The sequence below is a fragment of the Anomaloglossus baeobatrachus genome, chromosome 4 (assembly GCF_048569485.1).
Source record: "Anomaloglossus baeobatrachus isolate aAnoBae1 chromosome 4, aAnoBae1.hap1, whole genome shotgun sequence".
In the NCBI taxonomy this organism is placed as follows: domain Eukaryota; kingdom Metazoa; phylum Chordata; class Amphibia; order Anura; family Aromobatidae; genus Anomaloglossus; species Anomaloglossus baeobatrachus.
In genome coordinates, this window is record NC_134356.1 from 478794476 (window position 1) to 478866564 (window position 72089).

At 41.8% G+C, this 72089-nt stretch overlaps 1 protein-coding gene across 1 annotated transcript; it reads left to right on the forward strand.

Annotated features, from left to right (window-relative positions):
• Positions 1-2060: 2060 nt before the first annotated feature.
• ALDH1A2 (aldehyde dehydrogenase 1 family member A2) lies at positions 2061-58663 on the forward strand. The gene is made up of 13 exons (XM_075345729.1): positions 2061-2289; positions 17757-17861; positions 18881-19021; positions 21583-21712; positions 22082-22143; positions 27907-28035; positions 28161-28274; positions 45516-45618; positions 45798-45982; positions 46916-47080; positions 47869-48026; positions 55319-55393; positions 56315-58663. The coding sequence occupies exons 1-13, from the start codon at positions 2173-2175 to the stop codon at positions 56385-56387; spliced, it is 1557 nt and encodes a 518-aa protein (XP_075201844.1). The 5' UTR covers positions 2061-2172; the 3' UTR covers positions 56388-58663.
• The last annotated feature ends 13426 nt before the right edge of the window (positions 58664-72089 follow it).

Consider the following 72089-nt stretch of genomic DNA (forward strand, 5'->3'; position numbering starts at 1 on the left):
GCCTGTTTGTTTGTTTTTTTAATCTGCAGTATGGAATAAAGTCACCCACATAAGTCTATGGGTCCATGAAAATCATGGAAGGCGTCAGTGTACTGTCCGGAACTAACATTGTAAGGGATAGAAGGTTTGCAATTTACTTTGTATATGATCATAAAAACGGACAAATGGAGCGAACACTTATGAAACTATTTTTTGCACAGGTGAAAAATGACAGACATCTGAATGAGACCTTGGAAATGTTTCCTAATATGCCGGCGAGTTATTAGCGTAGTATTCCTGGTGAGCATTTGCACCTGCCACAGGTGACCTTCACTTTATAACTCCACCAGTGCAACATTAAACAAATAGAAATACATTGATTGAGAATATATATATATATATATATATATATATATATATATATATATATATATATATAATATCTCAATCAATATTAAATATATACGGTATATCTCAAACAAATTATATTGGGAAATTAACGTCATTGATAAATAAGCCGCACACATCACAGTATCCTCAGCTCTTCTACTGTCAACCTGTATCCGGTGATCATTACCAATACACCTTACAGACTTCCATGTTACACTAGATAATGTGAATAATACAATGACATCCCCAGAAATCATAACCTCCCAGATCCCAAAATATTTGTGCCATCCTCCTCTATATGGACCCTGCTGAATTATTTGTAGTAAATTTTAATTAATGTCTGACTTTATTACCATGAATGATGTAGGACCATTATGGGGGTGGATTTCTAACGGTCTCTTGTAGAACTATGGGTATTTAATCCTATGCATTGCTAATTATTTTGAAGAGACACACTATTATTTATTTATTTTATTCACTTAGACGTCAAGTCACACGTCCATTTTTACATGTACCGGAGACACAGACACATGTAGACCCATTATAATCAATGGGCCTGCACACATGTCCATGTGGAACACGTGTCCGTGTGCTCCACATGGCGACAAGCTCGTTTTTCCCATATCACATGGACCGCACACTGATATGATTCGTGTGACATGTACCGGAGAAAACACGTGTCTTTGAAATAAAATTGATTTTCTATATACTCACCTGTCTCCAGCGCTGCTGTCACTTGCTTCCTGGCCCACTCATTATGCTCATGAATATTCACTGCACCGCGGACCCAGTTTTCAGCAGCACCAGCGGAGACAGGTGAGTATAGAAGTTCATGCTGTCCGTGTGCTATGCAGATGTCAGCACACGCTGGACAACAACACGGACACGTGTGTGTTTTGTACGGACGTGAAAAAGAGGCCTTATATAGCCACATTAATTCCATAGTGTTTTACATATGTACTATAGTGCAATATGTGCCTCTTTCTGGATACATCCTTCCAGAAGAGCTGTTTTGTTAGTAGCAGATACATTTATTGAAATTGCATGCTGGGAATTGTAGTTCTCCGCTAGGTAATCTGCATAGAGCAGTAATACAGTGTTCCTAGAAATCATATTGACACCTATTAAGGTCAGTAGAAAATGTTCTTTGCAGGGACTGATCCCAGATGGGCTGCCATGCTCCGCACCCTCCAGTCCCAGCTCAGTCAGCCCTCAGCCTCCATTAAGCCTTGGTCTTGTTTAGCAGTTTGTATCTAATTAGGCTCTGGTTGATAGTCTGGGTAATGAGCTCATGGGCTGCGACACTTTGCTCTGATTGTCTAAACCCTTTTGGGTTTTTTTATGGATGAATTGAACACAACACTGAGATGCTAATTATTTCTTAATTACTGCAAGGTAATCCCCTGCAAGGATTCTCCAAACTTCCCCTGCTTGACAGAGGAAGAAGTGAGTGCCTGGACACTGGTGAATATTGGGGGAGCCCAGATCACACTGTAGCATGCAATGTGTTAACAGAAGGGAAGTCCTATTGACTGCTGATGTGACTCCATAGGCTTGTGTTGAGTGGCTTATGTAAATAGACGTTTGTAATTATATCATCATAGGATGAACTGGCCCCCCTGCTTCTTCCCCTATGTCCAATAAGAAAGGACCCAGCTTGACACCTGCCTATATACAGAGGAAAGGAGCAAAATATCCAGAACACTCATCTGTCCTCCACCACAAACAAATATTAGGTCAGTTGAAAAGATCCAGAGAGGAAAAGGGGGGTTAACCAAAAGCCTCATTTACCAGTATCCAGCTATGACTTCCAGTAAAATAGAGATGCCTGGAGAAGTGAAGACAGACCCTGCAGCTCTGATGGCCTCTTTACATCTTCTGCCTTCACCCACCACAAACCTGGAGGTCAAGCACACCAAGGTAAGGAGCCTGGAGCTGGGTCACTTGTGAGAAGTGTCTGGATCTGCTCCATTACACACAGGCACAGCTGCGCTCAGTAGAGATAGGCTCTGAGCCTTGTATCCCTGCTCACTGACTGCATTCTTCTATGCAGCTGGGTCACCACAACTTTACTGGGCAATCCTAGAAAGTAGCCTGGAACTTGCGCCTTTCTTCAGCTGCATTTATTTCCGTAATGGCATTTCTGTTATTCATAATAATAGTGGGAGCTTCAAGATTTCTAGTAACAACTTTTCCCATATTATGTAATGTATAATGTCCCTGCTCCTCAGCTATGTGTAACTGACTGTGCTTATCTGCAACTTAGTCCACCTAATCATTCTGTATATTATACAGAGCCCTGTGTTTTAGGACAAATGGTGTGTGACACAACACACAGTATAGAGTCTAGGTTTTAGACATGCACTTTGTGTTGTCACATTACTGTATACATTTTGTCTTCTGTTTTAGCATTATGTAGCAACCTGTCCTAATAAGACTTTTCTGCAGTGACTTCTGCTGTAGGGATTTGATCCATAACCTGATCAATTTTTATATAGCTTGTATATACAATTTTGAGTAACAGCTGAACACACATTTTATACAGGACAGTAGCATGTATGTGTGCATGTGTGTGTGTATGTGTGTGTATATATACACATAATGTTCATGGCAAAAAGAAAAAAAAATAATATATAATATACACTAACAATTTGTTCAGGCAATGTGTGTTTATTGGGTTTCATCAGTCTGCAGATCTGTAAACTTCCAATCACATCAAAACAAAAAAACACACGTATGTATGTTTTGTTTGTTTTTTTTTTTTGTTTTGATGTGATTGGAAGTTTACAGATCTGCAGACTGATGAAACCCAATAAACACACATTGCCTGAACAAAAATTGTTATAGTGTGTGTGTGTGTGTGTGTGTGTGTGTGTGTATGTGTATATATATATATATATGTATGTATATATATATATGTATATATATGTATGTATATATATATATATATATATATATATATATATATATATATATATATATATATATATATATATATATATATATAGCTAGCTTTGGATAATGTAGTAGTAATAATAATAATAATGCAGTGATTTGCTTTGGTTGGTTGTTTTGTTTTTTTTGTTTTTTTGGAGGGGAAAACATGGGAGGAAAATACCCTAGTATGTAAAATGACATAGTCCATTGACTGTATTGGATGTTAACGTCACTCATACTGAAGGGGATCTTAATTTATTGTATATTATGTATTTTTCTGTAATGTTCTTTTTCTTATCTGCCATTTGACTGTAGTGACACTATAAATCCCAGCATGCTGTGGCAATACATTTATTCTGAATCATTTATGGCTTGCTGATTCTTATCAGTTTGAAAACTGAGAACTACAAGAACCAGAATGACTTCTTACAGTCTGGACATGCTGGAATTTCTAGTTTCACAGCAGCTGATAGTTGCAGAGGACATTGTTACATCACATGTAACGGTTAAAAAGATTGGGGTTTCAGTACAAAATAACATAAGGGAACCTATATCAAACTTGTAGCAAGGATCCCACAGAAACTCCTCTGCTTATTTGCTCTATTTGTATATTTTTCAATTACTGTCACAACATTAATAGGTTTTGAAGAAAAAAAAAAAAAAAAAGACATACATCAAATTTTAACTGAGGAGGGATGGGAAATCTGAACAACCATAATACATGATCTAGTCCGCCCCAAATAACTGATTGTTCCTTCCTGATCCCAAATGTCAATCGACTGCTGAAAAATTCCAGAGGCCTAATTTAAGCCTGATCATCTGGGCTAGAAAGTATATGTTGGATAATGTTCATGTGAACCATTCAGGCATCAAAAAATATTTTTAACCTATAGCTAGGATTTTATCAAAGTCCTCAACCACATTAATTTCTATGCTCTAGATAGAAGCCATTTAAATAAAAAAATACATATTAAAAAAAAATAACGTATTAAGAAATCGCTAATTATATTAATGCAAAAATTAACTGTGTTAAAAAAAAAAAGCTGACAAATTATCTGACCACCATCCCCTCTCCCCCGACTTGCCCAATTTTAGTAAGATCGTTTTATTTATTTATTTTTTTTGTCCTTGATCAAAATGTCAGTATTTGACACAACTATTTGCCTTATTATAAAGTCCCCTATATTGTAAATAACCCAAGGTAATTGAGTTATACTGTGAATTAAACATTTACCTTGTAAAGTATAACGCTTTGTCTATACCGTATACTGTTTAATGCATTTCTACAATAAAAAGTTAACAAATGTTCAATGGGATATGAATTTTAAGTGTTCTGATTATTACATTGTACTTTATTTTGTTTTCTATTTTTACCAGCATTTTTGTAATGTCCATTTCGTTTTTATATTAATAATAATAATATAATATTATTTTTTTTTTGTATTCTGTACCATGGCACTTAATTATTTTTATTTATTTATTTTTTGTTTTTATTATATAGTAATAAATAAAGATAAGGGTTCTGATTATGGGATATTGCATTAGTTATATTTTTACATGTCAGGGTTTGTTAGCCAAAATAAGGAGTGAGTCCAAATTATACAAGGGATGTAAATGTCTCCAATATATACACTTTAATTTTTCGTTTCTCCCATAGCATTTGGCTTAAAAGTGCTGCCCAAAATCCTAATATATGAAATTACCTCAAATCATAGGGTTATCGAAACAAATTATTTTATACCAAAGGGGAAACTATACTTAACATTGGCTACTTTTACTTTTAATCTTTACAAATGATTAAACATTGAACATTTGTTCCCAATTCTGACTGTTATAGATGACATAATGTAACTTTTAGTGTGAATTTTGGTCACCAAATGTTGGTCGAAAACCAAAATGCGCAGAATATGTTTATACAAAGGATAATATTGCACTATTGTCTAAGAATGTTCAAGATCTAATGTTTAGACCCAATGGATACTCACTCACATTTTATTTAATTTCTTAAGCCCCTCACCCCCTTGTCTTCTATTTTGTCTTCTCTTATTTAAAAAAAATAACAAAAAAACTTGCGACCTTCATGCTGATTCTTTTTATTTGATATAACAAGGAGCTGGTCAAAGTGCCATTTGCTCCAAGCAAAATTAAGAAAATCCATTTTTCCCTTTTTACTGTCCGGCTTTGATATAAGATAGAATAGTCTTTGGGGACAGCACAAGCCATGAATTCTGAATTGCGGCTTCTGACTTTTGGAGGCCTCTTTTGGTGAATTTACACTTTGATTAATGACTGGAATTGGAGACACAAATAGTACATGATAACTGCCCAGGATTGCATTAAATTAACCTTCACAAATGGATATTTATTGGTGCACTTTAAAAAGAATGTTGTGTGACCGCAAGGGGTAGCTGTAATTAATGCTACCATTCAAGCCCCCTACGTGCTGATGGGTATTTCTACCATCTGGGTGAAAAATGTCCCAGATTAATGCTACAATGGTGGTTTTAACACTTCAGTACTCCTGCATTTTTGTGTTTGTAACACTGAACATAATTCTGTCACCCAAAACAGCAGGGGGACCGGCTTGGCTCGAACAGGGGATCTATCTGCGATTCTGCATCCTTCAGTTGTATGAAGAATTCATTAAAGTTTGCTCTGGTTAAATCCTTTTAATTATACATTTTTCGTAGTAATCACACCAGACAATAGCAAAGTTCACACATGGCAGATTTGTTGCAGGGTTTTTACTGCAGCCTGTGAGTAACTTTTTGCAAGCCTTAGTCCAATGAATAGACCCATCGCAGAACATTCTGGAACAAATCTCCCATATGTAGACTTGCCCTATAAGAGAGCCTTTAGGATGATTATATAGAGTACTGTAACTGTCAGTAAAGTGCTGAAAATATTTGTCTACTTTCGACAAAATGATTCTCATCCATTTGTCAGCTTGTGTAAACTTGGTTGGACGCCAGAGCCTAGGCATGTTTTCAATTAAGATGGTTATTTTTGCAGCTTAGTTTAATGTAAATTAATCTGTGCTTAATTTAGATACTTCTACTAAGAACAACAAAGCTATAAAGTAATGTTGTGTATGATTAAGTGTTAGCGATATATTGTTCCCCTCTATTTTTACTGCTATGATTTGACGATGGCTTACATGATAAGCAAGTCGTCGGAGCCTTCTACGTATACTGTAGCTGTCAGAACTCGAGCCAGAAAAAAAAGAAACTTCAGGCCTCAGTAGGCCATAGCCCAAAATAACGTACCGCTACATTCTTAGTAGGGCACTAAAAGGTGATGTGCTTTCAATGAGGTTTACGTCTACATTGGCTGGATCTCTCAAAGTCTATTATTTTTGCCAGAACTAGTTGTGCAGAATGCTACACCTTTTTATTACAAATTACCTCAGTAATTTCTGCAGCAGTGTGTACTCCGAGGGTATGTTCATACAGGTTGTAGATATTCATGATTTGAAAGTCTGCTCCATATTAGAGTACCAAGATTGGAGAAGAAATTTTATAAAATGTTATCCACACAATGACAGTCAATTTATGCTGCAAATTCTCTCCAATGTGGATTTCACATGCATAGTACTTTGTATTTATGCTGTTGATTTCATCCTATTGCAATGCAGAAGAATCTCTTTTGGTATTGGGTTCAGCATAAATGCTGCTGGCTAGTCCTTATCACAGTCTTCAGATGAGTGGATGGAAGGGATTTCAACAATTGATGAGCAAGCACTTGTGCTCAGTACTCCTGGTGAGCTCGGACGGGCTCGACTTATGTACTGAGTATAATGTGGAAGTTTGGCATTTTTCCAGCAGAACGCTCAAGTTCTCCATTGACTTCCATTATTTGTACACAAGTCAAGCCTGTCAGTCTCCAACCTGCTTGTTAAAAGTACCAAGCATGATGGTGCTCCTCACTAATGTCAACATTTTTCTGGAGGCCTAGTGTATTGTATCCACAACGCCATGTACAGGTTTGGTGTTAAGGTAGTCCTGTACCCACTTGCTTTCTAGTAGATATTTCACTGTAACCCCTTGTGGAAAGGAGAGAATGGGGGGGGGGGGAGGGGGGACTGGAAAATCACACAATCACACAAATTTGATTGGGTATTTAGTATTAAAACCATCTCTCTGGACTCCAGAACTCCATTTCTCGTCTTATATTTGGCTTAAAATTTTCAGTAAACCGGTTTCAATTTTAACTAATACTTTAAAAAAAAAAAAAAAAAATCACACCAAGCTGTAGATAGTTGCAAACTCTTTTGGAGGTGCAGTGATTGCAAAAGGACAGATAAGTGGCTATATCTGCACAGATCTTGGTGCAGATTTCTAGATGATTTAAGTGTAATTTACACAATGTGTGATACTTACTTCAGGAGGCCAAGCACACGTGATTGATCTCCACTTTCTCACTTGCTCCTGTTACCTCACTGAAAACTTCAATTTAGGAATGCTGGAATTCTACGTGCCCATTTCTTGTAAACATGAGATTATTCCTGGGATATGTAATTGACAGATTCATCTTTAGATCCAATAAATTGGGTCCGCATTGCTGTGAACACTTCATTTTTAAGAATTGCTTGATCTCATCTACCTACCGTACTTATCTCTGGTATACAGATACTTCTACATGGTGCAATAGTAAAGTATAGTGTATTCTCTAAATTATGATTTGGGGGTTTTATAGAGCGAGTCCATTTATTCAGAAAACCACTGTACTAGGGTTTATCCTACCGCTGGGTTACAAATCGCAGCCAAGCCAACATTTCTTATACTTTGTTCAAATGTTTAATTAAACTTTTTACAAGACAATCAATCAAATGCCAAGCATCATAAAACATTGTATGTTCTTCAAATGTTTCCCCCCTGTGGCTAAGAAAACAAACAGCTCTGACCACCCCCTTTCTTGTCTTATGCTGTCTACAAATTGCACCAAATGTCTTCAAATTGTACTTGGAAAAACCTGTCTGCCGTAGTCATGCCAAGACTGGACTTGCAGAACTGATATGATGAGCAGGGTATGGATGGCTACAAAATGCTGACTTTTTTTTAAGCTGAAAAACTTGACTGTTCTTAATTTATTTATTTATTTTTTTTTATTTAAAAAAAAAAAGACTATTGAAACTTGTGGTCATGTTATGTATCATATATAGCCCCAAACGGTTTAGGTATTTAGCAGGAGTGTGTGTAATATAATTATTGCAGAAGGAGCAGTTGCACCAGGATCACTCTATCTATGGTGGCCATCTGCTATATGACCCAATTGTTAAAAGATGCCAAACGGTAAATGTTTGGACATTATGCATTTTTAATCATAAGCTATGTTTAAAGGGATTGCGTGAGGAGAAAACAAGTTATCACCAATCCACGGGATAAGCGGTAACTTATTATTGTTGGGGGTCTGACTACTGGGATCCACACTGATTAGCAGAACTGGGAAATTTTATCTCCATTAAAGTGGAGCCGCAGAGTGCATTCTCAACCGCTGCTCCATTCATTCACTATCTGGCTGTAACCCGATACAGAGACCAGAGACCCGAAACAGAGGCCAGTAATGCAACACACAGGCTTCTGTTCCACTTGCGTTTTGCACGGACGAGTGCAATCCAATAAAACCTTGGATTGTCCTTGCACCAGTGCAAAACTATGAAGCAATGTCTTCCTCTTGCCATATTGGCATTTGACAGCGAGTCTCAGTTCACACGCACCCATACAAGTCCATGGGTGCATGTGAAACCTTGCACTGCGCTCGGATGTAATCAGAGTGCAGTGCAATGTACACAGACAATCGGCGGAGGAGCGGGAGAAAGATGCTCTTGCATCTGAAGCTATGCGCAAGTGAAACCGTGGCCTAAGGCTGGGGCCAATCGGGGCACTACTGCGATGCTCGCATGACACTCGGCTCGCGCTGGCAGTACAGCAGAAGCCGAGTGTCATGCTAGTATCCCTGCGACTGCGATCTGCCTATGCGAGCAGACCTCAGCTGCGGGAGGGGCGGGCCGGCACGGAGGAGGAGAGGGAGAGATTTCTCTTCCTCTCTCCTCCGTAGCCGGCTATTGCGATTCTCGCTCTGCACGCGCGGTACACCGGTGTATTGCGAGTGCAGTGCGAGATATGTATGGTATGTATGTATGTATGTATGTATGTGTAAAAGTTTTCTCGCTGTGTGGCTTAGGCCTAAGGCTTTGTGCGCACTAGAAATGTGAATTTTCTCAAGAAATTTTTTTGAGAAACTTCTGAGAGTGGACTATTTCCGGACCTCCGGAAAAAATCCGCGGTAAATCCGCAGGTTGTTCCCTGCGGATTTTGCAGGCTGTACTGCAGAAATCCGCAGGTACTTGCGGAAAAGAATTGACATGCTCATTTTCTCAAGAAAATCTTCTCAAGGAAATTTCTTGAGAAAAATCTGCAGCGTGCGCACAGCTTTTTTCTTTTTTTTTTTTTTTTTTTTCTCTCATAGGATTTGCTGGGAAATGTCTGCACAAAGATTGCAGACGTTTCTCAAATTTCCGCAGGTAAATCCGCGGGTAAAACGGCCTAGTGCGCACATAGCCTAAGGGTGACTCCGTGGTGACTAACAGGCGTTTATTAGGTGGGAACAGAGAGATGGAAGTGGGTTAAGCAATGTGCAAAAAAAAATGTTTTAAAAAATTAAACAGTTGGCACATTCCAGTTACTCGACTGATCAAGTATGTGTTAATGAGTTTATTAGAAATAACCTTCAGTTTCCCAACCCTGGTCATTTTTCATCAGGGTAGCAACAGTTGCCCTATTGGGGTCAAAGTATGCAATAAACAGGAAAACAGGTTTTCATAGACCCATTTATGTCCATTTTACATTAGATGTGGTGCAGTTGTGTGGCAATGCACTAAACAAAAAACTAACTCTATTAATCAGCTATTCTCTCTTCCAGAGGATTCCTTTGCAGATGACATGGGCCTACTTTGTTGCACAGATATTCTTGGGTCAGTTCTGTCTTCCTGCCACTGACCCAGTCTTTTATATTTGGCAAGTGCCCCACAGTGGCCACCTGACTGAGTTGCCTTTTAACTGTTTCCTCACAGAAACACTCTTGACAGATTGCTTCCTGTGACCTTGATCCTCCAGCAGATGGCAATGTTGGTGCACAAATCCCGTAGGACACTGAATCTGATTGTCTTCTTCTCGCCATAGTCTTACAAGGCTATTGAGCAAAATTCTGGTCTTTTTGGTCACCCCCATAGAGATTGTTGTGTATCTCACCTGCCTCTACTTTTTTTATAACTGGGATAAAAAATCTGTGATCTGCAGATTTGTACAGGTATCGGTAATGGGATGCCCAACGATTAGTAGATAAGCACTTATTCTCCAGGCCATACAATTAGATTTGAATATTTTATTACCTACTGATGGCGTGCCGAAAAATCGGCATTGTATTCCATAGTAGATTCCATAGTTTTTTGTGTGTGTGTGTGTGTGTGTGTGTGTGTGTGTGTGTGTGTGTGTGTGGTTTTTTTTTGTTTTTTTTTTGTGCATTTGTTTGGACATGAAATTTTGGACTGCAGATTTGTGAACTTTATCATGTGAAATAAGGGGCATGCTTTCTAAAGTTGAAACCCTGTTTTATCATTGTCAGACTAAAACCCATCTAGAGAACAATATTTCTAATATTCCGTGTTAAAAAAAATATATTATATATTTATAATTATGGCATTCGTTAGCAATTGAATTTTTCTTTTGCGTGTTACTTAACAGGAAGCATGAATGTTCTGAAGGAGAAGTTGGTTTGCTTCCTCTCATGGTCACTTATTACAGGTGCCTACTATCTTGGAGCAGAGCAATGGATTTTATACGCCTCTTAAACTGTATACAGCTTTTCATAAAGCAAATCCTGATGTTGCTAAAGGGCAAACAGATGTGATATATTTCTGACCTGACTGTACTAAAAAAAAAAAAACTTGAGCCTTCAGTTTTGTAGGATACTCCATTGAAGATCTACTAGATGGCAAATGGGTGAAAAATGTTTAATTTAAAAAAAAAAAAAAAAACCCTAAACTGCAACAAATTTTCAAAATTATTCTAGCCTCTTGTCTTCCCCAGCAATCTAGAACTAGAAATGAGCTGACCCGTTGAAGTTCGGGTTCACCTGCACTTTAGATTAACGGTTCTGTTTGGCACCCGGACTTGACCTGCACCACATTAGAAGTCACTGATTGGGCTGTTTGGCTCTTCGTCCACACATAGCCCAACAATAAACTGAGCACTTTTTTTTTTTTTTTTTTTTTTTTGTATGGTACACCCAGTCTTTGTTTACAAATGGCTTGCATATCACTGCTGCAGCCAATCAGTCGCTAAAGAAATCATGTGCTCTATTACTAGCAGTAACAGAAGTTTTGATGCTGGCATTTCTGTGATTGACTGGACACTATATGAATCATCAGATCTTATATGAGGCCCGGCGTTGCGCTGCTCCGCACAGTGCCATTCAGGGAGAGTTGGTGCAGCAGGGTCAGCTTTGATTAGCGCAGCATATGAACAACATTGTACACTTGCACGCTTTCTTGTGACATTTAAGGGTGTGTGTGTGTGTGTGTGTGTGTGTGTGTGTGTGTGTGTGTGTGGGGTTTTTTTTTTTTTTTTTTTTTTTTTTTTTCCTCCCCTGGTGAGGTGGCAGAGTAATGGCTCACTGAGGTTGATGATAGCTGACATCAAGCACATGTTTAAGGAAGTGTAAAAGTTACGCACGCACCCTCCCCTCACTTTCCTTTGGTCATCAATTTATTAGAAAATATGTTCTCATGAAGCTCCAACGTAATTCACAATCCAAAACTCTATTTCCGGCAACTGTGAATAGCAGTAAAGAACAGTTTTTCAGAGATGCCGAGTGATGACAGAGCTTCTTGTGAAAGCTGCTGGCTCAACACTTTGCTTGGTGAGACCCGGCAGCTTTGAGTGTCATCACCCCGCATCTGAAAATCTGTACTTTACTGCTTTTCATCACAGGTACCAGAGTTAAGACCCCGTTACACGCAATGACATCTCGGAGATGTCGTTGGGGGGTCACGGCATTCGTGACGCACATCCGTCCTCGTTAGCGACGTCGTTGCGTGTGACACATACGAACGACTGCTAACGATCACAAATACTCACCTAATCGTTGACTCGTCGTTCAAATCCCAAATATCGTTGATGGTGCTGGACGCAGGTTGTTCGTCGTTCCTGAGGCAGCACACATCGCTACGTGTGACAACCCAGGAACAACACCGTACCTGCGTCCTCCGGCAACGAGGTGGGCGTGACTTTCATGTGGCTGCTCTCCACCCCTCCGCTTCTATTGAGCGGCCGCTTAGTGACATCGCTGTGATGCCGCACGAACCGCCCCCTTAGAGAAGAGGTAGTTCGCCGGCCACAGCGACGTCGTTGGGTAGGTAAGTCCGTGCGACGGGGCCTAGCGATATTGTGTGCCACGGGCAGCAATTTGCCCGTGATGCACAAACAACGGGGGTGGGTGCTGCATGTAAAACCCCCTTTTGAGTCCTGGAATGGGGGTTATATTAGATCCTTGTGGGAAGATGTTTTTAATTGGTGAACAAGGGAAAGTGTGTGTGTGTGTGTGTGTGTGTGTGTGTGTGAGACTCTAAGGCTGGAAACACATCTATGCGAGTAAAATCGGTCCAACTGGGCTGCAAAATACTCGGCTGATTTTAGTTCACGTTAGGTGCGAGTGCAACGCAAGTGTGATGCTTTTTGCTCGCGTGTGTGTCGCGTTTGCGATGCTAGTTTCATGCAACATCTTAATTAGATAAAAGCTATTACACATGTGTCATTTAATTAACCTATGGGAATGTGCTGTCACATTCATCTAATGAGCGAAGTTACTGCCACACTCGCAAATGTGAATGGTGGTGCGCGTGTGTGATGCTACTTTTAATCCCCTTCCATAGGAAATCATTGGGACAAATGGTGCGAGAAACTCGCAAAAAAGCAGCATGCTGCGATTTTTTTTTTTTTTTTTTTTTTTTTTTTTTTTTTTTTTTTTTTTTTTTTTTTTTTTCCCCCTCGGTCCGATTTGGACTGAGAAAAAAATCGCAGATGAGAGCTGAATCATTCACTAACATGTGTCCGATTCCAATGCTAGTTTTTCTCGCATTGCTCTACTGCGAGAAACTCGCAAGTGAGAAGCCGGCCTAACTCTGGTACTTGTGAATAGCAGTAAAGTATACCTATTCAGATGCTGGGTGATAATAACACATATATTATAATTATTAAAAAAAAAAAAAATTGCACACACAAAGTAGTTGGGGTGTGTGTGTGTGTGTGTGTGTGTGTGTGTGTGTGTGTGTGTGTGTGTTTGTTTTTTTTTTTTTTTTCTTATCCATTACTAACCCGCGAGCTTGATGCCAGTTGACATCAGCCCCAATAACCTACTAGCCCAACATCCCGGGGCAATTGAAGGGCCGGCTAAAGCACCAGAACTGGTGCACCTGAAGTGATGCGCCAATTGTTTAGGCTACAAGTGCTTGATCATAGCAGCCTGCATCTGTCAGCATTATTTTGGCTGGTTATTTATTTAAAGTGTGTGTGTGTGTGTGTGTGTGTTTCTTATTCCTCCATTCAGAATAGGGGGGCAGGGAGAGATTCCACTCCAAATCAAAATGCTTAAAAAAAAAACAGGAAATAAAATTTAGTTTCCTGAAGTGGTTTCTACTTGGAAGGCTAATAGTTTTTTGGGGAAATCAGAAACCATGTGCATATACCCTAAGGGATGTTGTCGTTTTTGTTACAGCTGGAAAACCACAGGTTGCAGACCAATGCTGTACACTGACGTTCTCATTGAAATCCTCCTTCTGCCATTGTTGTTGCCCATTCTAAAAATTAATTTAATAAAATTTAAATTTGTCCTAAGGAAATTAGAAAATCGCTGAAAGTTTAGTTTGAAATCCTGAAATTTGGCAGTAACGTGCACCTGGGGAGGTTAACTATAAATCATCGCATCACAGAAACTATATCAAATGAAGACTGTAAATCATCATTGTTCCTATGGCACATCATTTTACAACTGCTTTTAAAAAAGGAAATTGGATCTTACATTGCCACCACCTGTTGATATGTGTTTTAAATGAATGGTGTATGTGGCCTACACAGAAAGTTTTATGTGAGGTGTTCGCTGATTTAAATTATTACTGATGCGTGGGGGAGTTTTAATGGGTTGTGTTGAACTTTTTTTTTCTTCCAATTTGCTTTTTTAACATCTAAGCTATCTATGGATGATTTTCTAAGAAAATGCCCTCTACACCTCCCGAAGACCTGCCGTAGTTAATCAATTACTTTTATTTTTCTTTAAATATGTGTACTTAATGCTGAATTAAGCTGTAAAAACACCAGGGCTGATTTATGGTGAAAAGTCGTCCTTAATTAACGCTGAATCTAGCGGAATGGCAATAGTGGATGGCTTTTGCTATTGAATTTGAACAATGGCCTCTCAGGGTTCTGCACAGTGATTTACATGGAAACAAGTCCTGCTTCACTAGGGGTTTCATTTCTTTGTTCCGCAGTCCTCAGCGATGGCTATATATACTCTCCAGATAGGATGATTTCATGTCATACTTTATCTGATTTACACACTGCCCTTAGACCACACTCTATAAATTAGAAAGTGTGGTGGTGGGGAAACTAATTTAAGCTTTGCAGGGATTCCTTGTGTTTTCTTGCAATGTGTCATCACTTGTCCACTACATGGCATTTTTATGAAGTGCCCATAATGAAAGTCAGATTAAATGCACAAGGTATATACGTTTAATCGACAATCATCAGAATTCGTATAGCTGGAAGAGTTCTATATGTGTATAAAAGCCCCAAGTGAATGCAAATTTATTGCAGAAGAATGTGGGCTTGGTGGTATGGATATGTGCAGGCTGGTACTACCTGACACAGAACACTTAAATAACTCACTTTTCAAAGTCTTAAGTGTAAGGTTTTTGCTTGTAAATCCAACAGCTGGTGCTTTTCAAGACTTGAAACTGTTCCAGAATGTGAGCTGAAGGTACTTTACACACACTGGAGTAAATGGTAGGAGTTTTACAGCCAATTTAAATGTGATCAACTTTTGGTTGATGGCTAATGTTACGAACTTGTAGTGCTTTCGAGAGAAAACCATCTTGAATTGTGATTTGGTGGGGTGGTGTTGTGCGTGTTTTTTTTTTTTCCTTCAAAATTTGACTTTGGGTTTCGCAATTTACAAACTTGCCAAGTTTGGTGCATGGTCCATAACCTGAACTGCCATACCTGGTTGGGCCTAACATTTAAAAAAAAATAAATTAAATGAAATAAATAAAAAATAATAATCTAGAAGGCAAAGAACTATAAAAACTAGGTTACACCAGCATTAATTAAAAAGTTTAATATATAGTATACCCCTCTAGAAGTCACTTGTAAGGCCACATCTGGAACATGAGATCCAGCTTTGGCCTCCACATTTTTAAAAAGAAGATTCAGAAGATAGTTCAAAGGTGGGCAACTTGAATATTAAAAGGAATGGAGGCCACCCATATGATGAGGGGCTGGAAAAGGTAGATTTGTTTAGCATAGAAAAAAAGATGTCAGAGGAGACCTCATATGTATAAATACATGTGTGGTCAATATAAAGGAATGGCACATGACTTATTCTTTCCAAAGACAATACTAAGGACCAGGGGGCACTCACTGCGAGTGGAAGAAAAGCGATTCCGACAGCTAAATAGGAAAGGGTTCTTTACAGTTAGAGCAGTCAGACTGTGGAATGCCCTACCACAAGAGGTAGTAATGGCGGATACTATAACAGCTTTTAAAATGGGGCTGGATGATTTCCTCAGTACACACATTGGTTATAAATGACAATGACAAAATGTATAATTAGTGGAGGAAAGTTGAACTAGATGGACCTAGGTCTTTTTTTCAACCTATATAGCAATGTATAATGTTTTTCTCTTAATGGTGATATTACCATAAAATTAGGACCAGCCTCAAGGCAGCAGTGGGCCCATAAAAAATAGCGTCACAGAGCTTTTTATGGCATGCAACACATCTAGGATAGGGCCAGTGACATTGATGGATATAGAGATCTATCTATCTATCTCTATAATCTCTATCTTCTCCTCACGTGTGCTCCAATTCTCGTACGTGAGAGAATCTGATTACAGTAGATGGCACTCGGCTAGCGTTCTGTTCAGACGTTGAGTGTTAGCATAATCCGCATGTGAGAATCTACAGCTGTGTGATCCCAGCCTTAGGCCTCCTTCACCAGTCCATATTTCTGGTACGTGTAGTGTCCGTTTTCACGCGTACTGGAGACTCTTCACATGCATACTAATGAAAGTCAAGTGTGATCTTCACACCTCAGTGTTTTCACTGAGACCATGTCAGTGTGAATAAATTGGGTGTCCAAGTGATTCTCAGACATGTCGGGTGTGTTTTTTTTTTTTTTTTTTTCTCCTGCTTTTTCAAAGAGGGTTTGAAGGAGGACTTGGGCAGAAAAAATTCTCCCTATAGTAGATTAGTTTAGGTCAGTGTTTTCAGCCTACCATACAGCAGCACCTAAGCCCCGGGATCTTAAAATATTTATTAACTATATATTTAATTTAATACAACATTATATTTTTATTGCAATAATAAATATCTGTATACTATTACATCTACCGGTGGCTCAGTGATTAGCACTGCAGTCTTGCAGCGCTGGAGTCCTGGGTTCAAATCCCACCAAGGACAACATCTGTTAGGTGTTTGTATGTTCTGCCCGATTTTGCGTGGGTTTCCTCCCATACGCCAAAGACATACAGATAGGGACCTTAGATTGTGAGCCCCAATGGGACAGTGTTGCTTATGTATGTAAAGCGATGCGGAATATGTTATAGGTATAATATAAATAAATATATATATATATATATATATATATATATATATATATATATATATATATATATATATATATATATATATATATATATATATATATATATAATAATATAAATATTATACCTATATCTATCTCTCTCGATCTATGGCATATAGGTATATGATGGGTTGTGGGAGCATTATGACGGGAACAATTACTGCGCCATTCTGCATAGGCCAGTCTGCTGGGAAGTCGCCCATTACGGTATGAATCACCTCTTTCTTCTTTTCCCCGCTCTGCACGGGGACCGGAGCCTCATCCACCAGCCTCAAGGGGTCTGGGCATCTCTTCAGGTGGTCCCTGGAAACGGTAGCCGTGGTCTTCCCCTGGTGGAATGTTAGCGCTATATAAAAATAAAGCTTTATTATTATTGCAGATTGTGATGCCAGTCCTGAATTTCTTTCTTTGTTTTTACTCTTGTGACTAAGCCCATGAAGATGGTACTCTCTGTTCACACTTTTTAAACTGTACTAATTCTTGACAAAATGCTGTTTTCTTTCTTTTTTTTTTTTTTTTTTTTTTCTTTTTCTTAGATTTTTATCAATAATGAGTGGCAAAGCTCAGAAAGTGGAAAGTTGTTGCCGGTCTACAATCCAGCTACTGGAGAGAATATATGTGAAGTTCAAGAAGCTGAGAAGGTAATCCCTTCAACAGACCTTACTTCAAGGGGTTCTGTTCCCACATTTGATCTAGGTAAACCTTAATATGAGCATACAGGTTAGTGTCTCATCTCATCTCATTCCTTGTTGCAGAGAAATCATAAGTTATGACTTTCCTTCTGGACAACAGCCTGCCCCATAGCCTGGAAGAGATTAGTAACAAACGCTAACTCCTCACTACATTATCCTATCTCTTCTTTTTTTTTTTTTCTTTTTTTTTTTTTACCCCTCCGGAGTCCTATGTGATGGGTGCATAAGACGAAATTGCACACCTGCATATTCCACCTCTTTGTCCATCTTGCGTTTTCAGCGATTTTTTTTTTTTTTTTTTTTTTTTTTTTTTTTATGGCCATAGGCTTTACTTTCCTTCCATTCAGGTGCCTGCCAGTCACTGGTACTTGCACTCGCTAGAGAACACTGGGGGCAGAAGCACCAATGACTGGTTGGCACCCCACCCGTGCAAAATGAAAGTGAAGCCTATGCCCATAGAATTGCAGAACACTGAAAAGATCGAAGGGAGATAGAATGTGAAGGTGCGCAATTTTATCCCCTGCGCCCAATGTCACATAGCCATAGAAATGATGAGAGGAGAAAGGGTGCATTTAATTTTTTTTTTTTTTTTTTTTTTTTTTCTGGACAGTTTGCCCCATAGCCTGGAAGAGCTCATTAACAGTCATAAAGGATAATTTGTCTGCAGCAAGGAATGAGATGAAACAGACGGGTATCACTCTTACTCATTCTATAACCTGTCTGCTCCTATTAATGGTTTACAAAGCTCAAATGTGGTGAGCGCTTTCCTTTAAAATTTGTTGTGGACATGTATTAAGCTGAAATTGGGACATGCCACTTAACGTTCCAGTTTCTCACTAATGAGAAATGTTGTTTTTTTTTTTTTTTTTTTTTTTTTTATTACAAAAACCTGTATCTGAAATTGTGGCATCTTCAGTTATAGTGAAATGAGCTTTTCGTAAATGTCTCTTTTTTTGTTCTTCTCAAAGGTTGACGTAGACAAAGCTGTAAGAGCTGCTCGCTTGGCTTTTTCTTCGGGTTCTGTATGGAGAAGAATGGATGCATCGGAAAGGGGGAGACTCCTGGATAAACTTGCTGACTTGGTTGAAAGGGAGAGGGCTATCCTTGCCGTAAGTAAATGAAACTTTACGTTTTAATATGAAGTTCAAATTGTTACACACACACCCAGCCAAACGTGAAAAAATCTGTCCTGTAAACTTCTAAATTACTGGATTTTGTGTATTGCTGTGTATAAGATATCAGGATCCAAGGAAAAATGATAATGGTCAATATAAGTGGGATAAGGAACAAAATATAAAAGAATTATACCCTTTGATTCACATACCCAGTGATTCAATCTATATTTTAACATCAATAAACAATATGCGTAGCCTAGTAGACAGTGCTCACAAATCTCTATCCGTATACCCGTGAAAATTTCAAAAAATGACAGACCAAGAACAATCACCAAAACAATGGCATGTAAGTTTGGACACACCTGCTCAAGAATCAAAATTACTGTTGTGAACAGTTAAGCAAGTTGAAGATGAAATGATCTCTAAAAGGCATAAAGTTCTAGATGATAAATTTCCTTTTGTATTTTAGGGAAAACAAAAAAAAATCATCTTTTTTTACATTTTAAAGCTTAACAAAAAAGGAAAATTGGGTGATGCAACACTTTGTACCTAGTATCACCCCCTTTGGCAAGTATCACAGCTTGTAAACATATTTTGTAGCCAGCCAAGAGTCTTTCAATTCTTGTTTGATGGATTTTCATCCATTTCATCCATTTTTCCTTAGAAAAGTCTTCAGTTCTTTGAGATTCCAGAGTCGTCTTGCATGCGCTGCTTTTAAGGTCGAACAACAATTTTTTTTTTTTTTTTTTTTTTTTTTTTTTTTTTTTAAATGATAAGATCAGGGGACTGTAAGGGCCTTCGTAAAACCTTCAGCATGCGCCTTTTTCAGAAAATCTATTGTCAATTTTGGCGAGTATCTTGGACCATTATCCATTTGTAGAATACATCCTCCTTTCAACTTCAGCTTTATTTATTTTTTATTCTTTTTTCAGATGGTGTTAGGTTTGCATCAAGAATTTATTGAAATTGAATTGAATTCATTCTCACCACCCCCCCACTGTGAGATATATATCTATATCTCAAATTATTTTTTTTTGCCTAAATGTTAAGGAAATGTCATCTTTTTAACTTTTTTTTTTTTTTTTTTTTTTAAGGGATCATTTCATCTTCAACTTGCTTAACAGTAACTTTATGTGCAACTGCATATTCATGTCCAAAGAGTGAGATCCTTTTAGTAGGCATCCATTCTGGAAAAACAGTACTTTTTTAGCAGGAACAGGTACTTTTGACCCATATCAAGATATTACTGTCCCTTGACATCCCAAAAGCTCCCACTGTCGCTCTGTTAGACTAGCCCTACACTTGCCCTGCCTTCCTCCCAAAGTTTTTCTATTTCCAGGATTGTCAGGTGAGACAGCTGCACCTTTATAGAAAAAAAATAGGGTGAGTGCACATGATCCATAAACACTGCGTCCTAGACAGTGTCAGCCCTGCTGCGGAGATGCATAGGTTCTCCACAGGAGCATGCCCATGATCGGGGTTTTAGGTGTGGAATATGCAATGATGACCAAGTATAGTGTAAAGTATGCACAGGCTCACAATGGAGAAGATGGGTGTGTGTGTGGGGGGGGGGGGCGATTAATCCCTCTCTCCCACAGCTGTGATCCAATTGCAAGACTGGATCAGTCACATGACACTTAGCTCACACTCGCAGCAGAGCCTGAGCTAAGGGTCTTTAGCATATTGCATCCAATGCCATACGCCAGTGTGACTCCAGCCTACAATATAGACTAGCTGTGATTGGAAGCAGTCAGCTGACATGCTGCCACTCAGTGTGGGGCTGCGTCTAACTGCAATCACAGGCGCCAGTGGGTGGGGAAAGCAGTGCATATTTAATTAACTTAACTAGCTGCTCCGGAAGGGAATGCGCGACCTGGAAACAGATTACCACCTTGACAAATCTTCGGTAAGTACACTGCGCATGTTCCTATCCCTTCTACCAACAATTTTTTAATCTTCAGTTACTGATCCCTCCCCCATAGACTTATACAGGGACTAGAACGGGATTTAAAAAAAAAAAATGACCCACCGATCCCGGTTTTCTGCGAATCTGCTCATCTCTAGTAGTCACTAATATTACATATCTATTAATGAGAGCTGGTATTTGTGTCTGACACCAACTGGATAGGCACGCCCTGTCACTTGTGCTGGCTCTGTACTGTAAGTGATGGCCATGGGCCAGAATACCTCCAAGGTTAATGTTCATATTTTTCCAGTATGAGGCATTTATTTACTTGTGCCAAGTGGTGTTCTACTTTACCACTTGCTACTGTAACACTCAATTACAAACAAAACAATTTTAGAGGGGCAAGAAACCACAGACTAACATCACTTGTGGAATAACTGCATATAAAACAAGGTGTTGGTTATTAACGTTTCGCTCCAAACATTTTCTCATTAATTTAAGCACCGTTATTAAAGCACAGTTTCCAGTAAGTGTTTTTCTAACTTGTATTCGACTTCTGTGTAAGGCAGTATATTTCAGTTTGTTTGCTGGAATTTCTATTATTAGTAAAGTAAAACTTAATGTTGACCTTCTCATTTTACTTTTTTAGACACTTGAATCCCTAAATACCGGCAAGCCCTTTCTACAGTCTTTTTATGTGGATCTCCAAGGTGTGATTAAAACATTCCGGTACTATGCAGGCTGGGCAGATAAAATACATGGCATGACCATACCAGCAGGTAGGTTCTACATAATCTTCCCACAAGATCACGGAGATGGCCAAGAACGACCTAACCACAGTCTTGGTTTATATTGTACATGTAGACAAGAAGTAAATTTTAATACAGTAATGATTAGTGTTGAGCGGACCCGAACTGTACAAATCCGGATCCGCGCAGTTTCTCTCGCTCTCGCGCATGGGTCCAGATCGGATCCAGACTTCTTTTCCAACCCGCGACGGATCCGCCGGACCCGGATTATTATAAGTCCGCTCAACTCTAGTAATGATGACTTAGCAGATATCCTAGAAGCAATAAGTTTTAATTTGGAATGGATAGTTTGTTTGCCACTAGGTTCTCATTTTCTTTAATCTGTAATCTGTGTTATAGATGGGGATTACTTCACATTTACAAGACATGAACCAATCGGAGTATGTGGACAGATCATCCCAGTGAGTATCAAAAAGTTTTTGTGTATATATATATATATATATATATATATATATATATATATATATATATATATATATATATATATATATATATATATATATATATATATATATATATATATATTTCATTTTTTTTTTTTTAATTGGGTGGCTTACCTTAAGGAAAATTTGTCACCACGGAAAGCTGTTAATTGGCAAAACTCATGAACACTGTGCATAGGCAGAAAGCTACCGATGTAGTAGTCTATTTGTGTGATCGAGGTTATACAGAACTCAGCATTTAAAGAACTGGCAGACCTGCGCCATATATAAAACACTTTAAAAAAACAAACCCCCCCCCCCCCCCTCCCCACAGCCCTGCCAGTGACACATCACTGGAATTAGGGTCTCTGTACTTAATTCCTGCTACTCTCAACATGTTTGTTACCCCACCCCATTTGAAAGATTCTCTTTATACTACACGAGTCATAATTTTTCTATTTGACTTTTACAGGGGATTTGCTGGAATATTTCTAGAAGCCCCTTTGCAGCTAGTTATTTAAATAGGTTAATTGATATCCAACTGTGCAACTTTTTTTAAAATTATTTCTAAGACATACACACGTGGTCAAAATTGTTGGTACCCCTCGTTTAATGAAAGAAAAACCAATAATGGTCACAGAAATAATTAGAATTTGTCCAAAGTAATAATAAATAAAAAAAAAAATCTATGAAAATGAATAAAAAGTCAGAAATTGCTCTTCTGCTTCCACAAAATTAAAAAAAAAACAAAACTCATGAAATAGGCCTGGACAGAAATGATTGTACCCGAAATTTTATATTTTGTTGCACAACCTTTTTGAGGCAATCACTGCAATCAAACGATTACTGTAACTGTCAATGAGACTTCTGCGCCTCTCAACAGGTATTTTGGCCACTCCTTCAAAGCAAACTGCTCCAGTTGTCTCGTGTTTTGAAGGCTACCTTTTCCAGACTGCATGATTCAGCGCTTTCAAAAGATGCTCAATAGGATTTAGGTCTGGGCTCATAAAGCCACTTCAGTATAGTCCAATGTTTTCCTCTTAGCCATTCTTGGGTGTTTTTAGCTGTGTGTTTTGGGTCATTATCCTGTTGCACGACCCATGACCTGTGACTAAGACCAAGCTTTCGGACACTGGCAGCACATTTCTCTCTAGAATCCCTTGATAGTCTTTAGATTTCATTGTTCCCTGCACAGATTCAAAACACCCTGTGATAGATGTAACAAAGCAGCTCCAGAGCATAACGGAGTCTCCATGTTCCACAGTAGGGACAGTGTTCTTTTCTTGATATGACGGATGGTGCGATCTGATACTGCTGTTCCTTGAGCTTGAAGTTTACCTTTAATCTCTTTGGAAGTTTTTCTGGGCTCTTTTGTTACCATTTGTATTGTATTTTTTTCATTCTCAGGATAAATAGTAAATTTGGAGAACTGTGTGGTGTAGAAAACTGTTAGATTAATATACAATTAAAGGGAATCTGCCACCAGGTTTTTTCCTTTATGAGCTGCAGCCACCACCAGCGAGCCCTTATACACAGCATTCTACAATACTGTATATAAGGGCCCAAGCTGATCTGTATAACATAAAAAATAAATATATAAAATCCTTTATACTCACCTGCGGGGCGGTCCTTTCCAATGAGCGTTGCTGATCTTGATCTGTCACTTCCTCTCTGCTTGCTATTACCGTCCTCCTTCCCTTTTTTGTGTCCTACGTCATCCACACAGTCCTCCCATTATGCTCTTGTGCACGTTTCTTGGCCCTCCTGAGGGCAGCGCAAAATAGGGAAAGGTCAAAGCACGCCCTCGTCATCCACACAAAGCCGGTAAGGAGGACCATGATCGCAAGAAGGAGTCACCAGACCAAGACCAACAACACCCATCAGACCAGACTGCCCCTCTGTTGAATATAACAAAAGCTGTTTGTTACTTTATACAGATTTGCTTGGGCTCCTATACACAGCATTCTAGGATACTGTATATAAGAGCTCACTGATGGTGGCTGCAGCTTATAGGGAAAGTGTGTGTGTGTGTGTGTGTGTGTGTGTGTGTGTGTGTGTGTTTTCTCTGGTAAGAACAGTGCAGATGGTGGAGGGAGGATGTTTATCACACACAACTACATTGTTTCCTTAAATTAGGGTAATTGCTAAGTCCAATCTCTAACAAATATAATCAGGAACCTTTCATGTTCTAGTGTATGGGACTTACTATAGCGCATAACTAGTGGAACATTTAAATCCAATACATTTTCCCTTCTAACACACCCATGGAAAATTCTTGTGGCAGGCATACTGTATGGCTGTAATATCAAAGGGAATTTGCACACTGGCTTTTATGGGAAAGTTCCTTAATGTGGTGGTTTCCTGTAAAATGCTATCTTCTATACTTCACATTTGTTTTGATGTCACAGTATATGGAAAGCTATGGGCACACGGCTTTATTTATCTACAGAGGTGGTCAGAACCAACATGTCCACATTTCATTCTGCAAGTTTCCTTCTTCAATTCTCAACCATCTGTAACTAATAGTATTTTGATGCAGACCAGTAGTCAAAGAAATTCCTTACCTTGTGTAGATCTTTGTGTTCTTGAGTTTGTATACTGTAACTATGCATAGCTTTAGGTACTCGCACATCCATTTCTATAGCTGGTGCAGCCCGAAAGATTGGCATCAAGGATCCTTTTTAGTAAGCGATGACACAGGTCATGGCCTTTACTGGATAATTGAATTTGAAGATCCAAAGCAATGAATATTCTCATATTGGCTTTGATGCTGAAGTCTCAGCACTACATTGCCATGTTGCTGCTAAATAACAGTGAAAACAGTTTAAGGTCTTTATAAAAAAAAATATTTAGGAACTGTGTGCAGCATTGTGTGACAATGGAGCCTGATGGATAGAGATTTATTTAGAGGTTTTTGTAGCTTTATTATAAACTAATTTGTGTGCATAAAAAGAAAATGGTTGATGACCATGGCCAGTAAAAGTCAATGGGTCTGTGAAAAAACACAGCACATGGATGGGTTAATTGTACAGTTCATGTGTAACATTGCAGAGTATAGAAGAAGCTTTGTAACGTATTTATTGATCTATCCGTGAAAAACGCTGACCTTAAAAAACAGAAACAGATGACGCGCTGATCCAAAAAACTGACCTCGCTAACTTTTTTTTGGATGTCTGTTTTGAAATACAGATGTCTGAGGCCTTAACCCTTTTTTTTTTATTTTATGCAGCTATCAATCTCTGACAGCGTGCTGGCGGCATAGAGGATCGTCGTTTTCTCTGCCCATCCGCTGCTCCACAACCTGATTGTTGGGCATTGATTTTCTCTGACAGCCAGATGCTGAAGACCACACGCTGATCATCTCAGAGCCCCACTGAAACCCAGCCTGTGGCTGGGCTTCAAAGCAGACCATGATTTCTGCTATATACAGCAATATTGTGGTATAACTGCATATAGCACAAATGATCGGACAGTCACAGCTTCAAGTCCCTGATACATGCAATGTCTGCTGCCTGACTTTGATGCAGGCTCGCACGCTGACCCCACATCTTTTCCTCCATATGTCTGCTCATCTGACCAGACAACATATGCCGCTATCAGCAGTGGGCAGATCAGAGATTAGTCCATGGCTGTAACAGCGGGATTTGACAGATGCTAGAAGGGAATGCGCCATTCCCCGCTTCCTTCAGCGGCCCCATGATGTAATCGAGGGGAGTCAATGGCTTGTCACGACAGCCAGTGGTCAGCTGTTGACCCCTGTGTCTGTCATGACTAACTAAAAAGTCATCAACATATTGTATCTACACCAAATTAATATATCTATTGAAGGCATTAAAAGTCTCAAAATATGTTCACTTAAACAAAAAAATTTACTTTTAGTATAATTTGTGAAATTGCAGTTTCAGCACTTGAAATTTTTTGTTCCCCACTTTTTCCCAGTGTGTCAATTGGTAAAATGACTGGTGTCATTACAAAGTGCAACTTGTCTCACAAAAAAAGCCTCCTTATGGCTGTCGACAGAAAGCTAAAATAGTTTTTGCTCGTGGAAGAAGTTAAATGGGAAAAGAACCATGGTTAAAATATTACTTAATGAAAAAATCTTGTGTAAGACCCTGGGGTCGAGGGGGTTTTAGCTGACTTGTCGCCGGGTTGGGGTTGCAGATCCTCTGCGTAATCACGGGTTGGCCTGGCCCGGTTTTGTGACCCCCCCCCGAGGTGTACAGGAGGGAGGGAAGGCGGTGGACGGAATTGAGGATGGGGGTAGTAGTGACTGTGAGGAAAGTCTTTTTAGATCATGACTCCACCACTGCGGGTGCTGCTCTCCGGGGGTGATGGTGAAGGTCACAGCCGGGATGGTGTCACTCCCCACGTGCGGAGCGGGGTTACCCTGGGGAGGATGATGGAGGACGGATGGGGGTGGTGGTAATCCCCATTGGCGCCGCAGTGCTGGGTGATGGTGCCGGCAAATGAGAGGCAGGGGCTGCGGTTCCAGGTCTTTTACTCACTGGTAGCTCATGTGCTGCCCCAGAGTACCGGTCTCTGACACGATGGGCTCCAGCTGACCCTGGATAGTCGGCGGTCACTGCCGGTGCCTGTGGATGTCTTTCTAGTGAAGTGTCCCCCGTTTGCTATCCGGAACCCGGGCTGAGCCTTCAGCTCCATGCCACGGGCCCCACAAAGAAAGCGAAACACTCGACTCCTGTTGTCTGTGCGGGATGTTATCCCAAGCTGTGTCCGGGAAAGTCTGCTCAAGTGAGTTGGTTACCCCTACTTCTTACCCCAAGTGGTGCCCGACCCCAGTGATTGTCCTAGCAACTGGGGAAGTCCCATGCTTCATGATGGCTAACCTCCCTGTCTGCCGTAGTCCACCCTCCTCTGTGGGAAGGCACCGGCAGTTATCCATTCCGGGTAAGGAGGGGGTTATCGCCCCTTAAAGGAGGTGTAATACCCTGTGATGCCTGAAGCCTTAGGGGTGCCACATTTGCAAAAAAAAATGAATATCCCTAGTGGGAAAACTAAAATTGTAGTGAAAAGATGGGTTGTGTGTGTACATGTATATGGGGTATATGTGTGTATGTATGTATGTATGTATGTATGTATGTATGTATGTATGTGTATATATATATATATTATATATTGTGGGTTTTGTTTCAAAAATTTCAATTTAGCAGGATATTTTAAATATTTTAGCAATCCATGCATTTAGTCTGCCTTTTTTTGAGTACTTGGCGTTCTTCCCATTTCCTAGGTAGCCTTCAATTAGTGAATCTTAAGAACTATACTACATTTCTGTCACTTATCTCATTTTCAGTTCATTGCAGGACCTTGGGTATCCATGGTTATGACCACAAGCAATTATCTGTGACTGTGTGGTTATAACCATGGATGCTGAAGGTCCTGCAATGCCCTGAAGATGAGGTAAGCGGCAGAGTGAATCAGGAAAACTATACTACATTTCTAATTGGAGGTATTAGTTTTTATTACACCTACTACATATTGGGATAGCATCTTGGAGATGGGAATACCCCTTTTAAGAGTTTTTCAAATAAGCTTATTTTCAACAAGATTGAGTTTGACTGTTTTTATTACATTTAATGTGAGGAAAAAAGGAAAATATTACCCTGCAATAGGGCAAATTATAGCGCAAGTAGGTGAGAACCTGGCATGTTGGATATGTGTGGATTTGATAAACCATTGAATTGCCCCACTAACTGTCATTTTTCCACCTGTTGTCTTCTGCAGTGGAACTTTCCTCTTCTGATGTTTGCCTGGAAGGTGGCGCCAGCTCTGTGCTGCGGGAACACTGTGGTAATTAAACCAGCAGAACAGACGCCGCTCACTGCACTCTACATGGGAGCCCTTGTCAAGGAGGTAAAATGAGGCACTAGTAACATTATGCTTTTTGCAGATACTTAAATTTAACAACTTGAAATTTAACTTTATGCAGACGATCTTCACACACCATTTTTTTCCCCCTTCATTTTTTATTTTATTAGGCTGGGTTTCCACCAGGAGTTGTTAATATTTTGCCAGGATATGGTCCAAGTGCAGGCGCAGCAATAACTTCTCACCCTGGCATAGATAAAGTTGCATTCACTGGCTCGACAGAGGTATGTATGTTTCTCTTAATTGAAGATCATTTCCCTGAATAGACAGACTACACATAAATTACTGGCCATTGCACATTCTCTTGTCTCCTCTGCATTGGAAGGAGGGGAAAAAAAAGAACTACTTACAAACAATCCTGTAATATGTATAAAAGTTGTATATTGTCCCCATGGAATCATTAAAGGCAATTCGTCACCACTTAATCTTTAATAATTGCCTTTTCATGTTAATGTGGTGTTTTGTTTTTTTTTGGTTTTTTTTGTATGTGTGATTATATATATATATATATATATATATATATATATATTGTGAGATAGTGGGTCCATTGATATGTGACGGACGGTACGTATCTCCCAGAATGCGTACAGAAACATATTAGAGCCCTAGATAGTGGTCAGTCCTGTAACCTCCAGGCCGGGTTATGCAGGTGGCTCATGTCCACAGTTCTCATTTAAAAGCTCTTTGTAAAGGCCTGGGTGTGGCAGAGTTGCTTTGTAAGCTGCAGAGCAAGAAGCTGAGAGGAGTTCAGACCCGTGTGGTGTGATAACACAGGTCTGTGGGGCTCCCTGAAAAGCAGTACGGGGTACAGTAAGACCGTCTTCTAAGGCAGCGGGTACCTGTGTGACGTGGTAACCTATGGACTGTATATAGCCTGGATGTATCCTGAAGGACGTATTTTCCTGTGCAACAGCGGTAAATAAACTTATGTTGATTGGACTTTCTGGGTCACTGCCTCTTTGTCGTCCTGGGGGACCCCCACCACGCTACATTATGGTGGAGAATGCGGGCATTGAGACTTGAGGCATACCCCACCGCTGCATGTCAATAATCAAGCCTGCTACGCTACAGTATAAACCCGCTGACAACATGGAGGAGCTTCTGCGGCAGCTGGTAGTCACTCAGCAGAAACAACAGGAGCAACTGGGTCTGTTCCAGCAGCAACTGAGTCTGTTCCAACAGCACCACCAGGAATCCCAGCAGCAGCACCAGGAATCCCAGCGGCATCATCAGGAAACCCAGCGACAACAACAGGAGGCGAACACATTTCTACAGCAGCAGGTTGCGACCCTGCGTGAGACAGCGCCAGCAACTGCCTCCGACCAACGGGTACCCCGGGACAGGGTTCGCTCTGCCCTACGGAAGCTAAGCCCGGAGGATGACGTGGAGGTCTTCCTTACGGTATTTGAGCGCACAGCAGAGCGGGGGGGCCGAGAGACACGTACGGCGCAGGTGAACCCCAGAAACCAAACCCACATTGAGGGGGTAACCCGCACTGAGAGTGGCAAAAGACTAGTCCCCCCAAGAATTGTAACAAAAACTGGTGGGGCCACCGCTATGAAGTGCTGGAGATGTCAAGGGCCCGGCCATATCGCAGCTTATTGCCCTTTGATTACGGAGGCCATGGATTGTGACTACACCCGCCGAATGTCTATGTATGCTAATACGGTGTGTGCTGCACAACCTTTTCTTGAACCTCCTCTCTGTCCTGTGTATATAAATGGACATCGGGCAGAGGCCCTGTTGGACTCGGGCAGTATAGTGACCCTCGTACATGGGTCGCTGGTATCGGGGTTGGAGTCCACGAAGAGGGAGGTTGGGATTGTATGTATACATGGAGAGCTCCGCAAATATCCAACAGCAGAGGTAGGCCTCTCCACTCCGTGTGGAGATGTGACACATGTAGTAGGAGTGGTGAAAACTCTACCATACGGGGTAGTGCTGGGCAGGGATTTTCCGTTGTTCTGGTGCTTGTGGGAGAGAAATGGCACATCTTCCCAAGCAAGAATGGGTTCGGGTGCAGAGCCCGACGATCCCGAGGCGGGAATACCTGCTGTAGGGATCACCGACCTTGGGACAGGGGGAGAACCTGACCGGGGTCCCCTAGAAGTATTGGCGGGAGACAGCGAAGAGACCGTAGCGATCCCGGAGCTGGACACGTCCCGGGAGGCCTTCGGGACGGCACAGCTGAGGGATCCTACCCTCTCCCAAGCGTGGGGTAACGTAAAAAGGTGGTTGCCAAGGACGGGAGGGACTGGGACATGCTGTTGCCCTATCTTATGTTTGCGCTCCGAGAAGTACCGCAGGCGTCCACGGGGTTTTCACCATTCGAGTTGCTCTATGGCAGACACCCTAGGGGCTTGCTGGACGTAGCCAAGGAAACATGGGAACAGGAGCCCACCCCATATAAAAGTGTGATTGAACATGTGGCCCTAATGCAGGACCGCATTACAGCGGTTTTGCCTATCGTAAAAGAACATATGACAAGGGCACAAGGGGCACAAAGGCGCACTTATAACACACGAGCCACCCTCAGATCTTTTAATGTAGGGGATCGGGTCTTGGTTTTGGTGCCCACTGCCGAGAGTAAACTGCTGGCCAAATGGCAGGGGCCGTATGAGGTTCGGGGAAAGGTGGGGGAGGTGAACTACCGAATATATCAGCCGGGGAGGAGGAAGCCGGAACAAGTGTATCATGTTAACTTGCTTAAAGCCTGGAAAGACCGCGACTGTATGGTGACGGGAGTAACACCGGTGGGGGCATGTGAGGGTCCTGTAGTGCCGCTCATCCTGGGACCCGAAGGGGGGGTACACCTAGGCGACACCCTCACTAAAACGCAGCGTCGTGAAGTTCGGAAGTTGGTACAGCAGAACTCGGATGTGTTTTCCGAGTTACCCGGCCGTACTTCGGTTATCCAACATGACATTGTCACCGAGCCTCGGGTAAAGGTGCGTATGAAACCGTACCGGGTGCCCGAGGCCCGGAGACAAGCCATTGCAGCAGAGGTGAAACAGATGCTTACTCTAGGGGTGATTGAGAAGTCAAAGAGTGACTGGGCTAGTCCCATTGTGCTGATTCCAAAACCCGACGGGTCGCTACGTTTCTGCAATGATTTCAGGAGATTGAATGAGGTTTCCAAGTTCGACCTTTACCCTATGCCCCGGGTGGACGAACTTATTGAACGGTTGGGAAAGGCTCAATATTTCACGACGCTTGACCTCACCAAAGGCTATTGGCAGGTGCCACTGACAGAGTCGGCCAAGGAAAAGACGGCCTTTATTACACCAGAGGGGCTCTATCACTATGTTGTCTTGCCTTTCGGTTTACATGGAGCCCCGGCTACTTTCCAAAGACTGATGGACATAGTGTTGGAGCCCCATCAGAAGTACGCATCCGCCTATCTAGATGACATCATCATCTTCAGTACCGATTGGCAGACCCACTTGTCCCAGGTCCAGGCCGTCGTTAACTCCCTGCGGGCGGCAGGATTGACCGCAAACCCAAAAAAATGTGCAATCGGTCTGGAGGAAGCCCGCTATTTGGGGTACGTGATTGGCCGCGGGGTGATCAAACCTCAAGTAAATAAAATAGAGGCCATCCAAAAGTGGCCCAGACCAGTGTCCACTAAACAGGTGAGGGCGTTCCTCGGCATTGTTGGGTATTACCGGCGGTTTATACCGGACTTCGCCGGGAGAACAGCGGCTTTGACTGACCTGTTGAAGGGTAAGAAGGCGGCTATGGTACGCTGGACCCCTCAGGCTGAGGAGGCGTTTCGGTCCATCAAGACTGCCTTGTGTGGTCAACCGGTCCTCATTAGCCCCGATTTCGGTAACACCTTCTTGGTGCAAACAGATGCCTCCGAGGTGGGTCTGGGGGCCGTACTCTCGCAAGAGGTGAACGGAACTGAGCACCCGGTTACCTATCTGAGCCGGAAGCTTACCCCGGCAGAAAAGAATTATAGCGTAGTGGAGAAGGAGTGCTTGGCTATTAAATGGGCCTTGGAGTCCCTGCGCTATTATTTGCTCGGGCGACAGTTTCGGTTGGTAACGGACCACGCGCCCCTTGTCTGGATAAGAAATAGGAAGGAACGGAATGCCCGGGTCACCCGCTGGTTCCTGTCCCTTCAGAATTTCAGTTTTACGGTGGAACATCGGGCCGGTTCCTCCCAGGGCAATGCCGATGCCCTGTCACGGGCGGCCTGTTTGGGAGCGTCCGTTCATCCCCTCGGGTTTGAACGGAGGGGGGGGTATGTGAGATAGTGGGTCCATTGATATGTGACGGACGGTACGTATCTCCCAGAATGCGTACAGAAACATATTAGAGCCCTAGATAGTGGTCAGTCCTGTAACCTCCAGGCCGGGTTATGCAGGTGGCTCATGTCCACAGTTCTCATTTAAAAGCTCTTTGTAAAGGCCTGGGTGTGGCAGAGTTGCTTTGTAAGCTGCAGAGCAAGAAGCTGAGAGGAGTTCAGACCCGTGTGGTGTGATAACACAGGTCTGTGGGGCTCCCTGAAAAGCAGTACGGGGTACAGTAAGACCGTCTTCTAAGGCAGCGGGTACCTGTGTGACGTGGTAACCTATGGACTGTATATAGCCTGGATGTATCCTGAAGGACGTATTTTCCTGTGCAACAGCGGTAAATAAACTTATGTTGATTGGACTTTCTGGGTCACTGCCTCTTTGTCGTCCTGGGGGACCCCCACCACGCTACATTATATATATATATATATATATATATATATATATATATATATATATATATATATATATATATATATATATATATATATATATATATATATATATATATATATATATATATATATATATATATATATATATATATATATATATATATATATATATATATATTAGTGTATGTTTAAATTTTTTTTTTTTTTTTATAAATGTCCTGTCCATGCTACTGGTACAGGTAATAGAATAATGCAGAAAAGCACCACAATGGCAGTTCTGCAAATGGATGATAAAGATTATTCCCCGTCTGCCCTCGCCCAACCACCATCTCAGGGTGGATATATGGGTGGATATGGAGAGCTGTTAATCTATTTGTAATATAGGGAAGGGGAAGGGGGTGGGGGGGATACAGCAAGATGTACTGTATATACATTGCACTAGTTATTGAGCAGAGTGTGTAGTACACACTACACTACACAGTACTACACTGCTATAAAGATTAAAGGGCTTGTCCATTATTCAGACAATCCTTTCTCATTCCCTATGTTTGCCCCCATTAAAATTAAAAGCTTATACTCTCCTGCAGTGACAGCGCAGTTTCAGTGGTGTTGGGGCTCACATGAGCTTGTTGCATCACGCAAGCCCCTCACTCAATCACTGCCAGCTTCATGGTCACCACCGTCACATATACATGACCAACAGCAATTGAGAGCGGTGGCTGGACGGGAAGCCAGTGTGGTGATTGGGCGCTAAGGCTCATGTGATGTAACAACCTCATATGAGTCCCATGAGATCTAGTGCTGGAACGGTGTCAACATGAGAGGGGAGTATATAAGCTTTTTTTTTTTTTTTTTTTTTTTTTTTTTTTTTTTTTTCTTGGAGGCAAATGTGGAGAATTAGGCCCTGTGCGCACGCTGTGGATTTACCGCGGAATTGCTGCAGAAAATGTGTCTAACCTTGCTGCAGTCATTCCCCAGCAAATCCTATGGGTTTAAAACAAAAATAAAAAAATAAATGCTATGCGCACACTTCCAGATTTACCCACAGATTTTCCGCTGCGGAATTAATGAGCATGTCACTTCTTTTCCGCAGGTACCTGCGGTTTTTGCCATAGATAATGGTAAAAACCGCGGGGACCAAATTGCGGGAAAACCGCGGCAAAAACGCGCGAGCGGTTTCACCGTGGGTGCGGGATTCTTTCAGAGGGTCCGTTTTTTTCATAAGAAAATGGCACTTTCTAGTGCGCACATAGCCTTAGAAGGGGTTTTATTAGTAGTTGACAACCCCTATAAGAAACCAAAGAGAGCTGCATCTGCAGCAGCATGCACAAGACTAGTGGGAGGTCTACTGCTGCTCATCATTTTCCAAAACTTGGGGAGAGTTTGACGTGACCTCACAGGAGGTTGGGGGTTTCTCAACCAGAGATCATGTGACCAGATAATAGCTCCGTTTACCTCAAGATATTGAAGTGGTTATTCATGATTATTCACATGAAGGGGACATGTAAAGTAGCTGTCAACCCCTTTTAGTGCACAACTAATCTAAAGTTGTGCTACTACATAATTCTAAATGCTGAAAGTTAAAGTGAAACTGCAATTTCATAACTAGTACATGCTTGAAGCTTTCTTTGGTAGGGTTCCAGGTGCTAAGACCCCAGTTGATTGCTAAAATGGGTTGTAAAATATGAAAGGCATTACTTGTCTAAGCAGTAATGTGGGATTCACATTAGTGCATTTAACAGTCGGTATGCATAACAAAGTTGCCTTTGGCTCTACTGGCTTGAATTTGTAGCCTTTGGGGTACTTCTCACATAGCTAGATCGCTGCTGAGTCACGTGACGCAGCAGTGACCTCATTAGCGATCTCGCTGTGTGTGACACTGAGCAGCGGTCTGACCCCTGCTGTGAAATCGCTGCTCGTTACACACAGTGCTGGTTCATTTTTTGGACGTTGCTCTCCCGCTGTGAAGCACACATCGCTATGTTTGACAGCGAGAGAGCAACGATCTGAATGTGCAGGGAGCCGGCTTCTGGCAGTCTGCGGTAAACTGTAACCAAGGTAAATATCGGGTAACCAAGCGAAGTGCTTTGCTTGGTTACCTGATATTTACCTTGGTTACTAGCGTCCGCCGCTCTCACGCTGCCAGTGCCAGCTCCCTGCACACATAGCCGGAGTACACATCGGGTAAATAAGCAAAGAAGTTTGCTTATTAACCCGATGTGTACTCTGGCTACGAGTACAGGGAGCCAGCGCTAAGCGGTGTGCGCTGGTAACCAAGGTAAATATCGGGTAACCAAGTGCTTGGTTACCCGATATTTTCCTTAGTTACCAAGTCCATGCGTCGCTGGGGGCTGGTCACTGGTCGCTGGTGAGATCTGCCTGATTAACAGCTCACCAGCGACCATGTAGCAACGCACCAGTGATCCTGACCAGGTCAGCTCACTGGTAGGATCGCTTGAGCGTCGCTAAAGTGTGACTGTACCCTTAGACACACATGAGCCTGTAAGTTTAGGTTTGGAGGCCCACTGCCAGATAGGCTGGAATCACAAGATCACATTTTACAGTCCATATAAGGACCTCCAATGCCCTGAGTCTGAAGAATGACTTGGGCCTCAGCTCCACTACATTTTACACGGACGAGTGCAATTCGATAACACCTTAGATTGCACTCGTTCCAGTGTAAAACTGAGGCAGTGTACATCTAAAACTCTTTTCTCATGTCATATCTGCATGAGAAAAGAATAGACGCATGCTGCGTTTGGCAGCGAGTCTCTGCTCCCACACACCCATACAAGTCTATGGCTGCATGTGAAACCTCGCGCTGCACTTGTATGACATCCTAATGCAGTGTAATATACACAGACAGGCAGCGGATAAGCGGGAGAAAATACTCCTCTCTGAACCGGTCATCCAATCGGAAGATCTGATCATAGTCCCAAGACACTTGGCTCACATTTGCAGCAGAGCCTGAGCCGATCTTGTGGCAGGAAATCTTTGAGTCATATGCGTTTTTGGAGGGTGTTCTCCGCCCCTTCCTAAGAATTGGGTTGCATCAATGAGAAAATGTTGCAAAAACGCTGCAAGGGATTGACATATTCATTCTTTGAAATCTGCAGCAAAAACGCAAGTATTTGACAAGTCGGGAAAAAATTTGCAGGTGTTTGTGTATGTGTGTGTGTGAGCATGAGATTTCAGAAATCTCATAGACTTTGCTGTAAAAAGCCGTGCTTTATTAGCAAGAATTTGCATAAAACCAAGGCAAATCTGCAGCTAAAAAACGCAGCAAAAAACTTACCAAAAAATCCCTGTGTGAACATAGCCTTACAAGCTTTATTTAGGATCTTTTCAGTTTGAGAGAAACAGAACTTGACAAAAGAAAATTGTCAGAAAAGTTGCAGTCTAAATTTAATTTTGAAATTGTCTTGAAAATCAAAGCATGTCCGTAGTTCTAAAATTAAGCTTTTACCAATACTAAAACAGGCTTTCTAATGGCAATTCTAAGTGGCAAGCAACACAAATGTAGGAAAAGGATATCCTTTTTTTATTTTATTTTTTTTTTAAAAAATGTTACTTAGTAGTAACAGATTTATTTTAATGCAAGACCAACATAAGTTGTTCCATATTTCAGACTTCCGGTCATGGTGGTTCACATTTTCACATCTTAAATGCAACTACTGTAATTATTTGTAAACATGGGGTTTTACTTTTAATAAATAAAGAAAATGCTTCCAGGAAAGGAAAGCGCACCCCCTCCATATCATGACAGTTTTATACCCCTTCTGAGAGACTGTCACATTAAAACCACAGCTTATAAATTCCAAGATTGCCAATTCCTTTTGGAGACTTAATTCCTGTTTCTTAGTAAATTAATTACAAGTATAACTGGCCACAAGGCAAATGGTTTCAGCTTTAACAATTTGAAACATGGCTATTATGGCATTTCCATGCTTTCTTTTGAAAAACTTGTAATTGCATGATAAACTTGGATATGACTGTAAATCAGGATGCAGCAGCACAGAGAATGCAAAACTTGTTAACGATTTACAGTTTTCTTTCAAAATGCAATTTGGTGAAAATGGCAGATTACAAAAGACGCTATATTGTTAACCAATTAATGCAATTTTAAATCACAATCTGTAGTCCTACAATTCCCCACACAATACTCAAATGAACATACTATGTCATGTATTTAACATCCATCTACCCCAGGGGTGGGCAATTAATTTTCCCATGGGGCCGCATGAGAAATTGGGATTGGTTTAGAGGGCCGGACTAATATAATTACCTCAGTTCTACCCAATATACTACATTACTACACCCCCTCCATATACTACACCTGTAGTAAACTACACCACTACACCCCTATATACTACACCTGTATTATACTACACTCCCTCCATATACCTGTAATATACTACACCCCCATATACACCTGTATTATACTGCACCACTATATAATACACCTCCGATATACTACACCTGTAATATAGTACACCTCCATATAGTACACCTGTAATATACTACACCTCCATATAGCACACCTGTAATATACTACACCTCCATATAGTACACCTGTAATATACTACATCACTACACCCCATATACTACACCTGTAATATAGTACACCCCCATATAGTACACCTGTAATATACTACACCCCCATATGTCACACACCCTGCTACCCATACAACCTGCACCCCCATATCTCACACACCCTGCTCCCCATACAGCCTGCACCCCCCAGATCACACACACTACACCACGATATGTCACACACCCTGCCCACATATCTCACCCTGCCTGTACACCAACTTACCCCTCTCAAACACTATGCATCCCTTCACATCCTTCTGTCAGTCTGCAGCCCTCATATGCCACTCACCCTGCAATTCCATCTTCCCTCATATGCACTCACCCTGCAACTCCATCTTCCCACATATGCCACTCACCCTGCAGCTCCATCTTCCCACATATGCCACTCACCCTGCAACTCAATCTTCCCTCATATGCCACTCACCCTGCAGCCCCCTCCCTCTTATGTCCCCTCTTTTCTTATTACCAGTTATCATGTGTCCACATCTCCTTCAGGATTCAGTATCTTTGCTTTCTGCCCGGCATCCCGTGTCTCCTCCCACACAGTCACATGGGCGTGACGTCATCGCAGGTCCTGCAGCATGAATGATTCCGTCTGCTGTGCTGCTCCTTCTCCTGCAGGGCGGGCGGGAACTTTTGAAATGACACACGCAGCGCAGTACTGACAACGTCCGAGCGCGCGCGTGTGTCACTGACAATTAGTGCCGGCAGGGAACAGAGGAAAGACTCCTGCGTTCCGCTGCCTGCACTTACTGTGCGGACCTGCACAGGATCTCTCCCTGCTCGGCACGCTGCAGCCCGGCTCCACTGCACCAGCTGAAGACGGGCGGGCCGGTCACAGAGAGCAGGCGGGCCGGATGTGGCCCGCGGGCCGCTCCTTGCCCAGGTCTGATCTACCCCCTGAAACAGCCCTTAACGTCTTCATTATAATTATCTGCAATGATAACCGTAACAGACTCTAACAAGAGTCAGCTCAGATTTCCGTTAAGCTGCAAGTTGGGTCACCTACCTCGGTCTCTCTGTGTAGCTTAAATATGTACCATTATTGGGACGTCGTGGCTTGCGATCCCTCAACTAGGTTTCCCAATCTTTTCAGCTCACTCGGTAGTCCTCTTCAGTCACTGCCTCTGTGGTCACACTGATCTTTCCACTCGCTCTATTGTCTGCTTTAGTAACTGTCCTTTTCAGTTCCAAATTCAACCTTCCTCAGGGTCTGCACAATCGGCCTTGCCCGTCTGTGTGCTGCTATACGCCAGCTTGGTTTGCTGTGAATGTCCGCCTTGGAACAAGTTTGGTCCATTACTCCCTGCTATGGCCTCAGGACATTTTTCATATTTTCCAGCTGTCACAGATGATCATATCCCCTGGCTCCCCACTTGACTCTCTTCCCCTGATGCTCTTCCCTCTATGACTTGAATTTAAATCACTCTGAAACATCCCTGGACTATTAGTTAACCCAAATGGCATGCAATTAAATTTGAAGAGTCCCATAGGCAGGATAACTGAAGTCTTTGGTAATGGGCATTTTCCAAAAGCCGCTGGCCAGATCTAGGTAAGAGAAGTACTTCCCCAGGGCTGATAGGAACTCTTCTATCCTTGGTAAGGTGTAGGAGTCTTGGAACATTCAGGCATTCAGCCGTCGATAGTCCACACAAAATCTCAAAGTCCCATCCTTCTGTGGAACCAACATGATGGGTGCAGCCCATGGACTCTGGCTTTCCCGTATTGCCCCATTCTATAACGTGTCAGCAGGTCCTTCACTTCCTGGTACATCTGTGGTTGAATCTAACAATATCTCTTTTGTAGTGAAGCCATATTTCCCGTAAGGATCTCATGCTGAATGGCATCCAAAGTAATCATCGTGTAGGGTGAACACCACCTGGTATTGTCTTAGCAAGTATTCACCCTATCCCACTTGTTTGGGAGAAAACTCGTATAGATATGCTTCCATCTGTTCCAATATTCTACATCCACCATTGACTCTGTAACTCTTCTATACTGTACCATGGACACCATTAACATCCAAGGATCTTCCAATGGAGCCAAGTGAACTATTCTTTTTAATGAGATTTTCCTGCACCCCATAAACTCAAACCATTTTTCTTTCCTGGGTGAGATTTGAAGATTCTTATCACTGAGACTCATCTTTCATAGCCTTGGCGTTGGTACATCAACAGCGCTAGCATCACTTCTCCTCTTCCTTGGGGTTCTAATTGATCCTCTATTTCTAAAGTGGTGTGAGCCCATACAGACGTGATTATCACTTTCTGTCCGTTTGGAAGTGGGTAGCACAACCTCTCCCAGGACTTGAGAAGTGGCTGACCATGGCCGGCGTCACGCTTGCGATTGACTTGCACGAGTGTAATGTGAGAAAATCTCCCATTGCACTCAAACCAATGTTAATCAATGAGGCAGCTCCGATCCTAATCGGACTGAGAAAAAAAAAAAACATGCAGCATGCTGCGATTTCTAGAGTTTCTCGTGCGAGACTCTCAAATGCAGGTCTAGTAGTGCGAGAGAAAAGTGGATGTCACATGGAAGGAACACTGACCATCCTAGTGATATCCGTTTTTCTAAATACAATTCTATCATGTAGCAGAGAGCACTGTAAATGCTCCTGTACATGACTGTAATGACTATTAACTGCTGAGAAAAAAATGGATCACATACGGATTGAATACGGATTGCTCATGGACTACTATCATGAGAAAAATCAGACTCACATTGCACATGGATCAACACTCAGACATAGCTCATCCTACTCTAAGGGCGGCTTTGCACGTTGCGACATTGCACGTGCGATGTCGATGGGGTCAAATCGAAAGTGACGCACATCCGGCGTCGCAGTCGATATCGCAACGTGTAAATCCTTTGATACGATGAACGAGCGCAAAAGCGTCGTTATCGTATCATCGCTGCAGCCTCCGACATTTCCATAATGCCGGTGCAGCGACAGGTGCGATGTTGTTCCTCGCTCCTTCGGCAGCACACATCGCTGTGTATGAAGCCGCAGGAGCGAGGAACTGCACCTTACCTGCCGCCGGCTGCACTGAGAAGGATGGAGGTGGGCGGGATGTTTACATCCTGCTCATCTCCGCCCCTCCACTTCAATTGGCCGCCTACCGTGTGACGCCGCACGACCCGCCCCCTTAGGAAGGAGGCGGGTCGCCGGTCAGAGGGAAGTCGCACGGCAGGTATGTGCGTGTGAAACTGCCGTAGCAATAATAATCGCTACGGCAGCTTTCACTAGATATTGCACGTGCGACGGGGGCGGGACTATTGCTGCAGCATCGGAAACACATTGTTACCGATGTCGCAGCGTGCAAAGCCCGCCTAAGACATGAGAATTGGACCAATTTTTCAATCGCAAGTATGACGCCGGCCTATCTCTGAATCTGGTTGGCCCCGATCAGCTCGTAGAAATATTCTCTTGCTGGGGCAATTCCAGGTCACTCACTTCAAACATTTTCTTGCTGGCTGTTTGCCTGGAACTGCCTTTCCTGCTTTGACATTCATCACCAAAGTAACAGTTGGTTCATGTTCGATGGGATCCTTCACAAAGGAAATGCTTCTTTCCTATATCCTGTCCACACATTGTCCATCCACACTACTACCACTCATGGGATGGGTAAGTGGTTCACAGCCATCAGATGAATGATTAGACACTCTTGAGCAGATGATATTTGGGAACCTTTAATAAAAATAAACTTAAGTCATTGTAGTCATCTGGGATTCCATATCCATAAGGCAGTAAATCCTCTATCCCTTCAGTTTAGTACACGAAGTGTGATTCTCGGCTAAAACGTCTTAGGGGCTGTTAGTCCCTGTGCAGTGGGACCTGCCCCCATGGTCTTCTCCCTAACAGCGGGGTGTCTTTTAGTTTTAAAGGCACCCTTGTTTGTAGCCAAATTCAGGATTTATAACTTCTGGATATATGTGTCACGCTAGGTACAGTCTGGGGATGGGGAGATGGTGGCTCCTGAACAAACCTACCCCTGACACCTGGCCCCTGGAGTCCCTCACCTCCCTAGATGGGTTCCACACCAATGCGCCAAGCTTGACACTTGACCCTAGTATGACTCTAGAGCTGGGCCCTAGATAGGGAATGGGTGGGATGAGCTCTTTGTCAACCCCACTAAATACTAAAGAAAACATAGGGAGCATGAACATGAACAACTTGTTTCCAGATGACTCTGGAAGAAGTTCAGCAAAGATTAGCAACAATTCTACAGGTGAGTGTAAACTGCCTGCTTGTATCCAAAGCTTGTGAAACAACTGAATATCACCATAAAAAGTCCAGGGAAAATGAGTATTTAAACCCAAGGGAAAATTATAATTAACGTCCTAGAGGGAAAGGGAAGAAAACCCAGCAGATGAGACCTCTAATACACTGAATACTAACACTAGGAGTAACGTTAGGCAGTATTTTGTGCAGCCAAACGCTGTAGCCTTTTGTTGCCAGACACCACAGAACGGTCTGCCACCCATGACCTACCCTGACACACCCGGTACAATATGCCCAATTCCTCCATAGGCTCTGTGTTGAAATCTGTGTCTTTCTGGGGGATGTCTAGGTTCAGCTTGGTGCTTTTATTAGCACCCCCCCATCCTTCCCGCTCATCCTGGACCACTGTTCATACCCGGTTACTGAGTCCAGTGATAGAATAGCTGATGCCCTGCTCTGTACAGCTCAAGTGATTGGAAGATCACAGTAAACAGTGGAGAAAAAAAATCTTAAAAATATTACAAAAAAACACAAGTTCAAGTCAACCCCTCTTTTGCCTTTTTTTTAAAAAAAAAAAACAAAAAACACACACACACACACACACACACACACTTAGTATTGTCACATTCAGGAATGTCTGATCAATAAGCAGTGTCATGAAAGGAAGAAAAACAGCAGAAATAAGTTTCTTTGGCCACCACAACATTGACATAAGAGGCGATTAAACTTCGCATCTACCGAAATGTGGTATTTAGTAAAAAAAAAAAAAAAAAAAAATAGGCCATCGCACAGTCCCACTTGGGAATTTATTTTTTTTTTCACAGTTACACTATATGGTAAAATGAATGGTGTCTTTCAAAAGTACAACTCCTGCAAAAAAAACAAGCCCTCATACAGCTATATTGACTGGAAAATAAGTTATGTCTCTCTCAAAATCGCCGGGTGGTGAATGGGTTCAACACCGGAGTGTTTCAGAGAAAAATATACATGCCCACAATTGTGCAACCAGGCTGTGATTAAAAGCACAACTCTTATTATTCAGGAAGGTTAGAGATAATGACATGGTTATTAGAATGGAAGATGCTGCTGTGCCGCCCTTGTGTTAGTTGGGCTGCTTGGTTCCGGGATCGTCGTTGCTCGAGGGATCCGGACCTGGCTTGGCGGATACCCTGAACCGTAAAAGAGGTTATTTACATGGGAAAATTTGGTGACTCCACCTGCAGGTTGCGGTAATGGGAGTACCGCTGCTGCTGAAGGGAGGACCGGGGCAGATGGTGTGAAGCAGCAAGGTGTCCGTCCCTCTGCAGGTAGGGAAGGCCCCAGGCTCAGGGGTGTTGGTAGATTTGGGAGGACAGGGTGCAGGGACCAGGGTACTCACTGTGGTTCCCACTGGTGTTACTTAGTAATTCGGAGCCTGCCTCTGTGCACAATTTTTTGTCCGTAGGTGGTCCCCGTGGCTTGAAGCTGTTGGGGGCCCTGCTCACTAGTTGTAGTGTAGCCATGCTCTTAAGGGCTGGCACTTGGAACTTCAGTAGACTGCTGTGTCTGGAATAGCCCTGTCCCCCTCGTTTTGCTACTGCCCTCAATCTCTTAGCGTGTAGAGAAGTCCTTGAAGATCCTCTCCCTTTCAGGTGAACTGTCAGGACGTTGAATCTACTCCTGACCTAGGGTCCTGTACCCTGTCATGCTCGGTATCGGTTACTTTTGTTGGTCCCTTCTGGTGCCCAGACAGTCCCTCCAAGACTTACATCAGTCACACGCCTGTCAAACGTCCCTGCAACTAGTCCCCGACTCCTCTGGACCCAAATCACTGCTTGCGACCCAATCAGTTTCCCTAGCTCCCCAGGAGTTCACTCTTCCAGGTCCTCACTCTCTGGCGCTCACTTCTCCACTCTCTGTCTCCATCTTTCAGTCTGCTCAGTTCCCCAAGTGGCTGGCCCATTTTCCAGCTAGTCCAACCCCCCCCCCCCCCGTGGTGTCTGATGTGAGGTGATTTGGTTTTGAGGTGCAGATGGGAGTGACAACCGGTTTCCTAGTTACCTGGAACCATGGGGGGGGGGATGCAGTTCCCTGTGGCACCCTGATATATTCAGGGGCACCACACTGCCCTATTTCTTCCATATTAAAACATTGATAACACCATTGCAGATAAATTAAGGATGGAGCCCTATTGAAGCCCCAATTCTTAATTTAACTTTTAAACCCCTCATTTGTTACCGTATATGCATTAAGTGTAAAGTATGTTGGTATACCTAACCATGCATCAGGAGTCCAATTAAAATGCCCCTCCAAAAAGACCTGTTTTTTTATTTTTTCTTTAAAAAAAAAAAAATTACAATTAAATAATATAGCTTTTATACATAATCGCAGACACTATTAAACCAACTTTTATGTTCTGTTATGCTTGGCAATGCATTTTCATTATACAAACTATGATCTCATCTTTGCTCAAAAGATACAAGTGAAGCCATCAAAGCGCACTACAGGAGTATTACAAGTGCTTAATGCCAAACAAATGTTTGTAGCAAACAGCTGTATTACCACTGATTCTAATTTACTCAGCAGGATTCCCTTTTCATTTCTTAAGTGAGATTAATGTCATGTACTCCATGGTATACACACAGCGACTGACCTCAGCATAAATACAGTTGATAACTTGGTTGTGCAATGTTTTCTGATAACAAATAAGCCAGAAGTAAAAAATGAGTTTTAACAGGGCTAGGACTTTAGCGGTTGCCTTAATTCTAAATCTTATTGCTACTTCAGGTCCATTTATTGTTGCAAATGTTGTTGTTTTAATATAGAAATAGATAGATATAGATAGAGAAAATTATATATTTCTATAATATAGTGTGTGTGTGTGTGTGTGTGTGTGTGTGTGTATGTATATATATATATATATATATATATATATATATATATATATATATATATATATATATATATATATATATATATATATATATATATATATATATATATATATATATATATATATATATATATATAATATATATATATATATATATATATATATATATATATAATATATATAATAATTAATTTATAGTTCTGCTCAAGGAGTCCCATTAAATCTGTCCTGATTTAGTTTTCTTAAACTAGACCTAAAGATTTGGCCATCCATCTTTTTAGGGTCAGACATTTCTGAACCAAAGATTACTCTTAAATAAGACCTTCACAAAGTTTTTTTTTTTTTTTGTTAACATCCAAACTTCATTATATACTAATACTTCTGTAGTATACCTTGTTTTATATTGTTTAGCAATAACTTGCAATAAAGTTCCTGAAGTTGCTCTAAATCTAATCTATATTAAGATGGGTAAAAGGAAAAGATGAAATCAAATCCAGGATATCCTAAAATTTAATTTTTCTTATTTGGTTTGGAAACATGACTTCAATGCAGCTCTTTATACAATTACACATTAATCTTCGCACAGGGTGGAAGTAAAGCTTTCTATGTCCAGAGAAATTTCATATACTGCTCATTCACTTCTGCAGTTTGATGTAAAACAGGAAAAGTCAGTGGAAAAATGGCTGCCAATGATATATGCTGTGGATTAAAATGCTTACATTAATAGACTAGGTTTAACTATACAAGTCTGAAATGGCTGATCTTCCATAATATTGCACTTCATAGTTAATTTCCTTCTAGCTTTTTCTTCTTGCGTTTTTAAAAAAAAATAAGTAACTTCTAATTGACAGTAAATTAAAACGGAGGTTAGATTTTTATCTTCATTCTTTTTCTGGTAAAACAATATAGAACTGCAGCTGTAGATAATGCTCTAATTTTACTTTTTTCTCTGGATTTGTAGAGGAAGGTTTTATAGAAAGACTAGCTCTAAGCGTGCATATATTTTGTGTCATGGCCTTCCATTGGATAACATTCCTGTGTTTTTTGGTTATTTGTTTTAATATATTTTTTTTTTTTTTTAGGTCGGAAAGCTAATTCAAGAAGCTGCCGGGAAAAGCAACCTTAAAAGAGTAACTCTTGAATTGGGTGGGAAAAGCCCCAACATTATATTTGCAGATTCTGATTGTAAGTTTGTTTTTTTTTTTTTTTTTTTGTTTTTTTTCTCTCAAATTTATTTCTAGAAGATTAACAAAATAAGAGAAAGTCAGTTCCATCAGAATTGTGTGTGTGTGTGTATAATATAAACATATCTCTATCTCACTTGATTTGAATTATCCTTTGATCTACAACCTTATCTCTTACAGTGGACTATGCAGTGGAACAGGCACACCAAGGTGTCTTTTTCAACCAAGGCCAGTGTTGTACGGCAGGCTCAAGAACATTTGTTGAAGACTCCATTTATGACGAGTTTGTTAGGAGAAGTGTTGAACGGGCTAAGAGAAGAATAGTTGGGAGTCCTTTTGATCCAACTACAGAACAAGGCCCACAGGTATTTAAATGTCTGACACATTGGATAACCTTGAAAAGAGTTGAAAGGTGTTTTCCAAGCTTTTCACATTAGAGATCTGACTTCCACCAACTTTTTTTTTTTTTTTCTTTAGCCTCAATGGTTTCTAGATATGAACAGAACCAACCAGTTCAAGGGAGGTTTTTTTTCCATGAAAAAGTTAATATTCCAAGAGCTATTAAAATGAAATTTAATATTTAAGTTCCACAATTGGATGTTCAAAGAGAAAAAGAGAAAATGTTCCCATTCTGAGAATCTTATTGATTTAAGTTATAAATAAGTTGTTCTGCTATGCGCTGATCATACCACATCTTTTGGAAAAGGGACGACACAAGGTTATGTACTCATTACAGCATGGGATTATGGCTGATTTTTTTTTTTTTTTTTTTTTTTTTTTTTTGAGGCAAAACCTTTCACGGCTTTTTCCCACAAAAAAAAAAAATCAAGTGTGCAATAGCCGCTTTCTAATAAGTTACGATTGAACCCAGGAACGGCCACTTCAGCGCATTATTTTTTGTTATGAAATAATTAGTGCTATTTTATGACTTCACATGAACACTTGATTTAGTAGTGTCCCTATGTTTCCAATAAATTGAGGGAAGAAGGCCACTGCCAGAAATCTTTGTTGGGGACTTATCTCCTTTTGAAAACCGTTTTGAATTTGAAAAACCCAATATGTGTGATTTCTGACCAAATTATGGGGCATGGTCATAATAATCTAATATTCTGTCTAGACTCCGCAAGCCCCCATGTACTCTAAATGGCTGACCACTCCTTATTAAAATAGCAGGCTCGGGTGACCTTAATCTAATATGTATAGATAACTTATACATAGTGCAGGGCCTGTGGGTAGTAGTTCATATTGTTGGTTTCGCTTGCATCTTAGTCATGTATATTTATTTATTTTTTAAACAGACTGATAAGAAGCAATATAATAAAATCTTGGATATGATTCAGAGTGGTATTGCTGAAGGTGCTAAACTGGAATGTGGTGGAAAACCTCTGGGAAGGAAAGGGTTCTTCATAGAGCCAACTGTCTTTTCCAATGTGTTGGATGACATGAGGATTGCAAAAGAGGAGGTAAGGTATCGTTTTTTTTTTGTTTTTTTTTTTTTGTTACTGTAATACTACTTATTCCAGTAGCAGATGCAGAGTAGTTTGTATTACAAACTAAAAATGAATCTTAACATTGCCCACTAGGCATTTATTGTTAAATCCAACTATGCTATACTGTAGTTTAAGTATATTAAATTATGTATTTTATAGGTAGAACCAGTCCCTAGGCTGGCATGAGATATTAAAACGGTGGTTCCTTTTGAAAATTTGACCTCGGCTGCACATAATTTTTAAGAAATCACGTTGTACACTCCCTTGAGTTCTCCAAGGATGCTCCTGATGTTTGGCATTGACTGCAATGCTGACATCCCAACAACAGAGTGGCAGCCGGCTAATCTGTGAGGTCACTGGCTCTACTAGTGTAGATGGAATGTCTCATTTCAGAGCCTCTGAGCTCACTGATGGCTGATGTGACATCAGTGCCACAGCCAATGCCGGACACCTCGTAGCATCGGTGGAACTGGGGATCAAGAGTATAGTGCAGTTTGTTTCCTTTTGTTATATTCTACAGATATTCATTTACTTAAGGGGGACAAGCCCTTTTTAATATTTCTTTTTAAATGTAGTTAAATATATGAACTAATCAATGGGACTTCAGAAAATTTATTTTTAAACAGTAGGGTATAGTGGTTGACGCGTATTTAGTATCAGCTGGGCACAGAAATGCTTAGACAATATTAAGTGGTTTGTACAATGATTGTAAGTTATTTCTGTCAATTTGTTTAAATTCTGACCAGTTATAAAAATTTCAGATATTTGGACCAGTACAACAAATACTAAGGTTTAAAACCATGGAAGAAGTTATAGAGCGAGCCAACAATACAGACTATGGACTAGTTGCTGCTGTATTTACAAATGATATCAACAAGGCCCTTACAGTGTCCTCAGCAATGCAAGCTGGAACTGTATGGTAAGAGCAGACCTGGAAACTTTATAGGAAATGGCAATGCATGCCAAATGTGTGAAATCTGTGCTCATTTTTATCCTACAGGGGTGCTACAGTAAAATGCTAATGTACAGCTCTACTGACCCCACCTAACCCTGGAACCCTTCGCTGAATTCACATGTAATGCTTGGTGTATTGCTCACATTTTGTAACATCCTGCAGGTTTAACAAGTTATTTCCAAAGTAAGCAATGCTAAGGGTTTTTTGTTTTTGGCTTCAGGCGTTTCTTGAACATGTAAATTTTAAAATGGGCCTTTCAAAGTTCATGAAAATATTTATTGGCAATGAATTCTAATTAAAGGATATATGACATCACTTTAAGAAGCAATGTAACTTTATGGAGTTTCTAGCCCAAAGATTTTTTTTTTTTTTTATTCGAAATATAATTTGAATTAATTTACAAATTAAATTTGTGCAACGGGGTCTCACCACAATTCTAAATTTAGAATCGAAGCTCCTGAAAGTCGGATCTTTAGTTGCAGGTTTTGGACTCTTAGGGTGCCCTCACACGAGCGTATAACTCAAATGAGTATCGGAACGCATCACCCGGCGCGGCTAGCTTCTCTGCTGACAGGAGCAGCTCAGCTGCATGTATTTCTATGCGGCTGACATGCTCCTGTCCGGAGAGTGTGCGGCCGCACCGAGTGATGCGTTCCGATACTCATGCGAGTTATACGCTCGTGTGAGAGCACCCTTATACGAATTAAGAGCCAAAGGAGGTCAGTGTGTGTATCTATCTAACTTTTATTAGTATTTATAATATAATCTCAGCATTGCCTCCTAAGTAATAGGATTCTAAATCCTTTATTAAACACACTATAAAATAGTGTGTTCTTGTATAATTTAGTAAATGTTTGACTCTTGCTTTGGTCATCAGTATAAGTTCATATATTTTGATTGTAACTGCTAATCTTTTTCACAATTTGCAAAAAAGTAGTAGTGTAGTGGTATACAATATGCGACCAATGCAGTCAGTGACCAACATTCTGCTTCATACTGTATATGGCATCTTGTGGTGTTTAGTGTTAAGGTACCGTCACATTAAGCAACATCGCTAGCAATATCGCTGCTGAGGCACAACTTGCTAGCGATGTTGCTGTGTGTGACATCCAGCAACAACCTGGCCCCTGCTGTGAGGTCGCTGGTTGTTGCTGAATGTCCTGGACCATTTTTTAGTTGTTGCTCTCCCGCTGTGAAGCACACATTGCTGTTTGCTAGCGACATAGCAACAACTAAATGTGCAGGGAGCCGGCTACTGCGGGCGCTGGTAACCATGGTAAACATCGGGTAACCAAGAAGCCCTTCCCTTGGTTACCCGATATTTACCTTCGTTACCAGCGTCCGCTGCTCTCAGCTGTCGGTGCCGGCTCCCTGCTCTCTGCACACGTAGCTGGGGTATACATCGGGTAATTAACCAGATGTGTACTGTGGCTAGGAGTGCAGGGAACAGGGAGCTGGCACTGGCAGTGTGAGAGCGGTGGACGCAGGTAATGAAGGTAAATCTCGGGCAACCAAGGGAAGGGCTTCTTGGTTACCCGATGTTTACCGTGGTTACCAGCATCCACAGAAGCTGGCTGCCTGCACACATAGCAGAGTACATATCGGGTAATTAACCCGATGTGTACTGTGGCTAGGTGTGCAGGGAGCCAGTGCTAAGCGGTGTGCGCTGGTAACCAAGGTAAATATCGGGTTGGTTACCAGATATTTACCTTAGTTACCAAGCGCAGCATGCTTCCACGTGTAGAGATGCTCCAGCGATCCCTGACAGGTCAGGTTGCTGGTGGGATCACTGGAGCGTCGCTAGTGTGACATCTCACCAGCGACCTCCTAGCAACTTACCAGCGATCCCTATCAGGTTGTATCGTTGTTGGGATCGCTGGTAAGTTGTTTAGTGTGAATGGGCCTTTAGTCTTTTCTACCTGAATGTATAGGCTTTGCATTTGTTTTGTCCACTAACTTGAACTGCTTGGCCGAGCACTAACTAGCTTTCCTTGTTATACAAAGTGGCCTACAACTAACCACCGAAGAAAAAAATAACACTGATACCAACTGGAGACCATCCATCAGTATTTGGTAACAGACTCTTTAGCAGATGTCACTTGTTCATTCACCCAGTTTTCTTCCACTAAAAAGTGCACAGTCTATATATTTTTTAAAGAAATGATATATTACTGGATTTTGGAAGTTGTAAGGTAACTTTTTATTTGAAACCACATTAGAAAATCACAAAATATACACTAATCTGTGACAAAACCAAAGATAATCTTACTACAACCTGACTCAGAACTGACAGACTTCAAACAAACATGAGATGATGGAAAGCCGTTAAACAGTGATGCATAATCCAATAGTAAACCTCAGAACCACTACTCAAAGTGTATCCTATGATTACATGGGAAAAAATCCCAAAAATATGAATACTAACCACAGCATATAGAACTGGACTATAATACAAATAATTGTATATCATGTAGTGTAAATATGAATAATATGATCAAAATCCAGTAATGTGTCAATTCTTGAAAAACCTAAAATGTGTGCTCCACCTGTTCATTGAGCCAGTATACAACCATGAGGCCTAAGCCATACTGCATGAAAATTGGTGCGAGTGGAATGAGAAACAATCGCATTCCACTCGGACCAATATTGACCTGTGTGTCAACACACATGAGCGATTTTATTTTCTCAGCCCTAATCGGACCGAGAAAACAATCGCAGCATACTGCGATTTGTAATGCGAGACTTTTCTCTTGCACCCATTCAAGTGTATGGGGCGAGAGAAACATCGCATTGCACTCGCAGTAAAACGGTGTTCCATGAGTGAATGGCAATAGCTGGATACGAAGGAGAGAGGGAGATAAATCCCTCCCTCCCATCCTCAGTGCCATCCCGCACCCCCCAGCTAAGGTCTGCTCGCACGGTCGGACCTCAGTCGCAGGGACACTCGCATGACACTCGGCTCTACTGTATTGCTAGCGTGAGCCAAGTGTCATGCGAGGGGATCGCAGTAATCCCCGTGTGGCCCCAGCCTTAGAGCGAGTTTGCCAACTGGAGACCAGCAGCACTCTAGAACAATAGTTGTTTTGCTTTTCATTACACTTCTTGCTTTGAGTGGTTGTTTTCGGCCACCTTTTTCAATTATGGAAGGTAGTTGGTGCTCAGACAAGCAGGGCACGATAGTGTTTCCTTCCTGGATGTATAGGTTTTACAATAGCCCATGCGGTTTTTGTCAATAATAAGTGCAAATTTTGTGGATTGTGTGGTTTGTTTGTGGTTTTTTTTTTTTTGTTTTTTTTTTTTAAATATTCAGATTGCAGTTACTATATAGGTTATGCAAGAAGTTGTTTTATAGATTGTATGTATAATTTCTATTGGAAGCTATTGGATATGTTGTAAGGTTTCTTTTGAAGGTACGAATTTTAGGAAATTACAGTACTGATTTCCCCTCAACCCCTGTGATACCAAATCTGCTCCAGAAAAATCTAGGCCTAATAGCAATGGACAACAAACTTTCGAATATTTTTTTTTTTTTTTTTTTTTTTTCCTTTGAAAATTTGACGTGATTCATGATAAACCCATTTCGGTTACACAGAAATGTAATTTCTACTAGTCTGTTTTTTGTTGCTGATTTTCGTTTGTGCTCCCACATCTGGTGCATCACATATTAGTGTCCAGCAATAGTCAGCTAGAATTAATGGATTCCAGTAGCCTTGATAATGCTTTTCCATCGTGACAATGTTGGTGAAACCGTTCACCATATTTGGCGCTGACTGCACCAAGATTTTCAGGGAAGAATTCCAAATGTGAATACAGAATGAATTTTCAATGAGCTGTTGAACAATCCTGTTGTAAGCTTAAAGAAGGTTGTCAATCAGTGTAGTTTGGTGCTCGGTTGTTGCCATGAAAATTTTTCGTAAACCTCCTTGAATAATTTCAAAGCAACTTTCTCAGGTGGCACCAGCAGTTCTTTGATATGTTTGTGTGTCGCCCTGGGCAAGCCAGGGGACACAGGTCACACCACCACCACACCCCACACTCCAGGTAGGCACATCACAGCTAACCACAAATCCTTGTTGCCTTCCTCCAGAGGTTGATGATGCACACCAGGGGGTGGGCCAGGCGGTTGGCTCCGCCCACCAAGGAGCTCACAACACTGGAGGCAGGAAGAGACCAGGCAGTCTAGTCAGGGAGGAGGAAGTGGAAGGAGTGGTGGAGTAGTCTAGACAGGGCAAAAGTAAACAACTAAGTGAAAGTGAAGGAAGGAAAGTAGTAAAGGAGGAAAAAGCAAGTGAAGTGACAGAAGAGAAAGACAGCCTGAAGGGTCCAGCTTTGTGCAGGGCCAGAACAGCAAGGTCAGCAACGGCGGTGACTGTCTGGAGGGGGACCGTTTGGAAGTTCCTGGAAGGACCCCGTTGGCTGGGTGCCCGGTGGTCTGGAGCAGTGTTCCGAAGGACAGTCAGCACCAGGGCAGGGGCCTCTCGGACCCCGGCAAGGCTAGGAGTCGCCAGATTTGCCAAATCCGTCAGTGACGGGGACGCAGCTCCCCCAACAACCAAGTCCCGAGTGAAGGCAACAGCCCGACCATTACCGGGGAGACACCGCCACCGCCAGGGCACCAGTTTCCCCAGGGCCAGCGCCTGCGGGCAAAGTGTAGAGCTCCTCTGGCCCAGATTGCAGTCGGGGAGCGGGTAACCGGAGGGAATCCACCGCTACCATCAGTCAACACAGGTGCAAGGAAGAGGGACATCACCGTCACCTACCGGGAGTGCAGGTGCAGCCGTCTGTGGGACCGTCCTACCAGCCGTTGGTTTACCGTACAAACTGTGTCCGTGTGTCAGGCTGAGTGAGTACCATAGTGCCGCAAGGCACAGCGCTGCCCCTGCACCCCTGCACCCCGCTGGGCCCCGGGATCACCAACCCCTACCCACGGAGGGGCAACACAACTGGCTGCTCCGCATCACCATCCCCGGGATCCCCATATTGAGCAGCGGTGGGTGGCGTCACGAACTATAACAATCCCCACACCCAACAACCCCCTTTCACTCACGGGCGAGGAGTGTCGCTCGAGACACCCCGGGATCCGGCCCACCGCTCGAGCCACCACTGAGCAGCTGCCGGACCCGAGCAGAAGGGGTGAGCGCGGTGTGCTGACACCCTCCTCCCCGCCCGCGACATTTGTCATTCATGAGGTCATTTTTGTGGACCCAAAAACATTTTCCTTAATCTTTCATTGGTTATTTTTGGGAACATTTGTCTCCAGTAACGAAAACAATTTTGTTTCCTTGTTCATTGCTTTCACAACATTTTTCATTATCTAGAGTTTTATGTGACGTAGAGTGGAGGTAGAAATATCATTGCTGGGTCCAGAAGTGCTTTGTGTAACATTTTTCTGCCCGGACGTCAACTGGTAACGGATTGGCCACTTCCTTCTATTGTAAAGTGACTGCTTAGCACGACTGTCCCATTCTCAAATGAAACAGCAGTACTTGATCTATCCCAGCAGCAATTCAAGCAGCAGGGCCTCTATTTTTAATTCTCCACAGATGTTGTAGTTGCTGTACTTGATGCATGCAAACCGGTATTAAAAGATGAACATTATCATTGTGTAACAAGACTGCCTTGAGGTTTAACACGGAGTTAAAAAAGACACCACTGTTTTGCTCATGCTCCCAACCAAAAGCTGCATACAAACCATCAATGACTGTGCTCTGAGCAGAAGCACAGGTTGTCATCCTGTTGGAAAAAAACCCCAAAAACTGTTAAGTCCTCTTATTGGCTTTGAAACGAAGCTTTTTGTACCAGGTGATAGCAAAATGCTATCCTTGAAGCAAGTTACTTTAAATTTGCTTTTGACAAATGTAAGTCCTGGACCACGACATTCAGTTCGGGCTATGTTTATAACATATGTTTTGAGGCTCAAAAAACATAAATGCATGAAAGTCTGAATCTGTGTCATTCCCTATCTCTGACCCAAGGACTGCAACATTTTCAGTAGCTCAATGTCTCTGGGGGGCTTTGGTACTGGAAGAGTTATCATATGGCACTTTTCTCCTAGGTGAAGGTAGATTGGGATGTCCAATGGATTTCATATTCTTAGCAGAGAAACCAGAGACATTGGTTAGACAGAAGTAACAGTTGGTCACATGAACCTTTTATTCTCACTATATCATTTGGACAGCAAATTACCTTGACTTGTGAGAACCTCTCGGCAAACCTTATAAGATCAACACCTCTTGAACAACAGATGTGAGGAGCCCAGGATTTATCTTATCATTAGTGATGAGTGAGCACTACCATGTTCTGTACTCGTTAAGAACAGCCGGTTGCTTGGATTTGTGCAACTCGAGCACCCGAGTATAATGGTTGCTCGGATGGGTGTGAAAAATGCAAGAGCGCCCCATTGACTTCCAAGTGCTTTAAACGAACACCCGACCATGGTAATACTCAGTCATCAATAGTGATCACCAATCTTGCAGCCAAAGTACCACATGTAGGCTTTCATGATGAGGGCTGTCATGGTGCGTATTTGAGGCTTAAGCGTGAACTCTCCACAAATGTATTTCAATTGTTCTGACACCGACGAGACATTCTAGCTATATTAAATTGTACTGTAGTAGCTTAGATTTTACCTTGAAAAATTATTTCAAGCAGATTTTCCAGCCTCTGTCGGCAGCATCCAGACATATCTAGGTGTGCCCAGTCTGTAACTATTCCACTGAAGTTTTGTAACTTCAATAAAATGAAAGGAATTCATGTCTGTTGCTTGCCTATAAATTACATAACCGCAACAAATATTGTAGACCATACATGAACAGCTTGAAAATTAAAAAAAAAAATCGCTCAGAGGATTTCAGAAAAACTATGACAGGAACATTTCAAGATGATTGTCATGATTAGTAGCTCAAATTACATGGGATACACTGGACAACAAAGATATTGATTCCTGAACACTATACATGGCTATGGTATCCAACAGTCAATTAATATCTAGCACAGCTCTTCTTACATGAGGGAGGTGTGTGTGTGTGTGTGTGTGTGTGTGTGTGTGTGTGTGTGTGTGTGTGTGTGTGTGTGTGTGTGTGTGTGTGTGTGTGTGTGTGTGTGTGTGTGTGTGTGTGTGTGTGTGTTGTATAATATATATGTATGTGTATGTATGTATGTATGTGTGTGTGTATGTGTGTATGTATGTATGGTGTTGTGTTGTATTGTATTGTAGCGATCTCTAATATTTTGTCTTTTGGCTATTTAATCTACAGGATAAACTGTTACAATGCCTTAAATGCCCAAAGTCCATTTGGAGGATACAAAATGTCTGGAAATGGAAGGGAAATGTAAGTATTGTTCTATTCTCTACACTTATTTATCAAAGCTTTTACTCCAGTATTCAGTTATAAAAAGTTTTGAGACAACTAGTGGCTGCACTAAAATTATGCAACTTTTGCGTTCATTCTATTTTCACCCACCTCTGACAAAGTTGGCCAAGCAGGATGGCAACTGCTGGTTATCAAATTTATGACAAACGGTGGTGTGCACTATCCCATAAATCTTTTATTCCAGCAGGGAGTGGAGTAAGATTTGGGGTGAGATGTATGCCACTGACCCAGCACTCCAAATTCATGAAGAGTCATATAAACACCGGTCTTGATGCATCAGACAAAGTTAATGTAAAAAATTGTTTAAAAGCACTGAAGTCCTCAGTAGTTGATACATTTTTTTAATGGCTAACTGAAAAGATGGTAATAATAGCAAGCTTTCCAGACTACTCCGGTCTTTTCTTCAGGCTCAATATAACACAACATGTGTTATATTGAGCCTGAAGAAGAGACCTGAGCAGTCTCGAAAGCTTGCTATTATTACCATCTTTTCAGTTAGCCATTAAAAAATGTATCAACTACTGAGGACTTCAGTTCTTTAAACAATTTTTTTTTTTTTTTTTATCTCTCCTGGCTAATGCAGTACAAAGATATATTTTAACCTTTTAATGTATGCAGTAAATGCATTTGTCTTGTATTTTCAGCCTGGGTGTGGATGTAGGGCGGCAGCTGTGTATGGGAAAAAATGCACCCTAGTCTACTCAATAAAAAAATAATAAATTATATATAGAGCTAGAGAGATAGCTATATTAGATATATGTATGTATGTGTGTGTATGTATGTATGTATGTATGTATGTATGTATGTATGTATGTATGTATGTGTGTGTAAGCTGATTCATGGTGACCTTTAAAGAAAATGTATTTGTTTTTCTTACAGGGGAGAGTATGGATTAAGGGAATACACTGAAGCAAAAACTGTGACCATAAAGATCCCACAGAAGAACTCCTAAGAATTCAGTAGAGTGTGCAACATTGAAATCTGCAGACGAATATTGCTTGAAAGCATTTAAGTATTGGCAATTCTCAACCTTCATTTTGGTGAATACCAGTGAATTAAGATCTACTTGGACAGTGCTCTTTAATTAGATCGGTGTACTGCCACTTCTGTGAAATGCATCCAGATCACTACACAGCAAAGTAATTCATTAAGCAATAACCTATTTAAAAAAATAAATCTGTAGCTACCAACACAATAACCTGAAAAAAAATCATGTTCATAACCTTTTTACAAACAAGGATTTGAATTTGTGTTTTTTTTTTTTTGTTTCGTTTCTTACAACAGACTATACTGAGGTCTGCCCATATTTAATGTTGAGTAGAATACAATTTGTGTTAGTCATTGAGGTACTGAAATGCTTCCAGCTCTGCTGACTCTTACAAGCAGCTGGCCTCTATGTAGTAAGTTTGGACTTTATATGGCTCATTATTTTATTTTTTTTTAAAATCCAAATCTTCCAGATTTCATTTTTCAAAAAAAGTGTACTCTGAATCAGATAACATTATACTATTTACAAGAAAGGCTTGTTATAATTGAGCCAATGTTTTTAAATGGAATTTTAATTGTTTTTAGTTTTCATTACGGATGATGGCCCTTAAGATGGCAACAAGGCTGAAGGAAAGGTGTTTTTGGCCTTTTAGTAGTTCCTGTCCTTGATTTTAATATGGATGTTGTTCAGCCTCCTCGTTCTAAATGATATTTTAAAGCTTCCATTACTGGCTTTATTACTTAATAAAATGGACGGTAGATAAATCAAGAAGATGGGTTTTCTTTTTGGACATTTTAAATGTTTACCCGAAGTGGCTAGTAAAACCTGAAAGTTCTGCCTTTTAAGTTTGTCTATTTTATAGCGATGTAGGAGTTCATGAAGCCAGAATATGTCTACATATGCAGTTATAGTGTATTTTAACACCCTCTGTTTTTTAATTAAGTTTTGTTTTTTTTTTATAGGTTGGTGCACTAAAGATTTAGCTTGTATATAGTTTAGCTATAAAAGCAAAATTACACTCGTCATTTGCTGATTACGTGGTAACTGCTGTCTGCTTACCTTCTTCATGTATGTGTATATAACTATATATCTTTATATACTTGCTCATACTGTAATCTGCTTCATTTTACTGTGAACCTTTGTCTCTGTCTAGCTGTGGAATAGCACGCATTCTGTATCCAGCAATGTAAAAGCATGCGTTGTGGTTGCTACGACCTCCTAGTATTTGTTTCTAAAACTTTAATTCACAGTCAAATGCTTTCTTGCCTGATCTGTCCAATCTTGTCTACAAGAATCAAGGAAGCATATATATTTAATCAAGTAATTCCTATTAAGTCCATAATGACCTCTGCCTTTTCTTGGTAATAATATCTATCACTTTCAATAGTCCCACAAAGCAAAACTTTCCATACTTTGAGGATTTTAGATGGCCGTTTAAGTGACCTGTTCATGGTTGGTTTGGAAGGTCGTCATCTTTAACGTAAAATGACAAATATGTTGCCAATCAATCTATATTTTGAGCTATGACTAGACTTGGTTTATGTTGTTGACACAACTGAACATTCAACTACAGCACACAACCATTAACCAAAATCCAACGTGATAGCTGTCAATCTATCTGCCATTAGTTGGCGTCTGTTATGTTTGTGTCACAAAAGGCACAAGGAGTTGGCAAAAAAGTGGGTTTTTTTTTTTTTTTTGTTTTGTTTTTGGGTTTTTTTTTGGGTTGAGGGGAATCTTTACTGTATGTCCAGATCACAATAGAACATATCAAAGTTTCTATACTGAAACCTTACATTTGTTGCTGCATGCTCACCAAAATCACAAAATTTTGACCAATTTAGATAGACCTCCTTCTAATGCCATACTCTTTGACCTTCCTAATTTTATCTTTTAAAATTCTTATTCCTATAAACAGGCTTTTCTTCTGATACTAAAGTACTATAGAAGCCCTATTAGCCCCCACAATTTTAACTAGAAAGGGGGATTTTTTTCATTACTCCCTGCTGTAATGGAAATGACTATTTTCTTGACCAGTACTACAAGAACCTGTGCTCTTCTAGATAAGACTAACGTATGGTGGGCTAACATGAAATAATGTGTATATGGAGGCAACAATCTGGCTTAATGATGGGTTAATTAAGAATAACAAGCCAAACCCATATGAAAGTTGTAATTCAATCTCAAAATATCAATTGCATGATTTAAGACTTGTGTATATACAACTGTTTGAAATGTAAAGGAATTGAATATTTTCTATTTTTTATTTCATTTTTATTGATTGTTTTAATTAAAACTTTAAAGAAATAATTTGTCTGAGCCCTTTTTTCTAAGTGGTTTTATTATTGGCTAATAGAAGTTAACTGGTTTTGGGTATGGGATTAAACTCTAGTAACCTAGAATATTACACTGTATAGTTATGGAAAACATGGACATTATGTAATTGGTGTCCATATAGAATGGATGGAATTTAATTTTCTAATATGCAGGAAAATGGTTATTGGAAACAATTTACAATGGGTTTGTAAAAGAAGAAAAAATTATCCAGCTGAAAAAAAATGGTTAGTTGATTGACATAGTATAACCTCTTACAAAAACAAGTTCAACTCTCCTTATCTTTGCGGTCCCCAGCAGCTCAACATTTAGCTTTGATTGAAAGCATGAGGAATTTTTTTCTGTTTCCTATATTAATAATATATACAGCGCCATATACAGGTTCATATACAGGTTCATAAGTAACAGTTAGAGAAAATACAATAATTGAAGCAAAAATGATTATGCTCATAAGAGCTTATAATCTACAATGAGGTGGAAGTGACACAAAAGTACAGGTGCTATTTACAATGAAAGTCCAGCAATCTTTAAGAAATGGGGAATAAGGGGTGCATAAGCCAGTCACCAGCCAATCTAAGAAGCGCTTTTGGGTGTGGTGGCGTTTGATGGAGAATTATGTCCTGAAAAAGTGAATGGGTTGTATATGAAAGGACTTTGATTAAGGAAAGTAATAGGCCGCCCTAAATGTTTATGGGGTTTTTTTTTTTTTAGGAAGCATCTAAAACTAAGTTGGGGTAGAGCATTCCAGAGAATTTGTACAACTCGGGAGAAGTCTTGGAGCTGAGAGTGGGCGGTTCAGGTGTTAGTTGAAAGTTGCTTGCGGAGCGTAGACAGTGGGTAGGGTGATGGAGATGTAGGGGGTGACATTGCAGTGTGCAAGGGGGATGGCTGAACGGTTCATTTCATAGCTATGGCATAGTTGTGACTAGAGATGAGCGCATCGGTCGCGGTTCTGTTCGCCGAACGGACGTCTCGTTCGAGTTCGGTTCGACGAACTGAACTCGAACCGCATAGGAAACAATGGCAGGCAATCACAAACACATAAAAACACCTAGAAAACACCCTCAAAGGTGTCCAAAAGGTGACAAACAACTCACAACACAACACAAACACATGGGAAAGTGACAAGGACATATACTCATGCGAAAACAAAAGAGCAGGACAAGGAAAAGGAGGAGGAGACACAGATATAGGCATGGCATGCCCTTCTAAAATCATGTAAAACACTGCAAGGTGACTCCAAGCGGAGTCTCCCTTTTTTCCAAAAATTGGGCCACACAGACACCCCATCAATGGCAGCACTTGTGCCCTAGTTGTACACTTCACAGCTAGATTTGCATCAAGCACATTCAAAATACACAAGCATTTACTCTCCCCAGGATGACACAGGAGTAGTAAATTCCTTGTGGATCCATGACTTGTTCATTTTGATGAACTTTAGTCTGTCCACATTGTCACTGGACAGACGCCTGCGCTTATCTGTCAGCACACACCCAGCAGCACTGAAGACACGTTCAGAGACAACGCTGGCAGCTGGACACTACAAAATCTCCAAGGCGTAAGTGGAGAGCTCTGGCCATTTTTCAAGATTTGAAGCCCAAAAAGAGCAAGGCTCCATTTGCAAAGTAATGGCATCGATGTTCATTTGGAGATACTCCTGTATCATCCTCTCCAGCCGTTGACTATGTGTCAGACTTGTTGTCTCTGGTGGCCTTGCAAAGGAGGGTTTAAAAAAATTATGAAAAGATTCAATAAAATTGCTGTTACCAGCACCAGATACGGTGCTACTGGTACGGGTAGACTGTTGAAGATGACGAGACCGTCCCATGTTTGTCAAGTTACAACTGGGAGATTCACTCCCTGCACGTGCATGGTTGTTTGGTGGAAAAGCCGAGCTAAGATCGAGTAACACCTTCTGCTGATACTCCTGCATATGTGCGTCCCTTTTCTATGGCTGGAATTATGTCACAAAATTTGGACTTTCACCGGGGATCTAATAGTGTGGCAAGCCAGTAGTCCTCATCACTTCTAATTTTGACAATACGAGGGTCATGTTGGAGGTAGTGCAGCAAGAAGGCGCTCATGTGTCTTGCGCAGCCATGCGGACCAAGTCCACGCTGTGTTTGTGGCATAGAGGTGCTAACCGTTCTTTCTTCCTCTGACATCTCCCCCCAACCTCTTTCAACTGAAATTTGACCAAGGTCTCCCTCATCCGCTGAGTCTTCCATGTCCATGGACAGTTCGTCCTCAATTTCTTCATGTTCTCCTGCACCTTCCTCAACATTTCGCCTTCTACCATGTGCCCTTGTTGATCCCTGTCCCCCATGGTCCCATGCCTGCCGCGTTGGTGATGATGAACGTCTGGACCTTGGTGATATTGTTGTCTTGCGCATATGAATCCTCCTGTAGTTCCTCCCCTTCCTGTTGTCCCACCCCCTGACTCCGAATAGTGTTTAGCGTGTGCTCCAGCATGTAAATGACTGGAATTGTCATGCTGATAATGGCATTGTCAGCGCTAAACATATTCGTCGCCATGTCGAAACTGTGCATAAGGGTGCATAGGTCCTTGATCTGAGACCACTCCATCAGGGTGATCTGCCCCACCTCTGCATCTTGTTGGCCCAGGCTATACGTCATGACGTATTGCACCAGGGCTCGGCGGTGCTGCCACAGTCGCTGTAACATGTGGAGAGTCGAATTCCAGCGTGCCGCCACATCGCATTTCAGGCTATGAAGCGGCAGGCCGAAAGACTTCTGGAGCGATGCAAGTCGCTCAGAAGCGGTGGTTGAACGGCGGAAGTGAGCAGACAGTTTTCTTGCCCTGTTCAGAAGGCCATCTAGGCAGGGATAGTGTGTTAAAAATTGCTGGACAACAAGGTTCAACACGTGAGCCATACAAGGCACGTGTGTCACCTTGCCCAGGCGAAGGGCCGTACCCAGGTTTGCAGCATTGTTGCACATGGCCTTACCAGGCTGCAGGTTGAGTGGAGACAACCATTTATTAAACTCAGTCTCAAGAGCTGCCCACAACTCATCCGCTGTGTGACTCCTATTTCCAAGACATGTCAAGCTAAAGACCGCCTGATGCCGTTGCGCTCTGCTGACAGCATAGTAATGAGGGGTGCGTGATTCCTTCTGCGCAGTGAGAATGCTGGTGGCCTGACCAGGCAGGCTTGGGGCGGAGGTGGAGGACCCAGATGAGGTGGAGGAGGCAGAAGCAGTGGCGGAACTTGGACAGACAGAGGATTGACACACAAGTCGTGGGGATGGCAAGACCTGCGCAGCAGACCCTTCACCATCTATCACCATAGTTACCCAGTGCCCAGTCAGCGACATGTAACGTCCCTGTCCATGCTTACTGGTCCAAGTATCGGTGGTGAAATGCACCCGTTCACACACAGAGTTTCTCAAGGAAGCGGTGATGTTGTGTGCGACATGCTGGTGTAGCGCGGGCACACCTTTCTTAGAGAAGTAGTGGCGACTGGGCATCTGGTACTGGGGCACAGCGACAGACATAAGGTCTCTAAAATCCTGTGTCCACCAGGCGGAAACGCAGCATTTCGGTAGCTAAGAGATTACAGAGGGATAGAGTCAACCTCTTCGCTTTGTCATGGGTCGCAGGAAATGGCCTTTTATTTGTCCACATCTGAGGGACAGAGATCTGGCTGCTGTGTGTAGACGGTGTTGAGTAGCGTGTCTCTGGAAAAATGCAGGTTTGAGGAAAGTGCAGGCGTAGACATGATGTTCCCTTCATCCAACGTTGGTGCTATCGATGTCTGAGAGAGCTGTACACACGTACTTGTTTCCCCTTCCAAACCAACTGACGACCTACCAAGCAAACTGCCTGTTGCGGTTACAGTGGTGGAAGTTGTGCGTGGAAAACCAGGTGTGACAGCTGTCCCCACAGTCCTAGAAGATGAAGAGCGCGCGGATGCACTGGAAGGGGCAGGCGATGGATGGTTCGCTCCGCTAGGCCGCATTGCAGCACGGTGAGCTTCCCACCGGGACATATGATTTTTATTCATGTGACGATTCATGGAAGAAGTTGTAAAACTGCTGAGGTTTTGCCCTCTACTAACAGAATCACGACAAATTTTACAGATTACATAATTTGAGTGATCTTTTGCTATGTCAAAAAAGGACCAGGCTAGGCAAGGCTTAGAGGGCATGCGACCTGCTGATCCACCCCGACTAGTGCTCAGAGGCACAGTGGTGGCTGAGGATGCAGTTGTAGACGTGCTATCAGTACTCAGACTCTGTCCAGGAAGGCGCAAGGTAACTTCGTCGTCAGTTGCATCCTCCTCCACCGTCTCTGTTGACCTCCTCGAGGGCCTAACTGTGGGTTGAAAGTAGGTGGGATCTAGAACTTCGTCATCAATTGTTGTGTTTGCACTCCCCTTACCCTCAGACCGAGCCTCTTCTTGCCCTGACCGAATATTTAAGTTGTCATCCCAATCTGGTATCTGCATCTCATCGTCATCAGTATGTTCCTCATTGTCTATTACAACAGGTGTTTCAGTTTGTGAATAAGGGTCAACATTATGCTCAGAAACTTGGTCATCCTGGCCTGAATCTGAGTCACAAAGGTTCTGGGCATCACTGCAGACCATTTCCTGGTCTGTACTCGCTGTAACTTGGGAGCAGACCTCTTATTCCCAGGCTATAGTGTGACTGAACAGCTCTGCAGACTCAGCCATCTCAGTTCCACCATACTGTGCAGGGCGGATGGAGACTTCAGAGCTGGGAGAAAGCAAGTGTGATTGGGATGACAACTCAGAGGACTGGTGTTTTTTGGATGTGGTAGTTGAGGTGGAGGAGAGGGCACTTGTTGGACCACTTGAGATCCATTCAAGCATTTTCTTTTTTTGGCCATCATCTACCTTTGTTCCAGTTGTTCGTGTCCGTAAAAAAGGGAGCACATCGGATTGTCCACGGTAAGTAGTAGACATCTTACTTTTGCTGGAAGATGGTCTATCTTCAGCAGATGTTAATGGAGCTTTGCCACCTTCCCCACGGACAAACCCTTTTTTTCCTTTTCCAACACGCCTCCTCCCCTTTCCACCAGCATCTGTCATTTTGCCATTCATTTTGATTGCGACAAGATTGTGCACTTAAAATGTGGTATTAAAAATTGAGGTGGTGTAGATTGCAGCGGTGATCTATCTTTATTAACAGCAGAATAAACAACAATAACTATCCCTGACAATGCAACTACGGCCCTTAAACTGGCAGCATAGTTTGCTAGTATAATGGCTTAGTAACAATGAGTTTGAGTGTGCAATGCAGAGGTGCTGCACATAGGTTTGCACCAGTGGGACACTAATGGAAGTCCAACAGCCACTTTTAGGATGCCACTAAGTTTACTCAGTGTTTGCTAGTATAATGGCTTAGTAACAATGAGTTTGTGTGCAAAGGGCAGGAGGGTACAGTGGCAGGGTTGTGGGTCTGGGTAGAGGAAAGGAAGCCTCCCTTTCTATCCCTCCTAATGGGGAAATGCAGCGAGGAAATCCCTGACCTTAGCTACACAGACGCTGTCATCTTGTGTACCTGTTAAAATCTGTTTTCACGGACCTGACTGACACCAAGACGCAGAAGGCAGATAATGGCGTGCTGGAGGAAAATGTCTGTTTTTATAATGCATGGATATGTGACATGGACATCCTATCACACATGCCGTTGCTTCTCTGGCTAAAAGTCCACTTAGCTGTGTGTATGTGTCTGGGATTGGCTGACATGCTGGCCCGCCCCACTACACGCGCGCGCTTAGGGAAGGAAGACAAGGAAAAAAAAAATGGAGATCGCCATTATCCAAACAGCAGTGATCTGAATGCGCTGTTCCCGCACACTATACGCTGAAATTTCATAATAGTGAGTCACAGAGTGACTTACACTATTACAGCGGAAAGCCAGCTAGTAATTAGCTTGTCTTTTTGCTGCTAGAACCGTTCTCGAACGTATCTAGAACTATCGAGCTTTAGCAAAAAGCTCGAGTTCTAGTTCAATCTAGAACAGCCCCCAAAATCACTCGAACCGCGAAGTGGATAACCTCGAACCGCACTCAACTCTAGTTATGACAGGAGATTGGCTTAAATCTTGAAAGAAAATTAACCAGCTCATTTGTTACACACAGCACTTAATTCCAACTGGCCTTGTTTTTTTTTTCTTTTTTTCTTTCTTTCAATTAAAGGTGTCCCGATATTCAAAAATTAGTAAGTTGTACATCTTTTTATTTTTGGTTTTGTAATTTTTTTTTTTACATTTATTAGAAATATGAAATGGTAAAGGATTGTCCAGCTCAAAAGCTAATTCACCCTAAATTTTTATACTTGAACTCCCAATCGTTTATTATGGATGGAAAAAAACACTACTTCAATTTGAGCAAAACGCAACTCTTAACAGTGACTTTTTTATAAATGAAGCTTGGACACAGTTTCTATAACCTTTCTCATGAAACGTTTGTGCACTGTGAAGGTCTTTATGCAAACAAGGAGACTCAAATCATAACTTTGGTGTCTGACAAAGACCAATCTGAGATTCCACTTTATAATAAAAGCACTTTTACATTCAAACGACTCGGATTGAAATTCCTCTCTGATTTCTCATCCTGTATATATTTATTTTTAACCTTGAACGGAAATAGTTTTGTTTTTTCTGTATTTTTTTAAAGATGGGCAATAATTATGAGGGAAGGGGGGGTTGAAGGCCTCCACTGAGTCTTAAGGCTGCTTTACATGCAACAACATTGCTAATGTAACGAGATATCGTTGGGGTCACGGAATTCATGACGCACATCTGGCCTTGTTAGCGACGTCGTTGCGTGTTACACCTACGAGCGACCGCTCATCAGAAATACTCACCAAATCATTGATCGTTGACACGTCGTTCATTTTCAAAATATCGTTGCTCGTGCTGGACACAAGTTGTTCATCGTTCTTGAGGCAGCACACTAGTAATGTCCTGTGGCCGCAGATGTGCTGACTTTTGTTACTTTCAGAAAATGTAGTTAGAATCTTTCTCTGTGCTTCTTTCATTGATGTTCTCTAATTATCACATTTTGGGCAAAATAAAGGGTTTATGTTGATAAACATTGGATCTTTTCTAAAACACTGTTCTAGTGGCATGGTGTACCCTTTTAGAAAAAAAACTTAAAATGTTGATTGATGTAGATTACATTATTTCTGAAAAAAGCAAGTGATCATACAGTCTCTAATTTTGATCTCCAGTGTTTATATAACTAAGTATTGGAACAAAATACAGAGATCCATAAAGTTCTCCCTCTCTCAATCAGTTATACATTCTCTGTTGCTAAACTAGCTACAACTGACCATGCCGAATAGATTTCCGTTTAAAATAGCTATAATGGTGCACCTGATTGTATTCTTAAAGGGTGTGGCTGGCTATATAGCTAAAATTCTGTGGTAGATCAAACTGTGGCCTCATCCTATGATGTCAATGTTTCTTTTTGTTTATTTAAATCCACTTTCCTCGACTAATGTAGATCTCATACTTGGAAATCTTTAAAAATTAAATCATAGCCTGTACTAAACAAACATTTGTTGTATGCCATGATGCACTATGCTGTTTGCATAGCTCAACCACAATAAGACAGTTAATGGGTGGCCTAGCTGCACGAATGAAATAAAGCACATTATCATTATTTATCGTGCACCAAAATTCGTTCGGAATTGGAACCATTACCAAAGTATGATACAGAGTTAGGGAATGCTTAGTGCTGGACTGGTTGCACCATTAGATAGCTTTTATATACAGAAAAAAAATATTTTTCTCTGCCACTAAAAGCATTTTTCATCTTTAGATACTGAGCATTTCATAATAAATATTTTAGTTATGAACTGTTTCCAGGAAATTAGTGGTGGCATAAAGTATATTCAGCACATTGTGAAAATGTTTGTTTAACCTTAAAGGAAAACCACTTTAATGGCAAATTTTCTTTCCATGTTACGTCTAGATGTGACCTTTTTCCTATTTTCTAAGTGATTGAAGTATTTGATTCTCTTTGTTGTTGAGACTTTTTACTTTGCTTTTGTCTAACTTATTGGGGAAATGATACTGTGCATTGTTATTTTACAAAAAAGTTATAATTTTCTGACAAATGGTAGCGAGTCCCTCAAAGATTTTCTTCTAGGCTGATATGTTTCATTAACTAAAGTCCTACTTTTTGCATACACTGTCATTAGACGTGGTTGACAATGTTTTGGAGCTCTGCTTTAGGTAAAAGCTTGTGATTTCAATATTTGCAATGATCCATGGTCATCCATACTTACATATGGAAAATATCTAACTTTTTAGTCTTTTTGAAAACATACTGTATTCTAACATGAGCAGTACTTGATTGGTGAAAGAGATGGACATGTACTGTACAGACCAAAAGTTTGGACACACCTTCTCCTCTCTAGAACAACTATTAAGAGGAGACTTTGTGCAGCAGGCCTTCATGGTAAAAATAGTTGGTAGGAAACCACTGCTAAGGATCGGCAACAAGCAGAAGAGACTTGTTTGGGCTAAAGAACACAGGTAATGTACATTAGACCAGTGGAAATCTGTGCTTTGGTCTGATGAGTCCAAATTTGAGATCTTTGGATCCAACCACCGTATCTTTGTAGAAAAGGTGAACGGATGGACTCTATATAGAAAAAACAAAAAGCCAGCACCAAATGTGCACTTCAGCACTAAACATTCCAAACTGTACTTATTATAAAAATTTTGAGATTTTTGGCAAAAAATTGCAATTTCTTGAGCTGCCTCGCCACGTCACAGCAAATCTCATTTGAGGCAGTCCTGCACTAAAATATTTTTATAAAATGTGCCATACGGCCTCACATATGAATAGTAGAACTGCTCTTAGCAGCACTCACCTGGTCTATTTCAATCCCGTACCCATGACTGAGTCATGGCTGTGGGCGGGACAGGTCCAAGCAAATGCTGCATGAAGTAAACAGCCTGTGGACAAAGCCTGATGACCCAATGTGAACAGTCACCAACCGCCAAAATCTAGACAGATGGAATACATCCCAAATTGGGGTGCATAGCAATGTAGCATAGGAATGTTTAGTGCTGAAGTGCACATTTGGTGCTGGCTTTTTGTTTTTTCTTCATTGAATTGGTCGGTGGATGACCTCCACCTTGCTATGCACCCCAATTTGGGATGTATTCCATCTGTCTAGATTTTGGCGGTTGGTGACTGTTCACATTAAGTCATCAGGCTTTGTCCACAGGCTATTTACTTCATGCAGCATTTGCTTGGACCTGTCCCGCCCACAGCCATGACTCAGTCATGGGTACGGGATTGAAATAGACCAGGTGAGTGCTGCTAAGAGCAGTTCTACTATTCATATGTGAGGCCGTATGGCACATTTTATAAAAATATTTGAATGTAGGACTGCCTCAAATGAGATTTGCCGTGACGTGGCGAGGCAGCTCAAGAAATTGCAATTTTTTGCCAAAAATCTCAAAATGTTTATAAGTACAGTTTGGAATGTTTAGTGCTGAAGTGCACATTTGGTGCTGGCTTTTTGTTTTTTCCTCATTGAATTGGTCGGTGGTTGACCTCCACCTTGCTATGCACCCCAATTTGGGATGTATTCCATCTGTCTAGATTTTGGCGGTTGGTGACTGTTCACATTAAGTCATCAGGCTTTGTCCACAGGCTATTTACTTCATGCAGCATTTGCTTGGACCTGTCCCGCCCACAGCCATGACTCAATCATGGGTACGGGATTGAAATAGACCAGGTGAGTGCTGCTAAGAGCAGTTCTACTATTCATATGTGAGGCCGTATGGCACATTTTATAAAAATATTTTAGTGTAGGACTGCCTCAAATGAGATTTGCCGTGACGTGGCGAGGCAGCTCAAGAAATTGCAATTTTTTGCCAAAAATCTCAAAATGTTTATAATAAATACAGTTTGGAATGTTTAGTGCTGAAGTGCACATTTGGTGCTGGCTTTTTGATTTTTCTTCATTGGATGGACTCTATATGCCTGGTTCCCACCATGAAGCATGGAGGAGGAGGTGTGATGGTGTGGGGGGGCTGTGCTGGTGACACTGTTGGGGATTTATTCAAAATTGAAGGCATACTAAACCAGCATGGCTACCACAGCATCTTTCAGCAGCATGCTATTCCATCCGGTTTGCGTTTAGTTGGACCATCATTTTTGTTTCAACAGGACAATGACTCCAAACACATCTCCCGGCTGTGTAAGGGCTATTCGACTAAGAAGGAGAGTGATGGGATGCTACGGCAGATGACCTGGCCTCCACAGTCACCAGAACTTAACCCAATCGAGATGATTTGGGGTGAGCTGGACCGCAGAGTGAAGGCAAAAGGGACAAGTGCTAAGCATCTCTGGGAACTCCTTCAAGACTGTTGGAAAACCATTTCCGGTGACTACTTCTTGAAGCTCATCAAGAGAATGCCAAGAGTGTGCAAAGCAGTAATCAAAGCAAAAGGTGGCTACTTTGAAGAACCTAGAATATAAGACATATTTTCAGTTGTTTCACACTTTTTTAAGTATTTCATTCCACATGTTTTCATTCATAGTTTTGATGTCTTCAATGTGAATCTACAATTTTTAGAGTCATTAAAATAAAGAAAACTATTTGAATAAAAAGGTGTGTCTAAACTTTTGGTCTGTGCTGTAGGTGGAAGAGATGGAGGAGGTAGCCAAATATTTTTGTTTTTTAATTTAACTTGGGGTGACCTCAAACGTTAGGAATGGTATATAGAACAAATAAACTGCAGTAGAGTATACCAATAGCTGAGTGCAACATCTTTACTTCTCTAGTTAGCAAAATGTATAGACAAGTCCCATATAATCCTTGCCTGGATCATTTTAATGAATGTGAGCTTGCCCACATTGACCATTGACCGCTGGCCATAGACAGGCGGATTTGCCAGTCTGTGATCACACCCCCTGCCATGCTAAACACACATTGCAGCAGAATACTTGCCCCATGGCATGCCTGTACTTCCAAGGTGTGAATGGCAAGCTTAGGCCATGTGTTCAATTTGGAGATCCAGAAGTTAAATGGGTCATACCCACTCAGTACTTGGACACATATTCTTCCACCATGCTGTTGAACCACTGCCTCCTACTAATCAGATGATTGTGCTGAATGTTGTGGCGTGCTGAGGAAGTTTTCAAATGTTTTGGCCAGGCTATTGTGCCGCCCCCGTGCCAGCAGCCGACGCTGCTCGGATCTGGGCCTGCTATGGTAGTGGCTCGAGGGTCTCCGGACCCGGCGATCTCGCGGACACGCCGAATAAATGGGGGACGTAGATGTACGGGCTAGGCCGTATTAAGTTTGTGACGTATTAAGTTCGTACTCCCATTATTACCACCCACGGTATGTGGTAATAATGGGAGTACCACCACTGCTGTGATGGGGCGCCCGGGGGAGATGTAGTGGCAGCTGGATGTTAACCCCTCCGTGAGTAGGGATGGTTGCCCTGGGAGTGTAGCGACGGCAAGGGGGATGCTTGATTACTCACAGTCAATAAATCACACAAGTCTCTAGTAAACCAAAGTGCTGGTGGCCTGTGCCGCGGCCGGTTGCATTCGGGGCCCCCACCCGGGCTGGTGGTCTCTATCCTTTTCCTCTGCACTGACTTTGTGTAAGATGGACTTCCCAGACTGGAACTCAGGAGTCCGCCCCCGGCTGGATGTGGCCTAAGGAGCCGTGCCCGCAGACGCTGGCCCGTGGGATCTATAGGCCCTGGCGGTGACCTCTTATCCCTATCGGTGGGATGTTCTCTTCTATGAGGGACTTTGGGTGGGACAGGACCTATAATCCTGGCCTCATTCGGTTAATCAACCAGACTGCTGGTTTCCGGTCCTGGCTTCAGGATCCGAGTACTCCCCTTTTGTGCTCCGGTTTCTGGGTCGTTTCCCCGTGTCGGTATCGGCGGGCTACAACCCTGTCCCGGTCCACCTCGGTTCTACCGAGCCATATTCCCGTCTCCTGCTGACAGAGACCACCGTCTGCCTCCTAGCCAAAAGCAGCAGGGCTCCTACCCTGGTACCGTACAACTTGAACTTTCTGCTGGAGCTACACTTAACTCCAGCCCGCACTCATCTCCAAACTCAACTCCTAACTTGTCTGTTTGTTTTCCCGCCCCGGGCTGTCTAGACCCCTGGGTGGGCGTGTCCAACCGCCTGATCAAGCCCACTGGTGTGTCTGTTTCTCCCTAAGGGGGGTGACTAGGGTTTTTAGGTTGGCTGTGTGTTTCCTAAGTGGGGGTGGTGTTGTGTAGGGGTCTATCTGGTTTTGCCAGGGCGTCACACTATCCCTGCCTTTAAAAGGTGGCGCTGGTGGCCCAGCAGCGTTGGCAACTTCCTCTTCCTCCTTCTTTGTGCTTCCACTGAGCTCCCGCTATCTAGTGGGAATGTAGTCATTAGTGCACCTACCAGCATGCGCTTGTAATCCAACAATTTCCGATCGCCCTCAAGTGACAAAAGTAAGGATAGCATGTTGTCCTTGTAGCAGAGATTCAGCAGAGTGGCCAGTAAGCAGCATTGTTAACAATCCAGGCAACTCTCCGGTCATTGTGCAGGCACAGCAGCACATATTCAGTCATTGTACAGGTGCAGCAGCATGTACAAGTTTTTGCTCGTGTGTTAGGGGGCTCAGAGACAATGACACCAGCTGTTCTCAGTGGCAGATGTATCTGTGTCCTCTGTATTCCCCCAATCACTCTCTAGTGTTGCCAGTCAGCTGCTTTGAGTGACAACCCTCTGTGAACACTGTTGTTGTTCCTCCTCATAATCATCCAAAACTGTCCCCTGCTAGACATTTGTGTATCTGACCGCAATTGGTACAGGAACCCACCCTCTGAGCGGTGTATGGATGAATGGCATGATAACCTTGTTGATGGTCCATGTTCCTCCTCTTGCTTCTGTGCCATCATGTAATCCATCATCACTAGTGATGAGCGAGTACTAAAAAGCTCGGGTGCTCGAGGCTCGGGCCGAGCATCCCAAGATACTCGTGTACTCGGCCCGAGCACCGAGCCCAATGTTATCCTATGGGAGACCCGAGTATTTTTGTGAAATGACCCCCGGCAGCATGTAGAAACCCTAAAAATGGCACAAAAGTCTCAGAAGAGTGCTCAAATGAGATGGCAACAGCATGGGGAAGACCCCTTGAAGCATTTATCACTCAAAAGTCACAGCTGTGAACAATTTTGTCCGCGTTTTACGCCATTTTTACGGACTCACCAGAAAACCTTCAAAAATGACACCAAAATGAATTTTCATGGCGGAAATGTTAAGGGCACATACCCAATAGTGAGATAGAGCTAATGTATGTTACT

Excerpts from the sequence above, each read along its gene's own strand:
- ALDH1A2 (XM_075345729.1), top strand. The coding sequence starts at position 2,173 with ATGACTTCCAGTAAAATAGAGATGCCTGGAGAAGTGAAGACAGACCCT. Across the intron at positions 2,290-17,756 it reads TGGAGGTCAAGCACACCAAG|ATTTTTATCAATAATGAGTG; the intron begins GTAAGGAGCCTG and ends TCTTTTTCTTAG. Across the intron at positions 45,983-46,915 it reads CTACAGAACAAGGCCCACAG|ACTGATAAGAAGCAATATAA; the intron begins GTATTTAAATGT and ends TTTTTTAAACAG.